The sequence below is a fragment of the Trachypithecus francoisi genome, unplaced genomic scaffold (assembly GCF_009764315.1).
Source record: "Trachypithecus francoisi isolate TF-2019V2 unplaced genomic scaffold, Tfra_2.0 Lachesis_group7, whole genome shotgun sequence".
NCBI lineage: Eukaryota > Metazoa > Chordata > Mammalia > Primates > Cercopithecidae > Trachypithecus > Trachypithecus francoisi.
In genome coordinates, this window is record NW_022681472.1 from 56,827,836 (window position 1) to 56,899,924 (window position 72,089).

The 72,089-nt window shown below is 42.6% G+C and overlaps 1 protein-coding gene and 1 long non-coding RNA gene across 7 annotated transcripts; both read right to left on the bottom strand.

The window, feature by feature from the left end:
- Nucleotides 1-18,544: 18,544 nt before the first annotated feature.
- LOC117079369 lies at nucleotides 18,545-22,755 on the bottom strand. Its single transcript, XR_004435398.1, has 2 exons — nucleotides 20,323-22,755; nucleotides 18,545-19,442 (listed from the first exon to the last, which is right to left on the bottom strand). It is a non-coding gene; the product is annotated as an uncharacterized LOC117079369 (long non-coding RNA).
- Nucleotides 22,756-23,114: 359 nt separating this feature from the next.
- YWHAZ (tyrosine 3-monooxygenase/tryptophan 5-monooxygenase activation protein zeta) lies at nucleotides 23,115-59,402 on the bottom strand. 6 transcript variants are annotated; one of them, XM_033203186.1, is made up of 7 exons: nucleotides 59,261-59,383; nucleotides 58,826-59,033; nucleotides 54,572-54,876; nucleotides 29,529-29,652; nucleotides 28,630-28,793; nucleotides 28,450-28,545; nucleotides 23,115-25,273 (listed from the first exon to the last, which is right to left on the bottom strand). In XM_033203186.1, the coding sequence occupies exons 3-7, from the start codon at nucleotides 54,863-54,865 to the stop codon at nucleotides 25,214-25,216; spliced, it is 738 nt and encodes a 245-aa protein (XP_033059077.1). In that variant the 5' UTR covers nucleotides 54,866-54,876; nucleotides 58,826-59,033; nucleotides 59,261-59,383; the 3' UTR covers nucleotides 23,115-25,213. The 6 variants fall into 6 exon arrangements, with proteins under 6 accessions (XP_033059077.1, XP_033059075.1, XP_033059076.1 ...); XM_033203184.1 differs by lacking the exon at nucleotides 59,261-59,383 and adding an exon at nucleotides 57,908-58,103 and having other exon boundaries at nucleotides 58,826-58,964; XM_033203185.1 differs by lacking the exon at nucleotides 58,826-59,033 and having other exon boundaries at nucleotides 59,261-59,402.
- Between the last annotated feature and the right edge of the window lie 12,687 nt (nucleotides 59,403-72,089).

Here is a 72,089-nt window from a genome sequence, read left to right on the forward strand (position 1 = left end):
TTGTGATGTGCTTGGTTTCTAATAGCTGAATGAGCCACCAGAGACCTTGGTGGGCCAGGAGCTGAGGAAAGTCATTCAGTCAGACACTAGAGAAAAGATGGCAGCCAGGCATGGTGGCTCAAGCCTGTAATCCCAGCACTTTGGGAGGCCAAGACGGGCGCATAATGAGGTCAGGAGATTGAGACCATCCTGGCTAACACGGTGAAACCCTGCCTCTACTAAAAAAAAAAATACAAAAAAACTAGCCAAGTGAGGTGGCGGACGCCTGTAGTCCCAGCTACTCGGGAGGCTGAGGCAGAAGAATGGCATAAACCCAGGAGGCGGAACTTGCAGTGAGCCAAGATCCAGCCACTGCACGCCAGCCTGGGCAACAGAACGAGACTCTGTCTCAAAAAAAAAAAAAAAAGAAAAGAAAAGATGGCAAAGACTGGGCCAAGAGTCCCCTCTGGTTTCCTGTTGTTTTCATGGAATTTATTAACCAGAACACATGTAGTACCAATAGCCATGAAGAAAATGCAAGTCAAAACCCCAATGAAATATCACTTCACACTTAGGATGGCTATAATGAAAAATACAAGTAATCACAAGTGTTGGTGAGGATGTGGAGAAATTGAAACCCTCACCCATTGGTAGTGGGAATGTAAAAGGATGCAGCTGATTCGGAAAACAGTCTAGCAGTAACTCATGAGGTTAAACATGGAGTTACCATATGACACAGTAAGTTCACTCCTAAGTATATACCCAAGAGAAATGAAAACATCTATCCACACAAAACCTTAGGCACAAATGTTCATAGCAGCATTATTTATAATAGCCAAAGAGTGGAAACAACCCAAATGTCCATTCATGGATGAATGGATAAACTGGTACATCCATAAAATGGAATATTATTTGGCAACGAAAAGGAATGAGGTACTGATACATGCCACAACATGGATGAACCTTGACAACATTATGCTAGGTGAAAGAAGCCAGTCACAAAGATCACATACTGTGTGATTCCATTTATGTCAAATATCCAGAGAAAGGACAAAGCCTGTAGGATTTCACTAATGTGAGGTATCTAAAGTAGTCACATTCATAGACATAGAAAGTATGTAGAATGGTGGTCACTGGGGACCAAGAGGTGGAGGAAGGGGAGTTGTTTAATGGGTACAGAGTTTCAGTTCTGCAAGAAGTTCTGGAGATCTGTTTCACAATGTGAACACAGTACCGAACTGTACACTTAAAATGGTTAAGATAGTAAATTTTGTGATATATGATTCTTATTACAATTTTTTTAAATGTTTAAAAAAATAATTCAGAATAGGTAAATCCATAGAGACAGAATGCAGATGGGTTCCTGCCTGGGGCTGGGGGGACAAGCAACGGTCCCAGGGGATAATAGGAAATGGCTGCTTCATGGGTTTGGGGTTTCCTTTTGGGGTAATGAAATTATTTTGGAACAAGATAGAGGTGGTAGTTGCATAAATTGTGAATGTATTAAATGTCACTGAATTGTTCACTTTAAAATGTTTAATTTTCATATTGTATGAATCTCACCTCAATTAAAAAAATAAAGATAGTGACTTTTGTGGCACATAAAAAAGTACTTATTGTAATTTGATTATGATTTGAAGATTTCTTCCCCCTTATATAGGAACTTCAAGGAACAGTTTGCATTTGTCAAAAATGCTGCCTGCTGGAGCCATCGTGGAGGTCTGAGTGCAGAATGACAGGATGAGCCATTCTTTTTGACAAACCTGGTAGCTTTCTGGGTTTTCCAAAATGCTAAGATGATTTTCAACATATTAATTATTGGATTGTACCCAGAATATTTGTTTAATATGTATGTTTCTAGTTTTCTAGATCTCCCCCTTTTTTTGAGAAGAGGTCTCTCTTTGTTGCCCAGGCTAGAGTGCAGTGGCATGATCACAGCTCACTGCAGCCTCAACCTCCCGGGCTCAAGTGATCTTCCCACCACCTCAGCCTCTTGAGTAGCTGCGACTACAGGTGCACATCACCACGCCCAGCTCATTTTTAAATTTTTTTAGAGACAGGTTCTCATTATGTTGCCCGGGCTAGTCTTGAACTCCTGGGCTCAAGTGATTCTCCTGCCTCAGCCTCCCAAAGTGGTGGGATTACAGGCATGAGCCACTGTGCCCAACCTATATCTCATACATAGAAAAAATCCAAATGTGAACGCTTAGAATTTGGGGATTCTACTTAAAATTCTGTAAAGAATTGTTCTCTTATTAGGAGCATACTGATTAAAGGGTAACATTTTGAGGAAAAGACATCCCACACGTTAGTGCTTTAGGGGAAAATGTGGCTAGTATAATCAGAGAAGGAATGATGTTTGCTTCTAGACCTTGCTCGTTGCATGTAGCATTCTCTGTGGTGATGAGACATGATGGGAAATGCTTTGGGGAAGAGAGAATAGGATGGCTGAGTCTGAGTTGAGCTCAGAGGCCTGACTCTATGGTTCTGTGAGAGGTACAGGCCCGGAAGAACAGCCAGGGAGACACCTGCTGATGTGAAGCTAAGACCTGGCAGTGCTGCCCTAGTTCCTAGAGAGACCATGTCCTTCAAGACCTTGTCCTGGATTCACTGTTTGGTCCCTGGTGCAATGTGAGGGCTCTCAGAGGTGGGACTAAAAACCTTCAAAGATTGTCTTACCATTTTGGAGGAACCACTGCAGCTCATTCATTAAGGTGGAGGTAAAAACATGGATGTAGATTATGGGCATTTCTTCATAATCTTAATGAAATACCAAATTCAGGGGCAAGAGATGATGTCACCAGCTGGTTGATGACAGGCAGGTCACTCGTCTTTTCTATTCCCCACTGCACTTACCTGGCAGGTGATGCACAGCCCCAGAAACACTTCCCAGCAGCCGGTTCAAATTTGTATCATTCTAACAAAATAAAAACATATATCAAGGTTGATCAGGTAACCTATACATTTAAAGCCTGGGCCATAAAGGCCACACAAAGGTAAGGAATTTTGAGTGGAGATTTACAACACTAGTGCACTTCATTTTTCTCAATCAACACTCATCTGTGGGGCAACTAATACTTTAGCGAGTGCTGTGCTGGGTGCTGGGAATACAAGGCAAGACATACCTGTACCCTTGCCTTGAAGGAGCTGAGAACCCAGAGAGAGAGAGAGACAGTCAAGTGAAGCGATGATTGCGGGGACAGTGAGGCAGTGGTAAGGGCTTGTGCAGGCGCAGAGGAACCCTGGATAGACCTGGTGTCTCCTCCTGCAGGGGCATTCAATCTGAGTCTTGGAGGATGATAATCTAGACATGGCTTTTTTTGGCTTCAAGTAATAAACATCTCTTCAAACTAGCAAAGATGAAAAAGAAGCTTTTACTGACCGGACTGAGGGATCTTATAGCGCCCAAGATCAGGAAATGAGTTACGGAGCCCAGGGTCACTGAACTGCCATGGGACATGGAGAAGTCTAGAATCTTCTACCTCCACAGTTGGGCCTTTCCCCTCCCCTCCCCTCCCCTCCCCTCCCTCAGCCCCCCACCCTGATTCCCTCTGTGAGTCTCTGCTGTTCCAGTCTCTGTACATTAGCCCCTTCCACGCACTCATCAGTTTGTAAGTGATCCCAAAATGGTGGCCATAGCCCCAGGCCTACAATTCAGATAAACTTCTAATGTCCTTCGTTTTGTTTTTGTCTCTTTGTTTGATCACTCCCTGGCCATTTGAGTTAATTTATTTAATTTTCATATTGTATGAATCTCACCTCAATTAAAAAAATAAAGATAGTGACTTTTGTGGCACATAAAAAAGTACTTATTGTAATTTGATTATGATTTGAAGATTTGTCTCTATGGATTTACCTATTCTAGAGTTAATTCAAATTTTAGACAGAAACAGCACTCAGATTGATCCAGCTCAGTTCTTCAATCCAGGCCACCTAGTCACTAGTCAGCCAGTGAGCAATGCCGTCTTGGCTCAGGCGACTGTTCTGTCAGGCCAGCAGAGTGAGACAGTCTAACGGGGTCCCTCTTCCCAGGGTGCAGGCCAGGCAAGTTATAGGGGAAGGTTGTTCTGCTTAGTTTTTGTTTTCTAATCTGGTGGAGAAGAGACAAGAGGAGAAATGGGAAGGAAAACGGGCCTGTCTGGCAAGCAAGTCGCAGGTGTGAGGCCCGGAAGCCTGAACAGTAACAGCACATTGGAGGCACCTGAGAGGCTCAGTGAGGGCGTCTTCACCCAGAGGCATTATTCAAATAGCAACTCATGTGGTGTGGGCACCAGCCACTCAGAACAGGCAGCAGCAGGGACAGCGGGATGGCAGGAAGGCCTGACCATCTGACCTTGACCTGATGTGTCATGATGTTTCCTCGTGCGTGTGCATTTTTCCTGACGCGTGTGGCCATCTCTTATCAGCCTCTGTGACTTCACTTCCTCCTTTTCCAAATGAGCACTTCGAGGAGCCTGGGGAAGGGTTGGCTTTGGAGGATTTGGCCAGGGTTGGGGGGCACCTCCAGGCCCCTGCGGAGTGGGCAGTGCAGTTGTGCCTTCCAGCTGCTGCTTGGGTCTTAGGGAAACTCATCTGCCCGAGGGGGCTTAGGGAATCTGATTTGCTTTTCCTTTTCTCAGCTTTTCTGGGCATAAGGGGAAGGAGGAAGCAGTTCGAATCCCATTGCGGGCTGCAGAGAGTTCTGGATGAGTAAGCACCAAAAACGTGGGAAGTTTCTGAAAAAGGTTTCTCAGCCGGCAGTGCTTTCACGCCTTGCTGGGGCGAGTCACTGCCATGCCATGCAGATGACTCATCTGGGTAACTCCCTCGACAGAAGGAGCCAGTCAAGCTGCAGCAAATGTGGGTTGGGGGGATGGGGAAGAAAGGAATGAACACAGAGCATTCCCTGTCACCAGACGCTATGCTAGACACAATGTGTATCATCTTATTTAATGATCCCAAATACCCTGTGATGAGTCCATCCCAGATACTCCGGCCCCACCACACACCTTGGGATCCACTACATGAACACTTCCCTTCCTGACATCCCCAGGGCCTACCTATTTCACATGAAGCTCTGGATACTGTCAGAAAAATCATTCAACACCTGGAGATAAGGCCGAGGAGGGGACCGGCACATCCTTTCGATATCGTAGCTGTAAAAGGCCACCTTTGTGAATCTCACAGTCTAATACAATAGCCACTAGCCAAGTGTGGTTACAGAGCTCCTGACATACGCCAGTCTGAGTTGAGATGTGCTGTACATGTATGATCTACATTGGGTTTCAAAGACTTAGTATGACAAAATTTTAATGTACCTTGTTAACATTTTTAATGTTGAGTTCATGTTGAAATAATATTTTTGATATATTGGGTTAAAGAAAACATATCATTTAAATTAATTTCAGGTCAAGTGAGGTGGCTCATGCCTATAATCCTAGCACTTTGGGAGGCCAAGGTAGGAGGACTGCTTGAGCCCAGGAGTTTGAGACCAGCCTGGGCAACACGGAGAGACCCTGTCTCTACAAAACAAAAACAAAACAAATAGCCAGGTGTGGTGGTGGAGATATTTTACATTCTTTTTTTATAGTAAGTCTTCAAAATCTAGCACATCTCAGTTTGGACCAGCCGCATTTCCACTTCTTCTTTTTTTTTTTTTTTTTTTTTGAGACGGAGTCTCGCTCTGCCACCCAGGCTGGAGTGCAGTGGCCGGGTCTCAGCTCACTGCAAGCTCCGCCTCCTGGGTTTACGCCATTCTCCTGCCTCAGCCTCCCAAGCAGCTGGGACTACAGGCGCCCGCCATGTCGCCCGGCTAGTTTTTTGTATTTTTTTTAGTAGAGACGGGGTTTCACCATGTTAGCCAGGATGGTCTCGATCTCCTGACCTCGTGATCCACCCGTCTCAGCCTCCCAAAGTGCTGGGATTACAGGCTTGAGCCACCGCGCCCGGCCCACATTTCCACTTCTTAATAGTCACACACAGTGAGTAGCTACCATGTTGAGCAGTGCAGGTTTCAATCCTATGCTTAAACGGATGATGACCAACAAATAAAGGCAGTTCAAGCCCTCTAGCGTTCCAGTGTGAGCTGGAAGGCAGTTGTCTCCTCAAAGGGATCTTTTTCTATCCAAGGCAACCACAGGGCTGGGGATGGTAGGTGTGGAGCTGTACCTTAAAGTACATGTCCATGCTCTGGAAATCCATGTCTTTCCTTCAGACGTTTCCCTCCTCTCTGTTCATGAGCTACATGACCTTGAGCAAATCACCTCCTCTCTTGGGTTCTCAGGTTCCTCATTTGCAAAATGAGAGGGTTGAACTTGAAGATGAGGCCCCTTCTGTCTTTGATGTGTCATCATTCTCTGAACCACCACTCAGGCAGCATCCTCTGGGGAGCAGCCACCCACTCTTGGGAGCTCTCAGGCACTTCCCAAAGCTGCCACCTGCTCTCAGTCATCTCTAGAATAAGTGGGGCCTGGAGGCTGGGAAACAAACATTAAGCTGCCTTCCCAACCTAAGAGTGGCTGCTCCCTTTGGAGAGGTGGGGAGATAAGACTTTGGACGTGTAGAATTCTAGGCGTACCTTTCTTTTTGGCCTACGCGTGTATTTTTAAGGGGCATCTCTTGCTTCCTGGAGCTGCTGTGGTTAATCACTAGCAACAGAAGATAAAGAAAGTTTAGCAGTAGAATTATCTTCTGAGGATCCCCAAGAGACTGTGAAGGAAAGTCGGAGTCTGAGTGTAACAAAGGAAAAGGGACGCTACACACTGATTGCTCACTGAAGGAGCTATAAGCTATAACGAAGTCTTAAATTCTATAGCTAAAAGTCAGTGGAGCCTTTGGTAAACAAGGGGTTTGACTGTGAATATTTCTTTTAAATAAATAAACGAGGGGAAACCAAGGTGGATATGCCTTCCCCAACCCAAGAAAATGTCTGTCCCCTGGGGACCCACAACCAAATAACAAAAAGAGGCCTGACTGGATAGTGCCCCCGAAGCACACCTATGGGACAGAAGCTACAGGAACCACTTTCTGTCTGTAAGTGGAGGGAAACTCTGAGGGTTAGAAAGCCGTGCAAATCAACGGACAGGAGATGCAGGTCCCGGAGGTCCAGGCAGAGTCCAAATGATCACCTGGGAAAAATGGTACATGTGGTGGCTTAGAACCCTCCATCTGTGCCTTGCTGTTGAAATTACCTTAAGATATTGTTTCTCTATCTCTTTGTAAAATCTGACACTGACACTGCAATCTACTGTTAAATAATAGTTGTGTTTGTCCTGATCAAGTGATAAGGTTCTGTACCTTTTATTCAACTTTTCTGCACTGCCTAGGCCAGAGTAAGTACTCATTAGATGTTGAAAGAATGAATGAGCCAATCAATCAAACAAAAAAACTAATGGAGGCCAGGTGCGGTGGCTCACGCCTATAATCCCAGCACTTTGGGAGGCCAAGGCGGGCGGATCACGAGGTCAGGAGATCAAGACCATCCTGGCTAACATGGTGAAACCCCGTCTCTACTAAAAAATACAAAAAAAAAAAAAAATTAGCCGTGCGTGGTGGTGGGCGCCTGTAGTCCCAGCTACTCGGGAGGCTGAGGCAGGAGAATGGCGTGAACCCAGGAGGCAGAGCTTGCAGTGAGCTGAGATGGCACCACTACACTCCAGCCTGGGCGACAGAGCGAGACTCTGTCTCAAGAAAAAAAAAAAAAAACTGATGGATAAATCAATGAATGAATGAGTGAATTCATGAATGAATGACATGTGATTCTTACATCAGATGGGTAGTTGGACTAGGTCATTTTCTTCAACCCTGAGGTTCAGTGAAGTGTGAACAGAAAGGAGACCATGACTCCCTTCTCCGATGCTGAGGTCTGGCAGGTGACAGTCTTTTCTCCTGACCTTTCCTCCAGCAGAACAGCCTGGAGTTCATGCAGCAGGGGTCCCTCTCCTCCTGGTGGTGACTTCTAAGAGAAAGGGGCTGGGGGAGAAGCAGGGGCAGAGATGCCTTCTGTCATCTTGGAGCTTTTCCATTCAGGATGATTCCCATTTGTCACATTAAGCCACAAGACTGGCCTTATATACAAGGGCTCTAGAGAGCCCCTCAGTGGTAAGATTCATGAGATGCTAGGGAGAGCACAAAATATTGCCTCCTCTGCTGCCTGAAATCCCACCATTTTGGGGTACACTGATAATTCCTTTGCTTCTTGAAGGATGGGAATTTTAGGAGTTCTCTAGCATAGTACATGTAAATCTGGGAAAAGAGGCTTCTTTAGCCTTCGTAGTGCTTATCGGCTTTGCCCTTAGCTAGGAAGGAACCCAGCAAGGGGTGCTGGAGACCCACTCTGCTGCCTTCCTTCCCAGGCACTGCAGGACCTGGCTCCTCCCTCCCTAGAGCTTGGGGATATCAGTCACTCACCTGTAGGAACAGCCAGTGCCTTGCTGTTCTGGGCTCTGCTCCCGCCTGCTCCTCCATACCTATCACCCTCTGCTCCTCCACACAAACCTTGGCTTCATCCAGACATGCCTTCCTCATTCCACTCCCTGAGCTCTGTCCACCCCAGCTTTACCTGGCCTGCCTTCCTTCCCATCCAGGCTCCAGCGCTACTTGGCCAGCCTTGGATGTCTGATTAGGGGCCAGCCAGTTAACTTGTCTAGTTTCTTCAGTATCAAAACAGAAAGATTTATATCAACCTTATCGATCTCACAGGGTTGTAGTAAGAAGTAAGGAATAATCCTGATTGGCCGGGCGCGGTGGCTCAAGCCTGTAATCCCAGCACTTTGGGAGGCCGAGACGGGCGGATCACGAGGTCAGGAGATCGAGACCATCCTGGCTAATATGGTGAAACCCCATCTCTACTAAAAAATACAAAAAACTAGCCGGGCGACGAGGCGGGCGCCTGTAGTCCCAGCTACTCGGGAGGCTGAGGCAGGAGAATGGCGTGAACCCGGGAGGCAAAGCTTGCAGTGAGCTGAGAGCTGGCCACTGCACCCCAGCCTGGGCGGCAGAGCAAGACTCCATCTCAAAAAAAAAAAAAAAAAAAGGAATAATCCTGATTATGAAATTTTTTAAATTTTATTTTATCTATTTTTTTTTTAGAAATGTGGTCTCAATATGTTGCTCTGATTTTAAGCTCCTGGCCTTAAGCACTCCTCTTACCTCTGCCTCCCGAAGTACTGGGATTACATGCGGGAGCTGCCATGCCCAGCCAATGAAAATGTTTGAAAATTTCAAAATGCTACACAAATACAGGGTTATTATAATGCTAATCCTAAAGGACCAGTAAACACAGGTACTCACGTAAACTGGGGTTCTTAATGTCTGTCCTTATGTTTTAGAGGAAATTTGACTCACGGGCTTGCAAACTCTTTGTAAAAGTATGGGCTACAGGTGTGATATCACTTTCTCATGCTGCATGTGTTTTAAATGAGAGACGGGAAGATATTCTTTGATATTATACTTTTTCTCTGTATTATTATTATTTAGTTATTTAGTTTTGTGAGACGGAGTCTCGCTCTGTCCCCCAGGCTGGAGTGCAGTGGTGCAATCTTGGCTCACTGCAAGCTCTGCCTCCCAGATTCATGCCATTCTCCTGCCTCAGCCTCCCAAGTAGCTGGGACTACAGGCACTCACCACCTCGCCTGGCTAATTTTTTGTATTTTTAGCAGAGACAGGTTTCACCGTATTAGCTAGGGTGGTCTCCAGCTCCTGAACTCGTGATCTGCCCACCTCAGCCTCCCGAAGAGCTGGGATTGCAGGTGTGAGCCACTGCGCCTGGCCCCTCTCTGATTTATTTTTATAGTGAAAGTCTAATGGTCCTCTGGACATTGGTGGATAAATTCACAGTGGATTTTTTACTTTCTTCTAGGCTAAGAGTCTTCGTAGTGACAGACACTGGATTCCAAGGAAACAGAGATGACATGAATAAGTAAGTAAGGGTTTTCTCTTTCTCTCTTTCTCTCTCTCTCTCTTTTTTTTTTTTTTGACACAAATTCTGATCTCAAGCAATCGTCTCACTTTAACCTCCAAGTAGCTGGGACCACAGGTGCACACCACTGAGCCCAGCTTTCATTCTCTTTTCATTCATATCTTCAACTTGGACACCTGATGAGCAACAGGGACTCAGAGCAACAGCAAAAGCCATTACCAGCCTGGCTTCTGAAGCTCTGTCTTTGGAATCCCAGCTCCTTACAAATCTCCTTCCTGTTCTAGGAGGATGTCTGACTCCAAAGCCCGTTATTAGAATCCTTTTAACAGGCCAGGCACGGTGGCTCACACCTGCAATCCCAACACTTTGGGAGGCCAAGGAGCCCAGGAATTTGAGATAAGCCTGGCAATATAGCTAGACCCAGTCTCTACTACTACTACTACTACTACTACTACTGCCACTACTACTACTACTACTACTAATAATAATAAATTAGCCTGATGTAGTGTTGCATGTCTGTAGTCCCACCTACTTGGGAAGCTGACAGGTGACAGGATTGAGGCCAGGAGTTCAAGGCTGCTGTGATCACGCCATTATATTCTACCCTAGGAGATAGAGTAAAAGAGTCTGTCTCAAAAAAAAAAAAAAGAAAGAAAGAAACCTTTAAACAGATGAGGAAACCAAACTCAGAGGCAAGAAAGTTATCACTTGTGCAAACACACAAGTGATCAGTGGGAGGTGAGACCAAGGCCTGACCCTCTCCAACGGCCCATAACGAGTGCATGCCATCCTGTAATACATTATTTTCAAAGACTGTTTTAGCCACTTGTATTTATAATTTATAAACATGGGTCAAAAATACAAAATTTTCTTTTCTTTTCTTTTTGAGATGGAGTCTTGCTCTGTCGCCCAGGCAGGAGTGCAGTGGCACAATCTCGGCTTACTGCAAGCTCCACCTTCTGAGTTCACACCATTCTCCTGCCTCAGCCTCCCAAGTAGCTGGGACTACAGGTGCCTGCTACCACGCCTGGCTAATTTTGTTTTTGTATTTTTAGAAGAGATGGGGTTTCACTGTGTTAGCCAGGATGGTCTTGATCTCCTGACCTAGCGATCCACCCGCCTCAGCCTCCCAAAGTGCTGGGATTACAGGTGTGAGCCACCGCACCCGGCCAAAACTACAACATTTTCAAAAGACTGTTCCTCCCACCTTTTCCCCCCAAGTACCCAGTTCTTCTGAGAGGTAACAAAATGTATCAGTTTCTTGTATATTTTTTCAGAGATATTTTATGTATATATAAGCAAATCTATTTGTTTCGCTTTTTGGAGCTAACCAAAAGGTCTCTACTCTCAGATCTGCACGCTAGGCCTGACAAGACTCATTTCTCATTTTGTATCCAGTATGACCTTCCAGTTTGTTTAGAACCAGATGTCACTCTTCTGGTGACTAATGCAATATAAACTTCCAGGAAAAACAAAAACACATCCTCCCTACGAGGTATGTCATGATTCTATCCAAATGGCCATTATATTTTCAGGGTATGATTTATTCCTTATTTAACCAAATTCCTTCCTGGCCAAGGCTACATGGCTCTGTGTAGGGAATGGCTCTGCCATGGTGCCTTAGCACCACTGCATGTTACCCATATGGACAAAGGCTTGCATCACAGCTTCTCCGTGTCTTGGCAGAAGACCTCAGGATCCTCCCAGAACGCAGAGACAGGGAGACCTCCATGAAGCTGCTATGAGGCCATCCCCCACTCACCTCCCTATGTCCTCTAGAAGGCTGTCAGGAGACAGTTTTGTCACAGGATTCTTGGGGTGTCACTTTTTCAGCTGGAAACCTCTGTGGCCAGTGGCGTCTTTGCCCTAGTTTTGTTTGGGCCCCCTGGGATTGTTCTGCCCACTCAGCCCAGCAGGCTGTGCTTGGCTTACACTACCAGCCCGGATCCCACACCTGCCAAGGGCAAGCCAGGTGCTGAGCAGCAAGGGAGGTGTGAGAAAGCACAGGGTCTGGCCAATGCGCACAGCCAGGTGTAGGGGCTGCCAGGTGTATGGGCTATGACAGAGAGGACAGCTCCAGGTGCTGACCCAGGTACCTGCTCCATGTGAGGCTGTAGCTGGATCAGGCGTATCACAAGTGCTTCTACTGCAGGCACTGGGCAACATGGTGGCACCCAGAAGCTTGGAGACAACAGGAACTGCAGACCCCCAAAGAGGGTGTCACGGCCCTGGCTTGGGGAGCTCCTAGATCTGGGGTCCCCAAAGGGTAGCAGTTCTTCTCTCTTAGTCACCTGCAACATGGTGAGTGGGGTGGGGGGCACGTTTCAGCCCTGCTTGTGTTACACAGCTCTTTCAGTCCTGCCATTCAGCGGGTCCCAGTTCTTGTCCTAAGTCCAGGAAGAATGAGGTACATGGACAACTGGAGGGTGAGCAAGGCAGAGATGAGCTTCATTGAGTGACAGAACAGCTCTCAGGAGACCTGAAGTGGGTAGCTCCTTGCTGCAGGCAGGTGGTCCCGAGGAGTGTCCAGCTCTTAGGGAAAAGGAGACCTGGAGTGAGAAGCTCTTATCCATAGGCAGGTCATCCTGACATCTCTCTGTGAGTCTAGCGGAGTCTGGGACTTTTATAGGTGTTGAAGGGAGGAAGTGCGTGTTGATTGGTCCATGGGTGGCCATGGGCGGGGCTGGAAAAAACACCGTAAGTTTTCACTCCCGCTGTGGACTCCACTGGGACCAGATGGGCCCCAGGCCTCAGGCCGTCCCTGTCTTGAAAGTGGGGCTTTGGCCGGGCGTGGTGGCTCACACCTGTAATCCCCACTTTGGGAGGCGGAGGCGGGCAGATCACAAGGTCAGGAGATCGAGACTATCCTGGCTAACATGGTGAAACCCCGTCTCTACTAAAAATACATTAAAAAAAAAAAAATTAGCCGCGCATGGTGGCGGGGCCTGTAGTCCCAGCTACTTGAGAGGCTGAGGCAGGAGAATGGCGTGAACCCAGGAGGCAGAGCTTGCAGTGAGCTGAGATGCACCACTGCACTCCAGCCTGGTCAACAGAGCGAGACTCCTCAAAAACAAACAAACAAACAAAAAAAAAGTGGGGCTTCACCGGGACCACCCCTTTCCACCCAGGAATCTGTCTGCCTCCTGCTGCCATCGATAGGTTTATCCACTGCAGCGCCCTGGCTATCTGTGCCAAGGGGGGTCTGCAGGCCCCTTTCAGTCTTCCCCCCTGTGCTCGTTGGCACCTAAAGTTTGGAGGGGGCAGAGGCGGCAGGGATCTGGCATGGGGCTGGTATGGCAGTGCTGCCCCAAGTCTACGCACATCCGGCCTGGTTGCAAAGCGCCCCGGACTTGGCCAAAACTTTGCTCTGTCCCGGAGCAGACGCTGGGAGACGGGAGAAGCCAGGCATCTGGAGCAGGCACTTCTGAGCCTGCTGAGGAAGGGGGACTTCCCAGGGCCTCAAGAACACAGGGATGCCGGGTTTGGAGCTGTGACTGGGCAGCTGCAGCTGCGCTGGAGGGTGGGGCTTCCGCCCCGCCGACTCAGAATGGGGCGGGGCTCCGGCCTCTTCCCGGCTCTGGCCAGCTGCGTGGAGACTGGAGCCCCAGCCGCGCCTCCCTGGCTGCAGCTGGTGTGTTCACAGTAGCCGCTTCAGGTGGGCCGCCACGGCCATCAGTTTTTCATGGCCTCCAGGTTCTGATGAAGCGTGGGATTTTCTGCCCAGTACCCCTCAGAACAAGAAACCACCTTGCTGCAGTCTGTAAGTGGCTCCTCAGTAACGGGGCACCCACAACTTTCATGGCATCCGCCTCTGTTACTTTTGCGTTCTCCCTTCTGTGTGTGGGACCAGGAAACTGTGGAGCTGGCTCTCAGCTTACTCCTCTTTGTGCTATGTAAGCGATCAACTGTCTGCCTTTAAAAGTGACTCGTATTTTTCCTTGTTGAATCAGACAGACCTTGGTCTGGGTTTTGCTTTGTGTTTTATGTGTGAGCTTTATACTCTGAAGTCACTTTATATTTTTTCATTTGTTAACAAATATTTCTATCATATTTCCTATGGACCAAGCACTTTACAAGGTATTCATGTAATACTTGGTATAACTCTATAAAGTCAGTGCTATTATCACCCCCACTTTAAAAAATGAGGAAGCAAAGCCCAGAGTGGTTAAGAAACTTGTCCAAGATTACACAGCCAGTGGCAGTCAGATGGGCTGCTCTGGAGTCAAGGCTCTTAACCACGGTGTTTTGCTGCCTTATGTTAACAGAATCTACACTTAGGGCACTTTTTCTCAAACAACACACATTAGAAGCACCTAGATTACCCATTTGAAATGTAGTTTCCTGGGTTCCATCTGGACCTATCCTGTGAGAATCCTTGGTAATGGGTCCAGAAATTCCAGATACCTAGAGATAGAACCAACACTCTCCCGCAATGAAGCAACTGGAGGATGCACAGACGGGAGACTGGGTCCCTGGAGACCTGAGGTGCCACCATTTATGCCATTTGAAAACCCTGACTCTTTGGAGAAAAATTCATTCCTATTTGGTTAAGCCACTGCAGCTGGGTTTTTCTTACATGAAGCTGACTGTATTCCTAACGGAAGCAGAGGATCTCTTTAAATAGGAGTAATGTATTTGCTTATAATAATTTGATTTTCTGAAACAACACTGTAGAAATACAATGTAGTCCACATATGTAATGTAACATTTTCTAATAGTTACATTTTAAAATGGCAAAAAGAGATAAAATTATTTTAATGTATTGTATTTAACCCAATATATTGAAAGCATTATTTCAACGTGATGCTAAAAATCATCAGGGATATTTTTACATTCATTTTTTTTTAAACTAGGTCTTCATAGTTCAGTGTGCATTGTACGCCTTTTATTTATGGCACATCTTAATTCAGTCTGGCCACATTTCAAGAGCTCCATAGCCCCATGTGGCGGCAAGCAGCTGCTGTATTGGACAGCGTAGTCCTACAGCTCCTTATCTGCGACCTGTTTTGTGCTCTGGTTCTCAAACTCGACTGCATTGGAATCATCAGAGGAGCTTAAAGGAATGCTACCTTGGTGGTCCCACCTCAACTATTGACACATCGGAGTGCTACTGGGGAATCAGGAGTTCTAAAAGCTCTCCAGGTGATTCTAGTTTAGGAATTACTGTTCTAGCGTCTTTATTTCTTGAGCCTCATTATCAGTCTGGGAACAGGTGGATGGTGTGTTTTTCAGGAGCTGCTCTTTCCAAATCAGAACTGGCAGGCTTGCCCTGGGTCTAAACTCTGTCTCCAACTCTGGCTCCACCTCCCTCTCTCATACACACGTGTAGACACACAAACCCCACCAAGGCCCTAGAAGCGTAGTCCGTGTCACTCTGTGTTACCAGGTCAATGTAGCTGTGGTCTCAGGCCAACCAGATCATACCGAAATATCCCAAGGACGAGCTCTCTTCATTCTAAAAGACTTAAGTCACAACAAAATCCTGGGACCATGAATATGCCTGTGAAGATAGATGTAACACTCTGATCATGGGCTGGAAAGAGTAAAACAAGCCCCTGTGGAGGTCAGAAAAGGCCAGATCCATGTGATGCCTATGAACAAGCGCCAGCCCAGCAGTCCTCAGGACAGGCATCCAGAAGAAAGCTGGCTGTGCACTAGGACTCTAGAAGCCAGATACATTTCTTCCTAAAGTCCCTTGCAAATTAACCAATAACTCCAAGTGATGCTTTTATTTTTACTTTTAGTTTTTGAGACAAGGTCTCGCTCTGTCGCCTAGGCTGGTGTGTAATGGAGCAATCATGGCTCACTGCAGCCTCAACCTCCTGGGCTCAAGCTATCCTCCCACCTCGGCCCTCTGAGTAACTATGACTACAAGCGAGTGCCACCATGCCTGGCTAATTTTTATTTTTATTTTTATTTTTGAGACGTAGTCTTGCTCTGTCGCCCAGGCTGGAGTGCAGTGGCCAGATCTCAGCTCACTGCAAGCTCCGCCTCCTGGGTTCACGCCATTCTCCTGCCTCAGCCTCCCGAGTAGCTGGGACTACAGGCGCCCGCCATCTCGCCTGGCTAGTTTTTCTGTATTTTTTAGTAGAGACGGGGTTTCACCGTGTTAGCCAGGATGGTCTCCATCTCCTGACCTCGTGATCCGCCCCTCTCGGCCTCCCAAAGTGCTGAGATTACAGGCTTAAGCCACCGCGCCCGGCCAATTTTTATTTTTTTTGTAGAGACAGGGTCTCTCTATGTTGCCCAAACTGGTCTCCAACTCCTGGTCTCAAGCAATCCTCCTGCCTCAGCCTCCCAAAGTGGTGGTATTACAAGCATGAGCCACTGTGTCCAGCTCAGTTGGTACTATTATTGATACTCTGTGTCAGACATTGCTTCTTTAGAGAACAATCAGCTGTTAAATACAAAACAAATCAAAACTTTATTCTGGAAATAAGGTCTTAAAAGCAAATTTCCCAAGTCAGATCCATTCTCTCCAACCCAACAGTTTTTTGAGTACCTATTCTGTCATTCATTGTTTGGTTTTTACAAAGGAAGAAAGGTAGACTTTTTGTTAGGAAACACAGGTGCCAGAAGGGGATTCAAGGTTTATTCACAAATGTTTGCTAAGTATCTGCCTTGTGCCAGGTTCTATGCTGAGTGCTGAGAACAGAATGATAAAGAGGACACAGTTTCTGCCCTTCCGAAGCTTAAATTGTGTCTCTGTTGGGTATAGCACTTGGCTGGAGTGTCTCTCCAGAATGCTTGCCCTGGGTAGGGGGGTGTATACTTCTTGCTGATATCCTCTTGTATATGCAGGTTCTAGCTGAGGACAGTTTATTGTCAGGAAGAGTTCCTGCTGGAGGTCAGATAATTGCTGCTGGTAGAAATGATCTCCTGCTAGCAATTATCAACAATGAAAATGTTGATTAAATAATGGGTCCTCTAACTTCTTAATCTGAAAAGTTATTTTTCTTTAATGGCATCAGTAAAGGGATAAAGAGTTATCATGTGCCTTTCGTTAGGATGCCTAAGGACTCAACTGAACTCAAATGATCTTTAATGAAACTAACAAGAAAACATTAGAGGAAATAAAAAAAAGAGGGACACTATAAAAACTTACTGGCTTCTACTCTCCAAAATTGTCAAGGCCATGAAGACAAAACCAAGAAATTGTTCCTGATTAAAGGAGACTAAAGACTAGAGACCTAACAACTAAATGTGATTGGAGATTCTGGATTGGATCCAGGACCTAGACAAAAAATTGTTTCTTCTGCTACAAAGGACATTAATGGTACAATGGATAGATTTGAATAAGTTCTGTAGATTACAGTAACATAGCAATGTAAATTTCTGATTTTGACAATTATATTTTATATGAAACTAAATTTTCTGATTTTGATTATATAATTTTATATGAGACTAATTATTTTGTATGTCCTTAAGAAAAAAAGAAAACCGAGTCTATGGAAGTAAAGCAGCATCATATCTGCAACTTCCTTTTTTTTTTTGAGACAGAGTTTCACTCTTGCTGCCCAGGCTGGAGTGCAATGGCATGATCTTGGCTCACCGCAATCTCTGCCTACCCGGTTCAAGCGATTCTCTTGTTTCAGCTTCCCAAGTAGCTAGGATTACAGGCATGTGCCACCATGCCCTGCTAATTTTGTATTTTTAGTAGAGATAGGGTTTCTCCATATTGGTCAGGCTGGTCTTGAACTCCTGACCTCAGGTGATCCACCCACCTTGGCTGGGATTACAGGCATGAGCCACCGCGCCCGGCCATATCTGCAATTTTCAATTAATTTTTTTACAGAGAAAAAATAAATGGAAAAATGTTGACATTTGGGAAGTCTGTGTAAAATAAAAAGGTACCTAAAACTTTGTGTACTGTCACTTTTCTGTAAATTTAAAACTTTAAAAAAAAAAAAAGGCAGAATATCTAATGTTCACTCCTATAGTTAAGAATATGTGGCCAGCCATGGTGGCTCACGCCTGTAATCCCAGCACTTTGGGAGGCCAAGGCAGGTGGATGACCTGAGGTCAGCAGTTTGAGACCAGCCTGGCCAATGTGGTGAAGCCCCATCTCTACTAAAAATACAAAAATTAGCCAGGTGTGGTGGCAGGCGCCTGTAATCCCAGCTACTAGGGAGGCTGAGGCAGAGGATGCAATGAGCCGAGATCACGCCATTGTACTCCAGCCTGGGCAACAAGAGCGAAATTCCGTCTCAAAAAAAAAAAAAAAAAAAAAAAAAAAGCAACCAACAAAAAGATCTTTAACCCCAAATCACCAAAAATTATACAACACTGAACATATTTGAATGTGTAAATGATACAATCGAGATACTGGATTTTTAAAAAATAAGAGTAAATAAGACTTTATTCTCAGGAAAAAATAAAGCTGCTGTTTTGTGTTAGAAAGTATTTTATTTCCTGGGAAAAGTAAAACTCTTCATGGTTAGTGTTTTGCTTTAAAGGCCCTTGAAATAAAACAAATCAAGCAGAGGGTGGGAATATGTGTTCTTAGTCTGAGCTGGGTTTTAGTTTTAAATTAGATTACCTGCCATACTGTCTGATTTTTTTACTTTGGTTTCCATTCTTTCATCTTCTTAATCTTAATATTCATCAGCATATTTGTTTATAGTTTCAGATGGCTCTGTAGATCAAGTTTTGGTGCGCCAATGCTTCCATTCCGTTTGCAGACCCCACCTTGTCATTTTTCTCTGTGAGCTGTCTTACATGTGGGGATGAAAGTATCTAGTCCTATGTATTAGTCACAAGGCAGCAGTCCAAACCCCTAACTGCATTTCCTGTTCAAGTTCTCCCTTTTGTGGTCCAGGGTATAAAGGATCTGTGGTCAGATTCATCTCTACATCTTTACCTAGCCCACTCCTCCTTCACCCCCTGGCTGCGCTGGCTCCACTGGGGTTGCAGTGAGGTGGGGGCAGAAAAGGTCTCACTTGTCTGGAACTGAGAAAAACTGGCCATTGGTCTCCTTAGACCCTAACAGACTAAATTAAGCCACCTTTCAAATTAGTCCCTTATGGATTATTTGGAGATTAATTATTTCGCTGATTCTCTCTTGAGAGACATCTCCACCAGCTCCTGGTTGACTCTGGTTTCAGTCAGTCCATCCCACATAGACTGCTTCAAAAGCTCAGTTCCTTTTAAGATAGCTATAGACTGTCTTGATCCTGACCTGCCGGGAACACATCCACATTCTTGGCCTCCACAAACCTTGAGGGAATAGGCCATTTCTGACAGCAGTCACTTCTCCCTATTCTGCCATCAGCACAGCCAGCTAGCTAGTATCTCCTGACTTGACACTTCCCCAGAGCCTGGCATCACCCTCTGTGCCACATGGTTACATTCCAGAAGTTTGTGCTCCCAGTAGAGCACCCTCTCCCCTCCTCCACTAGGGGGGCACATGATGGGGAGAAATGCCTGGCCCGTGAAAGCTTTCTCCAAAGAAAATCTCTCATTTCCAATTATCTGGGCTCTTCAACTTTGAACCTTTATATAAAGACCCTCTAATAAGGGACTAAGGTCTCCAAAAAGGACTTTCTGGACTCCTCTCTTGCAAATCCTAAGAAAAAAAAAAAGCCAACAACCATATTTATATTTGATATATACTGTTTACAGACCGTAAGTAAATTCTGTACTTCCAATTCTGTTGTCAGTAGACTTTTCCTACAAAAACCTAATTCAGTTAAATACAGAACCCTTGAAGAATCCCAAAGGAAGATGAGAAAAAATACTACAAAGTGTAAGAGTTGGTCATATATTGGGTATAATTGGAGGGCCTCACCAATATGGACTGAATCAATATGGATTAAATGTGACTCATTTCCTCTAAAGCAGTCACCAACATTTTTGACACTAGAGACCAGTTTGGTGGAAGACATATTTTTCTACGGACAGGATGGGGGTTGGTTTCAGGATGATTCAAGCACATTTATTGTGTACTTTATTTCTATTATTATTACATTGTAATATATAATGAAATAACTATACAACTTAATAATTATCCCACTTAAATGGGAGCCCTGAGCTTGTTTTCCTGCAAACTAGATAGTCCCATCTGGAGGTGATGGGAGACAGGGACATATCAGGCATTAGATTCTGATAAGGAGTGTGCAACCTAAATCCTTTGCATGTACAGTTCACAATAGGGTTCGTGCTCCTATGAGAATCTAATGTTGCCACTGATCTGACAGGAGGTGCTCAGGCACTAATGCCAACAATGGGGAGTGGCAGTAAATACAGACGAAGTTTTGCTCACTCTACTCATGGTAACAATCTTGTTATGTTTGTGTTGTCTCAGCTGTCTTTTCAACCTGTGTCAATTTTTACAGTCAGATTTGTAGCTTTAAGACTCAGAGTTTATATGTGTTTTTCTTTCTAGTTAGTGCTGTGTCAATTTTAAGAGAGCTTTCCTTACATTTAATGGTCAGCGAGTTACTTACTCTAAAGTTTGCTCATTCACTTCAAGTTGACTTCAATATATGGCCTAAGAAAAATACAAGTAGCATTCACTAAAAAATTTGACAAAATCACATTTTATAGGTGTGTGGGCAACGTTTCCCTCAACACAGTAAAAGTTATAAATGGCATCTGTTCCTAAACTAAGTCAGGCTAATTAATGTGAAAAAAATTTGTTCTGATAAATAACCTCTTAATCTCTTATTTTGGGAAACATGATCTGCTAAGCAAATACAAACTTTTTGTTTTACAAGTAGCCTTTTTGTTTTGGCCAGGTGTGGCACACACCTGTAATCCCAGCTACTTGGGAGATTGAGGCAGGACTGCATGAGGCCAAGAGTTTGAGACTAGACTGGGTAACATAGATCCCTCTTAGAAAAGGAAAACAAACAAAAAAAAAGCCTATCTGTGTTCCTCCTCCCCCTACAGACATCAGCTGTATGGACAACTGTACATCATTAATAACCATGGGCGTCTTGGCTAAGAAAATACATATTCCTGGGCTCCAACCAACCTAAAGATTCAGAATTTTTGAAACTGAGTGCTGAGAATAGGCAATAAAACAAGTTCCCCTCGGGAGTTTAGACATAGCCTATTTCTTTTTATACTCCCACATAGCCCCCAAACCTACGAGCACATGTTAAGTTCTTAATTCCCCGCATCTTGATCATGCTATATATCCATTTGGGTCCCATTCTGCAAGTCTTGACTCAAACATGAATCTCTAAGCCTTTGTAAGAAAACACACAGAACAGGAACTGGCCAAAGCAAACATCCAATGTTAGAAAATGTAAGCACCAACTGAAGATTCACAGGGTTTTAAATTCTAAAATTCAGAATACTAAGAAGTAATCAATTAAGACCAGTTAGACTTGGGCTTTCAAGGAATGAATTCAAATATGATCAAATATTCACATCTCTGTTATCACCTAGGATTAGTTAACAGTATGCTTAAATATATTAACTTGTAACTGCTTCTGCATCCCAGAGACATGTATGCTTGCTTGTCTGGCAAGGTTGGACATCCTGTTAAAATCTATATTCAGGTCTCTCCACTTTGAAAAGGGGCTACAATCAATCAAGGAGATTGTGACTGCTACAAGTCACATAAAAGTAATTAGTTTCATACTTAGCAAAGAATCCAAGTCTATTTTCCAAGTGCGAGTCTCAGCCACCACATTAATACTGTACATATTTCAGTTCTACCATATTATTTCCTATATGGTACATGACAGAATACAATAAAGCCAAATTTATCTCTTGACCTTTCCCCTGGAGGAATGTGTGAGATCGTCACTGAGCATAGAGCACCAGATAGTTTTCAGTCACTCAAAGTTTCACTATCCATTTGAAGTCTGACTACAAATAATCTAAGATAGCAGCTTCCAAATTGGCTTTCACTTATTTTAAAATATGCACTGAAGCATGACAAAACTGGTGACTATTTTGCAGGAAAAATAGAACAAATTGAACCCTAAAATTAAGCCACTGGACATATTCTCTTACTCCCCCCATCCTCTATGACTTTAACAGCATGAAGTAACAGCTGTTAACTGGAAAAACAAAGACCCTAAGCCAGAGCTGCAGGAAAGCCCATCGTTTTTACTAATCACACTGCTGCTCCATTTTCTGAAGGACAACTCTCAAGTGGCCAATTTAAAAAAAAAATACCAGGCTGGGCGCTATGGCTCATGCCTGTAATCCCACCACTTTGGGAGGCCGAGGTGGGCGGATCATAAGGTCGGGAGATCAAGACCATCATGGTCAACACGGTGAAACCCTCTCTACTAGAAATACAAATAATTAGCCAGGCGTGGTGGCACACATCTGTAGTCCCAGCTACCTGTGAGGCCGAGGCAGGAGAATCACTTGAGCTTGGGAGGCGAAGGTTGCAGTGAGCCGAGATCATGCCACTGCACCCCAGCCTGAGCAAGAGTTGAGACTGTTTTAAACAAATTTCAATACTTTACACACAAAAAAATCCTTGGATTTTCCAGTTTCCTGGCACTAGAACGTTAAATTGACAAAAGCAGACATAAAGCCTGGATTTGGGACTATCAAGGAGATAGTTACAAACACATTATTCAAATTCCAAGACAAAAAATCTTGGGTTGGAAATTTTCCTTCATCTATTGGGAGCTACTATGTAGAAAACATTAAGTTATTACTAATGAAGTGTTTTCATTATTCCAAAATCAACCTAGTTCAGATGATTGATGCACATTAAATAGGCAAATGCACCAAGTTTCAGGTTTTATTTACTTGAATAATACTGCATCTCTGCTGGGCACGGTATCTTATTCCTGTAATCCCAGCACTTTGGGAGGTTGAGGCAGGCGGATTGCCTGGTTGGGAAATCAAGACCAGCCGGGACAACATGACATGGTGAAACCCCATCTCTACTAAAAACACAAAAATTAGCCGGGTACAGTGGCGGGCACCTGTATGCCCAGCTACTCAGGAGGCTGAGGCAGGAGAATCGCTTGAACCCAGGAGGCGGAGGTTGCACTGAGCCGAGATTGCACCACTGCACTCAAGCCTGGATGACAGAGCTAGACTGTCAAAAAAGAAAAAAAAAAAAAAAATCTCTTCACTCTAGCTTGACATTCCTTAGCTATAAAAATATGACTTAAAATATATGTATGATTATTTTACCTCCTTGGCTTGGGGGTCAGGAGAAATCAGTGAGTGAGGTAAAATAAAGAGCTGTGAGGGAAAAGGATTGTTGCCCTAGATGCAGAAGGTATCTTTTCTCCTGGAAATAAAGACCCCAAGGTCTCCATTGCACTTTTATTTGAATGTAATTTTTGGGACAATTATTCAAAAGGGCCAGTATTTCCCAATTTAATCTGAGGTCATAATAAAACAAGCAACAAAACAGTGTTTAGGATTTCAGTTTCTCACCCTTATCATCAAGACTCACTGCCTCCCATCATCAATATTTATTGAGCATTTACAGTGTACTAGGCACAATAGAACATACAGAAAACATTGTCCCTGCTCTTGAGGAGCTTACATTCTAAAAGAAAAAATACACCTCTTTTAAAATGGCATTTTTGTTTGGTGTTTTCTGCAAAGTACTGAGGAAATATTTTGTTAAAGTGAGCTTTGGGTATAACTTAGCCCCATCATTATTTAGAGAAGAGAGGAAGAAGAAAGAGGAAGGATTTTAAAGGCAGACAATGACAGACCATTCAGGATAGGTAGGGTTTTAAAGGGAGATAAACACAATCTCATCAACTAAGGAGAGATTTGCTGCAGTAAATAGGATGAGGGAAATAGTCTGGGGTGCAAGCAAAGGAAGCAGGGTGCCTTAGACATTGAGTGGAGCCAGAAAGATCATGCGGCCTTTTCCCAAGTACATGGCCACCAAGTAGGAATGGGTGGTGACAAGACAGAAGGCTAAAAAAGGAAGGTAATCTTGTGCACCTGACAAATAGAATAAAGGATCAAAATCGAAGGCAGGCTGTAAGAGTATCAAGAAATTCTTAAAAACCAAAAAGTGATTTGGAAGCACAAAACTTACAGTTAATGCTACCCAGTGTCATGATGGGCCAAGAACATTGTGGCTTCCTAAGTTAGAAAATGCCATATACCAAAATTTTAAATGGAATTCCTATCAATCTCTCCCTCTCTCAGAAAAAATAGGCTCATTTTTTTCAGGGTGGAGAGGAAGAGAGGGGATTATGGGACATGGAAACAGTAGTTATATTAGTATTTTTGTTATGATAATTTCGTGTTTAAACTTGGTAAAAGCCCATTAGCTGCCAAGAGGGAATAAGGAATAAATTTCAAAAAATGTACAATTTCCTTTAGAGAAGTTTCAGAACCAAAAGACTAATTTACATGAAAAGCTGTAGAGAAAGTAGTTGAAAAGTCCATTCATAAAACTTTTATTCCACTTACATGAATTTAATACACGTGTTCTTAACAATTATGCTTGGATTGTTCATGAAAATTTCATAAGACATTAAACAAAGCTAGCCATCATCTCAAGTTATTTCCCTGTTAACTATTTTTACAGCACATGCATGTTAGGCAAGTATCAAAAAAAAAAAAAAAAATCACGAAAGCAAAAAACCTAAAAAAAAGTTAAATACATGGGTTTTTGTTTTACTGCTGTGCTTGATATACATGAAGTAATGAATACCAAGCAATTCATTTTTACTGCATCTTTACTTTTACATTTGTTCTTAGGTTGCCTAAAACATTTAAATACAAATGAGTGTAGCAAAAATAATGAAAGCTAACAGCAGGTAACTTTACAAATAATGGAATGTGAACCGTTTCTGCCCTTATCCAGAGTAAAATGGGTCACAACTTTGTCTAAAGGAACACTTCTGCAGCTGTAGTCAAAGGTGTGCACATTGAGACTGAGTGTTCCACAGATACACATGGTTTAACCTGTGGTGTCCATGGAGTATGTTTCTACCACAGCCTTCTAAGTGCTCCAGACCTTAAAGTACCCACAATTACTACACCTGTGACTGGAACCAATGATCCCTTTTATTCCCCACCAGGACAAACCAATATGTAGGCAGTTTTCTTTGCTTAGACATGGAAGCGGTTTTACACTGGCCCTTGTGAAGCCACAATGTACCAAAAGTACTATGCCAAACATTTATAACTTGTATAAAAATTCCACATCCCCATATTGGCCACCTCAAGATGAAAACAGATAACTCCCTAAATGTTAACTGGCTCTACTCCCCTAATATTAAACATAAAAACCACATGGGAAATATAGAAATTCAAATAGAAGTAACATAAACCTGTCATAAATCGTAAACAAAAAACTATTTGTGGGACAGCATGGATGACAAATGGTCTACTGTGTAAATTTTAGAATGAGGCAGACAAAAGTTGGAAGGCCGGTTAATTTTCCCCTCCTTCTCCTGCTTCAGCTTCGTCTCCTTGGGTATCCGATGTCCACAACTGGTAAAAGAAGGAAAGATTTTTCAGCAAGTTTCAGTGGGATTGGGGCGGGGGGGGGAGGCGCGCAAAGTTTTCATATATGTATATATGTTGCCAAGATACCCAAACGTTTTAGGTGAAAAGCATTCTTAAAAAGATAGCAGCATCACGTACCTTCAAGATACAAAAACATCTCAATACACAAATTTACTTTCTCTATAACCACTGTATAAGCAGGGTAAGTACACCACAGAGTTGCCTTCAAATAATCTTCAGATACAGGAAAAGTTTTGGGTATCCATAGAAGGTGAAGAGAAAGTAGAAGAAATCTTTTTTTTTTTTTTTGGAGATGGAGTCTTGCTCTGTCACCAGGCTGGAAATGAACCCTCCACCTCCAGGTTCAAGTGATTCTCCTGCCTCAGCCTCCTTAGTAGCTGGAACTACAGGCGTGCGCCACCATGCCCAGCTAATTTTTGTATTTTTAGGGGAGAGAGGGTTTCACCATGTTGGCCAGGATGGCCTTGATCTGACCTCGTGATCCACCCGCCTCGGCCTCCCAAAGTGGTAGGATTACAGGAGTGAGCCACCGCGCCCGGCCCCTAAATTATTTTTTGAAAACTAAGCATCAGTAGGTGTCAGAACCTAAAGAGCCCCAAAGATGGACGTCCAAGGTAAGTCCAACTATACCAGAAGCATCTAATTTGGCCCATGCTGAAGGAGCTAGGGTTGACTACTCTCCCCTGGCAGATCTTAGAGTGACTCACACTCCAAACAGAATCCTTTAGTCCATGAAATTCAAGGACCAGCCTCAACTCTGAGCTAAACTACAAATCTAGCTTTTCTAACACTTCAAGCTTAGAAAAACAAACCTTTGTATATTTATTAGGTTGGTGCAAAAGTAATTGCGGCTCTTGCCATTACATTAAATGGCAAAACCCTCAATTACTTTTGCACTAACCTATCGTATGATTCAAAACAAATGCTGGACAAAAACTAGAACCAAATCTTTTAAGAGTAAAAATGAAAGTTGTCCCATAGGTGGTAGGGTTATGAACTCTATTTATGCCAACTGCTCCGATGTTAAAAACGTTTAAGTCTTAACCACTCTGTAGGGATTTTCAGAGGTAATTACAAAAGGATTTAAGACAATCTTAATTTTTATGACTTACACATGAATACTGAGGGGAAGGGGGAAAATCCACCTAATTATTATTTTTATATTCCCCAAATCATCCATTAGCTTCATTTATCTACTAAGCAAATATATCTCTGGCCTGGAAAAGAGACTACTACTTCCAGGGTCACACAGATACCCAAATGACCTCTTGGAAACTGTATGTTCCTCCTGTTAATCAAGGGGTTTTGTAAATGCAAGATGAAATTGTTTCTAATGTCTCTCTTCCTGTTCCAACTTTCAAGGATTTTTGAATTTTCTGTATAAACATGCAAATTTGATACAAAATATTTCTCTTTTTCTAGAGTAATGTGTTGACAGTCTTGGTCAACCAAATTCAGACTGAAATGCTAAGTTTTGGGATAATTTCTTTTCTTGACAGATAAATGATCTTATCAACCTATAATGGTGACAGCTGACACTAATAAGGCTCAGAGAAGACATATAAGTAATGACAGAATTAGAATCAAAACCTGGTTTTCTTTTTGAGGGAGTCTCACTATTTTGCCCAGGCTAGAGTGTAGTGGCATGATCTCAGCTCACTGCACCTCCACCTCCTGGGTTCAAGCAATCCTCTTCCTCAGCCTCCCGAGTAGCTAGGATTACATGCACCCGCCACCATGCCTAGCTAATTTTTGTATTTTTAGTAGAGATGGGGTTTCACCATCTTGGCCAGGCTGTTCTTGAATCCCTGACCTCGTGATCCACCTATCTCGGCCTCCCAAAGTGCTGGGATTACAGGCGTGAGCCACCGCACCTGGCCAACCCTGGTTTTCTTATTGCAATATATGCTCTTCATGCTATACTGATAGCAAAATTCAGTTGGAAGCAGACAGTAGATCAGGGCCTTTTAAAAAGTGATGAGAACAAAACATAGTATCTAGGTCTCAGGTCATCACTTGAAAAATGTCATCACTTCCAACTAGAAAAGAAAAATCCTTAATACCAAAGTTAGTTAACAAAGTGCTTCTTAACGTTTGATATAAAGATTCTTTTCATTCTTTACTATAGCTTATTATCTTGACTCAAGTATCAGAAAAGTTTACAGGTAGCTCCAAATTGTGCTAATAAAGTAATTTTAGGTTTAATACACAAGTATACAATGCTATTCAAAAAACTCTTCAAGATTTTCAGCACTAGAATATATAACTAGTTCATAGAAAATGGCAGTGGACTAGAATAAAGCTGGAAGAGAAATGTATAAAATGAGGTTATATAATCCCCAAGAGAAATGGCCCTAAAAGTCTAACAAAAAAACAGTAATACTAGATTATCATCTGCAATTCCTACCTCTTTACCTGACACAACACAGCAAATGCTTGATAATTTTTTCACCTAAGCCTCAAAATTTCAAATCTAATATTTATCTAAAGGAGAAGACCTAAGAAACAAGACATACAAATCAACTGCACTGTGGACTGAATTTGAATCCCAATTCAAATAACTTAAAAAAAGAGAGACAATTGGAATTCAAGTATTATTTAGATATTCAAACATTATTAGGGAATTACTGTTGATGTTTCTGGTGTGATAGTGACACTGTTTCTTTTTATACATCTGCAGTATCCCAAGGACAATCACGACCTTTCATATAAAGTCATTTAAAAGCAGCAGCTAGGCAAAATAGACTTCCACTTGGATTCTGTAGACACGTGAGATTTTATAACTCAAGTTATTAATTCCCTACCATTATCTTTACAAATACAGAGGCAACTTAATGGGCAAGAAAATCATTCTAAAGGAACTAAAACATAGAGCCTCAGTACACTTTTGATACTAACATTCAAATTTTAGTAACACAGGTAACATCAATGTGTATATTTTTTAGTTCTTAGTCTAATATTTCAGTTTCTGTAGTTTTCCTTCATATGATTTTAACAGTAGCTAAGATATTTATGAGAGCCTATGAATTGTGTTGAAAAAAATTTTTAAAAAGATGTACTTAATAAAAAAAAAAATTCCTCAGAGTAAAACATAACCTCTTCAACCACATTCATGACAAATGATGCTGTTATGTACTTACTGTCAAGTTGTCTCTCAGTAATTGCATTATTAGCGTGCTGTCTTTGTATGACTCTTCACTTAATGTATCAAGTTCAGCAATGGCTTCATCAAAAGCCTATGATTTAAAAATAATACATTAAATTTCAGTGCTCAAATAATAAAGACTGCTAAATTTCTATGTAACAGGTAAAATACATACTGTCTTTGCAAGAGAGCAGGCTTTCTCTGGGGAGTTCAGAATCTCATAATAGAACACAGAGAAGTTAAGGGCCAGACCCAGTCTGATAGGATGTGTTGGTTGCATTTCCTTTTTGCTGATTTCAAAAGCTTCTTGGTATGCTTGTTGTGACTGATCCACAATCCCTGGATAAGACACACCAAAACATACTGAGATAAAGTGTGCATTATATCTTCACCCCTCAAACCAAACCTTTAATATCTCACGTATCCTTTGAAATATTAACCTGTAAGCTTAATATTGGTTAATTGAACAAGGCCCTTTAATTTTTTTTTAAAGGGAGTTTTCTCCTGGTACACACTAGTCATTGGTCAATGTCAAGATAAAACAACTTTATAATCTCATTACTGTTATATTTTTTAAAAATTAACTAGTTTGCACTGCTCCTCAGTTACACTGTGACCGCTATTTCTTTTTTCTTGAGACAGGGTCTGGGTCTGTCACCCAGGGTAGAGTGCAGTGGCACAATCAGGGCTCACTGCAGCCTTGATCTCCCAGACCCAAGTGATCCCTCCCACTTCGGCCTCCAGATTAGCTGGGACCAAAGGCTTGAACTTGTACCACCATGCCCAGCTGATTTTCAAAACATTTTTTGTAGAGAGAGATGTTGCTCAGGTTGGTCACCTTTCTTAAAATCTTGAAAAAACATCCCTGTGCACAAAATTGGCTTTTCAGAAAGCATATATATTAGAATGCCAGTATTAGGCAGTAAGTATATATTCTCAGAAACAAAAAAAAGCACTGCTACTCCTTATTCGGCACTCTAAGCAATTAAAAGCAAGAATTATTTACGCTTCAGAGACTCTTCCTCACTATGTTATCTTATACAAGTTCAACCAACAGGTTTAAAAACAGCATACCTTTCTTGTCATCACCAGCGGCAACCTCAGCCAAGTAACGATAGTAATCTCCTTTCATTTTCAAATAGAAGACTTTGCTTTCTGCTTGTGAAGCATTGGGGATCAAGAACTTTTCCAAAAGAGACTTAAGAAGAAAGAAACAGATATAGTGAGAATAAAACATTTACAAAACTGAAAGAACTTGCATTTTTTAAAGGACAAACTATAGCCTTAAGTTATACAACTTTAACGCCCAGTCACTGTCAATACAATTGTGAATGCAGCTGGCATATGAATTTGTAGTTTAAAGCAGAATGCTTTGGGCAGCAATACTTTGTTTGAAGTTAGTGTTCAGTTTATTATTTGAGGACAATACAATTGAGTATCAGTCCCTGACAATGTTATCTATTTACATGCTGATTTCAATGAATGTGAAGCATGACCGTTCATATTTAGGAACATTTTCTAATGAGCTGGCAAGCTTTCCATCTAAAGTTTCACGTGTTCATGACATGAAAATAGAACATACGGGATGAACCTTTTGGGATCTGGAGAAATGACTAAAGCAGAAACCAATAATGTAAGACACTTAAGGAGTCTATGCCAGAGAGAGAACAAAATAAACTTCATTTATAAGAACACAATTCAAGCAAACCTCACAACAGATTAAAAAAACTGTTCAATAGAAAGTTTCATTTTTCCTAAATTAAGACAGTGTAGGAGCCGGGCACGGTGGCTCATGCCTGTAATCCCAGCACTTTGGGAGCCCGAGGCGGGCAGATCACATGGTCAGGAGATCGAGATTATGCTGGCTAAGGCGGTGAAACCCCATCTCTACTAAAAAATACAAAAAATTGGCCAGGCGCGGTGGCAGGAGCCTGTAGTCCCAGCTACTTGGGAGACTGAGGCAGGAGAATGGCGTGAACCTGGGAGGCAGAGCTTGCAGTGAGCCGAGATTGCGCCACTGCACTCCAGCCTGGGCCACAGAGTGAGACTCCGTCTCAAAAAATAAATAAATAAAAATTTAATGGGAGGCCGAGACGGGCGGATCACGAGGTCAGGAGATCGAGACCATTCTGGCTAACACGGTGAAACCCCGTCTCTACTAAAAAATACAAAAAAAATTAGCCGGGCGAGGTGGCGGGCGCCTGTAGTCCCAGCTACTGGGGAGGCTGAGGCAGGAGAATGGCGTGAACCCGGGAGGCGGAGCTTGCAGTGAGCTGAGATCCGGCCACTGCACTCCAGCCTGGGCGGCAGAGCCAGACTCCGTCTCAAAAAAAAAAAAAAAAAAAAATTTAAAAAAATTTAAAAAGACAGTGGTAGGAGACTTACAGATCTTAAAGAGCAGACCTTTAATCTCACTGATGTCATTTTCGGCTAGTAAGATACATGATTACAGATCATCCCAGACAACAGATAAAATTAAAACATCATCCTATAAAATTGTCTAAAACCATTTCTACAGTCTGAGTCATTTGATCAGGATTTTAAACATTACACTCTGTAACTGATTTTAAAGCAAAAAAAATTAGATCATTGTGTTGGGGATGGGAAGACTCAATAAATGTGTAATTTTAAAATTTTCAGTTAAGGGGGAGAAAAATAATTCTAGTAGTAGAATTAGGTAAACATTAAAACAAACAAAAAAACCCGAACCACCCATTCTCACTACCCTGCTTCCTTTAAAGTTCAAGTACACTCTGGGAATCAAGGTGAAATCAATTTTCAGTTGAGCTAAACTTCAAATAAATCCATTCTTACAAAACAAAGTATGAGTATACATAGCACCTATTTATATGCAAAATATAAATTTGAAAAATGCTTTTAAATAGTAACTCCAACTTTGTGTTTACTCATTATGTCCCAATGGTGGGTAGGTGAACAGTTTTAACCCAACTTCTTCCCCGATTTTTTTTTTTTAAACAACTCAAGCTAGATAACCCAGATGAAGTGGCAGTAGGGCCAGATTGCACTGTGCTGTAAGAAAGGTTAAAGGTGAGAAAAGTCAACCTGAAATGATGTTTCCTACAATTATTAACTGATACTTAAAAATACTGGCCTGAGGCCGGACGCAGTGGCTCATGCCAGTAATCCCAGCACTTTGGGAGGCTAGGGTGGCAGGATCACTTGAGGTGAGCCTCATCAGTATGGTGAAACCCTGTCTCTACTAAAAATACAAAAATTAGCCAGGGCACCTGTAATCCCAGCTACTAGGGAGGCTGAGCCAGGAGAACTGCTTGAGCCTGAGAGGTAGAGGTTGCAGTGAGCCGAGGTTGCACCACTGCACTGCAGCCTGGATGACAGAGTAAGACTCCATCTCAAAATAAACAATAAAAATAAAATAAAACTACTGGCCTGAAATCAGAAGAACATTTTGGTTAGGAAAGCAACCTCTGTATTACACCACATTCATACTTTCATATTCAAAGTTCTCTTAGCTGCAAAAGTGTTTTGTCCTTTGAATACAATGCTTTTTACCACCTATGGTTGCTCTCTGGAGATCTGCCTCAAACACTGGAAGAGACTTGCATTTAAAATAGTCAGGTGAGTCTTTCCACTTAAAAACAATGATTTTAAGAAACAAATGACCAGGGTTTTCAAAAGTTTCATTGTTATACAAATTGTATTATTCATTCAACTATGGGAGATGGTATAAACATAGTGGCTCTGGGGTGAGTCTGAGTTTGAATTACAGCACTAAACACTGTGAACTACTTAATCTCAATGATTCAGTTATCTCAACTGTAACGCAGAGACCTCTAAGATTGTTGAGAAAAAATACAGGTAAGCACTTAGGAGTAAGCACTCAAACGTTTATTTCTATTATCACAATAACGCCAGACACTATGCTAGAAGCTGGAAGCACAATCTTCTGGTACTTCATAATCTAGCTGTAGAAACAAGGCTATCATTCCTTCCAGTACAATACACTTTAAAACAATTATTGCAGGGCACGGTGGCTCACTCCTGTAATCCCAACACTTTGGGAGGCTGAGGTGGGACGATCACTTCTTGAGACCAGGAGTTTGAGACCACCCCGGTGAACATGAGATCCTGCCTCTACAAAAAAATTTAAAAGTTAACTAGGTGTGGTGGCACACTCCTATAGCCCCAGCTACTTGGGAGCTGAGACGGGAGGATCATCTGAGTCCAGGAGTTTGAGGCTGCAGTGATTTATAATTGAATTGTACCACTGCCTCTAGGACAGGGTGACAGTGAGACTGTCTCAAAAAGAGCAATACTGCCTAATCACGTCCTTCACTTTTCAGTAACTTCAACCCCCTCTATGTATGTAGAGATGAAGGCCATAAACACATGCAGTTACTTAAGAGTGAAACAATCACTGAAGATGTAAAATTTTAAAGCTATACTAAAAACTTAGGTTTTTTAGGAAAGGTGTTGATAAATGCTACTAAAATGAGTCATCTATCTTTTGTAGGTAGTAACTTTGGAATCCCTACATATTTTATTTTACACTGGGGTAATATGCTGAACTACTTTAAGTAGTTCCCTGGGAATTAAAATGGCAGTTAAGCACTTCTTTCCCCAAAGCTGAACACCGAATTAACCATAAAACAACTTTAAAGCTATTTGTTAGAACCCACAAGTAACAGGAGAGTTGGGTAAACAGCAGTCAGGCTGCTTATTGGCCCAGTGATAGACCAAAAGAACCAAACAAGTGGCAAGTGTTTCTGGTGAGATGCTGACCATAAGAGCTGAGAAAGGTGGCCGGGCACAGTGGCTCACACCTGTAATCCCAACACTTTGGGAGGCCAAGGTGGGTGGATCACGAGGTCAGGAGATCCAGGCCATCCTGGCTAACATGGTGAAACCCCGTCTCTACTAAAAATACAAAAAATTAGCCGGGCATGGTGGTGGGCACCTGTAGTCCCAGCTTCTTGGGAGGCTGAGGCAGAATAGCATGAACCCGGGAAGAGGAGCTTGCAGTGAGCCGAGATCGTGCCACTGCACTCCAGCCTGGGCAACAGAGTGAGACTCCGTCTCAAAAAAAAAAAAAAAAAAGAGTTGAGAAACACCTAAATGGCATACTTCTAATAAATCGTCCAATGATATAAGCTAATTAAGATTTAAAAACCAAAAACCAAGCAAGACTGGATTAAAGATTAAATTTAAAGGGGCTAATACTGTAGCTCAAAAAAAGCTAACTATAAAAGAACATTTTCTGCCAGGCGCGGTGGCTCACGCCTGTAATCCCAGCACTTTGGCAGGCCGAGACGGGTGGATCACCTGAGGTCAGGAGTTCGAGACTAGCCTAGCCAACACAGTAAAACCCCGTCTCTACCAAAAATACAAAAAAATTAGCCAGGCGTGGTAGTACACGCCTGTAATCCCAAGTACTCAGGAGGCTGAGGCAGGACAATCACTTGAACCCGGGAGGTGGAGGCTGCAGTGAGCCGAGATCGCACCATTGCACTCTAGTCTGGGTAACAAGAGTGAAACTCCACCTTAAAAAGGAAAAAAAAAAAGGAACATATTCTCAGCCTCAATGGGATGATATGCCTACCAGAAAGGATGTGATTCCACAACCAGGAATCAAAGTTATGGCGAGTATAGTAGAAACTGTCAGGATAATGGAAAGAACAGGACATGAATGGCTCCAAGAGACAAGACCAATTAAATTTAGCAAGAGGGAAGATTTCTGTTCAGTATGAGAAAACTTATGAGTGATCCAGTACTGGAACAGGTCACCTGCTCAGTGAATGCCCTCTTCTCACATAAAGGTATAACAAGAAACTAAAGAGGATAACTTGGGTATTTTGTAGAGGGGATTCATAAATAAGATGTCATCTGTTTCTTTTAAAAAAATTTTAATTGACATAATAGTTGTATATAATGATCAAATCAGAGTAACTGGGATATCCATTACCTCAAACACTGATTTTTTTTTTTTTTTTTTGAGACAGAGTCTCACTCTGGTGCCCAGGCTGAGGTGGAGCGGCATAATGTCAACTCCCTGCAACCTCCGCCTCCCAAGTTCAAGCGTTTCTCCTGCCTCGGCCTCCTGAGTAGCTGGGATTACAGGCGTGTGCCACCATACCCGGCTAACTCTTGTATTTTTAGTACCAATGGAGTTTTTGCCATGTTGGCCAGGCTGGTCTCGAACTTCTGACGTCAGGTGATCTACCCACCTCAGCCTCCCAAAGTGCTGGGAACACAGGTGTAAAGCCACTGCACCCAGCCTCAAACATTGATCTTTTATTGGTGTTAGGAGCACTGCAATTTTTCTAGCTACTTTGGTAGAAGAAATAAATGTTAACTATAATTTCCCTATTGTGCTATCAAATACTAGAACTTATTTCTACTAACTGGATTTTTGTACACGTAGTCTTTTTCAATTCTAAGGGAAGACAGAGTTCACAGAATTAGGTTACTGGTAATACAAAAGAGGCAATTAAGTATGTTGCTTTGTCAAACTGACCAAAGAATAACAAATCCAGGTTTTCCAGATTTGGAAGCCAGAAGATAAAACCAAATGTAGGATAAAAGAACAAAAGAAAAAGGAAGCAGCACATATCAGAAAGCGGCAGTTACAACAAAGCAGAAAAAAACATGGGTAGAGAATAGATAGGAGGAAAGGGCTGATAAGCTAACTTTCAAAATATGCAGTAACTTCAGAGAATATCCTGCTCAACACAGAAATAAACCTCCTAAATTTCGTTCACCTACAATAGTACAATGAAAGCAATCATGACTGAAATAAGGTCTGAAGTAAAAAGGGGAGGGAGTAGGCACACCATAATATAAGAAAGTATACTAAGTGTCACAATTTCAACTGTATTTAGAACGAAGTCTCGCTCTGTCACCCAGGCTGGAGTTCAGTGGTGTGATCTTGGCTCACTGCAACCTCCATTTTCCAGGTTCAAGTGATTCTTCTGTCTCAGTTTCCTGAGTAGCTGGGACTACAGGCACACGCCACCACACCCAGCTAATTTTTCTATTTTTAGTAGAGACAGGGTTTCACCCACGTTAGCCAGGCTAGTCTTGAACTCCTGACCTCATGATCCACCTGCCTCAGCCTCCCAAAGTGCTGGGATTACAGGTGTGAGCCACCGTGCCCAGTCGACTTTTGTAAAACAAGGGCTAAGTTAACTGAAGGTATTCAACTTATAAAATTTTTCAATTATCACAGTACATATAAGTTTTTAAACCAAATCTAAAGAGTCTTCAGGTCAAACATTCTACACTCAAGCACTAAATCAAGGCTAAATGTTAATCTGTTCAATCTTCCTGAAATATAATCTCATTTAGAAATCCACAGTATTTCCTCAGTTTACTTCAAAATGTGTATAGTTTTACTTTTTCCCTCCCATTAACTTTTTAAAAATTTTTATTTAGAGATGAGGTCTTGCTCTGTCACACAGGCTGGAATGCAGTGGCCCCAACATAGCTTGCCCGGCTCCCATTAACTTTTAAATGTTTTTTCATGACAGCCACTGTCTTTTAAAGATATCATAGCCAACATTTTAAAAAATACCCAACATTAACTTGCTGAATTAGAGTTAATGCATTTATACAACAGTCACCCTAATAATATTAAATGGGATAAGAAATCATTTACTCAGCAGCAAAATGCCACAAGAAGCTGGTATCTAATACTCTGGCAAATGGCTCCTAATCCAGAGTTAAATATGTGATATGGGCTCTGAAGAGAGGACACTAATCCTTAACCTAACCATCAGGTAAATTTGAGATTTTAGAAATGAAAGAGATTTTTCTCTCTATTGTACCATAGTACAATTAACCTCTTAGATTGTAAAAACACTTCCAAGAAATGGGGTTCAAATGACATTTTTCCTCCCAAGTCAGTTTCCAACAGACGCCTTAATCCAACCAAAGTCTACATTCACACTGATGTTTTGTCTTTAAGTCTACTAAAATAAAGGAACCACATAAATTGACAGGTGGTCTAGTTCTGATCCCTTCTTAGGATAGACTCAACCTGCCCCTCCTAATATGAATTTTAAAAACACTGACTCCTGCCTGTGGTCAAATATTCCTAGTGAAAAGTTAATGAACTGAGAATTCATCTCTAGTGATATGCCTTTCTCACTGGTCTTTCAGTATGATTACCCCTAAACTACCAAAACTGCTGCCTCAGCTGGTGGCAAGACTTTAACCTTTTTGGCATTCAACAATTGTTGTAATGCAAATCGTATAAACTCTAAAACCAGGCAGACTTGAAATTCCACCCTAACCCATTAATTTTGAGAATTTACACAATAGCTAATCTTTATTTTCTCACCAATATGAAAATCCACATCAAAAGGCTATTATGAGGTCTAAATGAACGTACAGACAGGAAGGCACCATTCACACCTCCCAACCAAGAGTAGGCACTCTACTCACTGGTTGCTCAGTTACGTGAAAATAAAGTACAGAGATTCTGACATTCAAAAATCTGCTTTAGTGCTCTTGTACTCTTAAGTACATCATTTTGGCTTTGGTAATCTAAAATTCGTATAACTAGGAAAAATGGTGAAGTAAGACGCAAAAAAGTTTTCATTTAACAACACAGGATTAAGACATATCAAAGAACAAAAGAGAAAAAGAAAACATTTCCTTTAGTACTTGGTTTCTCCTTTTAAGTAACAGACTTGTTAGGAACACAAACTATGGAGACAGACTGCTTACTGCCTAAATTCAAACTTCATCACCTTGACAAAACTCTGAAATCTTCCTGGGTCTCAGATTCTCATCTGTAAAGGCGAATATTAGTAGTAGACATAATGCACAATGTTGTTGTAAGGATTAAATGAATTAACATGTAATAAGCATTTAGCAGAGTCTGGCAAATAGTAAGCAACAAAGAAGTGCTGCCATCCTTTTGGAGGTTAAGAGTCTAGTATGAACCACATCAGACTTCAAGTACTGTACGTACTGCAGTAACTCATCTTAACCTACCCTACTCACCCCACCCAGAAGCCACCTTAGCTGGGACTCCCTCTTATGTGAAATAATTTCCTAATATTTAAATAATATTACCTTATTTCTCCTAACCATGGTACATATATGGTACATGTCTCTATAAATAGGTACATTTTCTAGGAAAAAACCCTAAACGGTAACAATACTTCAAATTTATGGCTTAAAAGTTTGTCTCAAGACCCCTTTATAGTCATAGAAAAGTAGAAAACTAAGATCATGGAGGTGGTAATTATTTTCCAAAGTTTTCATTTTTGCTCCAAAGCTTCAATTTTATCTTTGTCAAAAATATCATTTTCCCTTAAAGTGAGAGGCTCAATTCATTTAAGATGTTTGTCGAATACCTAAGTCTGAATACCCACAGCTTATCTGCCTGCAGTTCTTTCAAGAAAAAAGTGTTCATGAAAAAAAAGAAAAGCAGCTAGTTTATCTCACAATTCAAATAACTACAAGTGTTTTTCTTAAGAGACAACCATTAGACTTCTCATTCTGCCTCACTGAAAGATGTCTATTTAAGAGCTATTAATAAAATAATGTTTCAGATTTAAGGACATTAAGAAAAACCAGTCTTTTTTTGTTTTTAAAAGAAACAGTGAGTGCCAGTGAGTGCATAATGGTAAAGAAATACAATAATCACTAGTACAGTATAGTACCACTGCCTTGATTAGTGATAAGGAACCAGTAAGTTTGAGCTACCCTTGTGTTTGCATCAGTGCTAAATGGTACAAAGTGATAAAAATCAGTAATAACAGTATTTGCTATGAAAATAGTTGTGACCTGGCTGGGCGCGGTGGCTCACGCCTGTAACCCCAGCACTTTGGGAGGCCAAGGAGGGTGGATCACGAGGTCAGGAGCTCAAGACCAGCCTGGCCAAGATGGTGAAAGCCCGTCTCTACTAAAAACACAAAAATTAGCTGGGCATGGTGATGTGTGCCTATAATCCCAGCTACTCAGGAGGCTGAGGCAGAAGAATCGCTTGAACCTGGGAGGCGGATGTTGCAGTGAGCCGAGACTGTGCCACTGCACTGCAGCCTGGGTAACAGAGCGAGACTCTGTCTCAAAAAAAAAAAAAGAAAGAAAATAGTTGTGACTTGACACCTCCCCAGAGGACGCCCAGTGGTTGGCATATCACTTTAACAACTGTTGATTTAAAGTAACCTCTGCTGGCCAGGCGGGGTGGCTCAAGCCTGTAATCCCAGCACTTTGGGAGGCTGAGACGGGCGGATCACGAGGTCAGGAGATTGAGACCATCCTGGCTAACACGGTGAAACCCCGTCTCTACTAAAAAAAACTACAAAAAACTAGCCAGGCGAGGTGGCGGGCGCCTGTAGTCCCAGCTACTCGGGAGGCTGAGGCAGGAGAATGGAGTGAACCCGGGAGGCGGAGCTTGCAGTGAGCTGAGATCCGGCCACTGCACTCCAGCCCCGGTGACAGAGTGAGACTCCGTCTCAAAAAATAAAAATAAAAATAAAAAATAAAGTAACCTCTGCTATGTTGTACACCTTACTTAAACATTTTTTTTTTTTTTTTTTGAGACGGAGTCTTGCTCTGTTGCCGGGGCTGGAGTGCAGTGGCCGGATCTCAGCTCACTGCAAGCTCCGCCTCCCGGGTTCACGCCATTCTCCTGCCTCAGCCTCCCGAGTAGCTGGGACTACAGGCGCCCGCCACCTCGCCCGGCTAGTTTTTTGTATTTTTTAGTAGAGACGGGGTTTCACCGTGTTAGCCAGGATGGTCTCGATCTCCTGACCTCGTGATCCGCCCGTCTCGGCCTCCCAAAGTGCTGGTTACAGGCTTGAGCCACCGCGCCCGGCCAAACATTTGCTTTTTGCCAATCATACCTCAATAAAGCTGGAAAAATAAAGAGAAGGATCTGTGCTAAATATCGTTCCATACCTAGCTCTAATGCTACGGATCTCCCTAAAGCTGATTCTTCAAAGCTATTCAGCTTCATCTACATTGTCTATACAGATAGTGTGCAGTGTAGAGCTTTTTAACTGAAGAGAAAAAAGGGAAATATCCTAATTTCTGTCAATAAAGGACTAACGGCCAGGTGTGGTGGCTTATATCTTTAACCACAATCACTTGGGAAGGCTGAGCTGGGAGGACTGCTGGAGGCCAGGAGTTAGTAACCAGCCTAAGCAGTATAGCAAGACCCCGTCTCTACTAAAAATAATTTTAAAACTTAGCCTAGTGTGGCCAGGGGCCTACAGGTAACGCCTGTAATCCCAGCACTTTGAGAGGCCGAGGTGGATGAGCACTTGAGGTCAGGAGTTCAAAACCAGCTTGGCCATCATGGTGAAACACCGTCTCTACTAAAAACACAAAAAATTAGCTGGGCATGGTGGTGCATGCTTGTAATCCCAGCTACTTGGGAGGCTTGAGGCAGGAGAATTACTTGAACCCAGGAGGCGGAGGTTGCAATGAGCCGAGATTATGCCAAAGCACTCCAGCCTGGCCAACAAAGCGAGACTGTGTCTCAAAAAAAAAAAAAAAAATTTAGCCTAGTGTAGTGTGCACTTGCACTCCCAGCTACTCCGAAGGCTGAGGTGGGAAGATCACTTGAGCACAGGATGTCACCACTGCAGAGTGAACCACTGCACTCCAGCCTGGGTGACAGAGGGAGACCCTATCTTTTTTTTCCTTTAAAAAAAAGGGGGGGTCTGGCTAAGTAAGTTGCTACATACCCAAATAACAGAATACTACACAGACATTAAGAGTGAGGAGGTATAGGCTGGCTGCGGTGGCTCACACCTGTAATCCCAATACTTTGGGAGGCCGAGGTGGGTGGATCACCTGAGGTCAGGAGTTCGAGAACATGGCGAAACCCCGTCTCTACTAAAAATACAAAAAATTAAGCTGGGTGTGGTGGCAGGCACCTGTAATCCCAGCTACTCGGGAGGCTGAGACAGGAGAATCTCTTAAACCCAGGAGGAGGAGGTTGTGCCATTTGCACTCCAGCATGGGCAATAGGGCAAGACTCTGTCTCCAAAAAAAAAAAAAAGAGTAAGGAGGTACCTGTCAATATTAATCATAAGATAGACATCAAAGTGTGTGGGGGGGTACAATTTACAAAACTAAGTATATGATCTATGATCCTTATTCTTCAAGGACAGAATTGTTTGCTTTGTGCATAAATTCCCAGGATACACAAAGGACTAACAGAGATTACCTCCAAGAAGGCAGGATGATTACAGCAGTTTTATTTTTTCCCTCTACATGCTATGCTCTTAACACCTAAATTCTTATGTGGAGCAAGTACAATTTAAAATAAAGATTACCAGCCTGGGTGACACCCCGTCTCTACTGAAAAAAAAAAAAAATACAAAAGTAAGCTGGGTGTAGTGGCACACCAACTGTAATCCCAGCTACTCCAGAGACTGAGGCAAGAGAATTGCTTGAATGAACCCAGGAGGTGGAGGCTGCAGTGAGCCAAGACCATGCCACTGCACTCCAATGAGTGAGACTCCATCTCAAATAAAACAAACAATTATGGTTTTACACCTTTAACTTTTCACATACACATATACTCTTAACCTACTTAGAGGCTCTATTAAAGGCATGTTCTACACATTTTAAGCACTCAAAGATATTAAGTTCCCTGACTGAATAATATATGCATAACTTTAATAGCTTCATCATTTAAATAAAACAAATTTTAAAACTATCTTGGAGGATATGTTAATAGCTCAGCATCCTAAAAACGATTTTTCAGGAAGTCTTCATCATCAAGAGTGTATTGTTAAGACAAAACCTGAAAGAAATTATTGAGATTGACACTACATTCGATAGTGAATATTCTGCAGTGAGACATAATGTTCTACTTTTCTGAAAACCTAAGAAATGGCTCATTTAAAAATAACAAGTGAGTGCTGAACTACACACATATTTTCAGAAACAGCAGCATAGGGTCAGGCTAAGCACCTCCTAATGGATAAGCTCCAGGTGTCTATGTAATGAACAAAGAAGAACCTAAGAAAAATCCTGCAGAGAGAGCTGGAAGAGAGTGTGAGGCTGCAAGGTAGAGTAAACTTGTTAAGAGGTCAAGGGTCCTAGATTATGGTACTAATTCTGCTAAGAGGCATGACAGGCATTTCAAATACAAAACTGTGACCATCCTCCTCCTCACCTTAATCTTCTTGTTTCACTACAGCATTAATTTCAAAATCTCCCCTCCAAAGCCAGGAAATCTCCTCTAATGTAATGAATTTCCCACCCCACCACTATCCCTTACATTTCTTTAAATTCAAGATCACTTTTTTTTCTTAAAAGGGAATCAGAGAAATTTATACACTAAGGGTCCTTAGACCAACCGCCAAAATTATGAACGAGAACTCAATCATGAAGTATTTGTACATTTACCTCAGCCCTGAAGAACAGCCACCCTGCCACTATACACTCAAACCACCGTGCTATGTGCTGTGATCTGGGCTTGCCAACTAGAACACAAGAAGCCAACTAATGAAAATAAATTCCAAAGAAAATTACAAGTTACAGAGCTGGGATCATATTTTCCCCTTTGAAGAAGCAACCTATTCAGTATAAACAGACACAGCTTATTTAAAAAAGCACTTGGGCAAAATAATTTAGTTTGTAACCTTTGACAAAGTAGTAATAATCAATAATAATCGTAAGGCATATATCTTTAAAAAAAATTCAGTGGGCATTTTGCACCATGGGGTGTGTTTTCACAAGTCCTAACAGCATAATGCACTATCTAAACATAATTGGTTAATTAATAGGACACCACCATGCGCCTCTTAATATAATGCACTGAGGAGGACACCGTATCACTTCAAGGGATTCTCACCAAAAACTCGCAACCTAAATTTAATCATGAAAAATCACCAGACAGGCTGGGCACGGTGGCTCACTCCTTGGGAGGTTAAGGCGGCCAGATCACTTGAGGTCAGGAGTTTGAGATCAGTCTGGCCTGGCCAACATGGTGAAACCCTGTCTCTACTAAAAACACAAAAATGAGCTGGGCATGGTGGCGGGTGCCTGTAATTCCAACTACTGGGGAGGCTGAGGCAGGTGAATCGCTTGAACCTCGCAGAGGTTGCAAAGTGAGCTGGGATAGCGCACCACTACAGTCTAGCCTGGGGGACAGAGTGAGACTCTATCTCAAAAAAACAAATAAACAAAAAAACAAAAAAAAAGAAATCACCAGACAAACAAACTGAGAGACATTCTACAAAATAACCAGCCAGTACTCTTGAAAAAAGTGCCAAAATCATTAGCGGCAAAGACTAAAAAAAGACTGATCCATGTTAAAGGAGAGTAAGGAGACATGTAAGCAAAATGCAAAGTGTGATTCTGGATGGAATTCTGGAGCAAAAATAGCAAACTACAATAAAACAATTTGCTAAATTAAGATCTATAGGTTACATAATAGTTTATCATTTATTTTTATCAATTTCCTGATTTTAATAATTATAGTGGAATTAGTAACATCTGGACAATCTGGCTATGAAAAACTTCGTATTTTTCCAACCTCTTTCTAAATCTAAAATTATTTCAAAATGAAAAGTTAATACATTTTAAAGAAGTCCCTTTTAATTGTTTTTATCTCTGAAAGATACCCTTTTTCATACCCTTTTTACGCTCTTTTTTTTTTTTTTCAAATTTCCTTATGTGGCTGATACTACTTTTGTATTTAGGAGAGAAGTACTACAAAAACAATGATACATTTGTAAAGAAAAATACGTGGGGTGGAGAGAAAGTTCTCATCTAGTCTTAAAAGAGTATTTGACCTACTAGTCCTAATATTAATTTTAATTTGCACAAAGGTAATTAGACATTAAGTGTCATTAGCAAATAGCAAATACCCCCAGAATATCAAAGCAAAACAATCAACCTCTAATGAGACATTTATGAACTGAAATTTGCGAACACAGCTGGGCTAACTTTGACACGATCTCACCAAATATGTGAGTGGGAGAAAGATCCATCAAGCCTCCATAACCCATTCCGTTTCAGATTGTACTGTCACGGCTGTCTTCCAAAACAACAAACGAAGAGAGAGACATTAGGACACAGACATGCCTGCTTTCATACAAAGCATACACACATCAAAAGTTAAAAGGCTGAGGTAGCAAGTAACTGAGGCACAAGAGCCCTCAAAAGTGATTCTCAGTAAGTACAGCACCCTAAATATAGTCTAAAACAAAAATCAGCCGGGTGCAGTGACTCACGCCAGTAATCCCAGCACTTTGGGAGGCCAAGGCAGGCGGATGATCTGAGGTCAGATGATCTGAGGTCCAGAGTTCGAGACCAGCCCTACCAACATGGAGAAACCCCATCTCTACTAAAAATACAAAATTAGCTGGGTGTGGTGGCGCATGCCTATAATCCCAGGAAGCTGAGGCAGGAGAATCGCTTAAACCCGGGAGGCAGACGTTGCAGTGAGCCAAGATTGTGCCATTGCACTCCAGCCTGCACAACAAGAGTCAAACTCCATCTCAAACAACAAAAACACTCCACTGTTTTTAATGAAATTAAAGTCATTAATTTTGTTATTCTGACAATTCCTCATCCTCCCCTACAAACCAAGTATCTTGATGGCAGATTAAATGTTATGTTTCAATCTACAATAAGGTGATACTACATTAAGGGACTACAAATGTTAATGCTTACTGTATGACCTCATGTGAACAGCTGAACCCCTGAGCTGCAATGTCTTGATCTGTTAAAATGAAAAGGCTAGATCAGATGTCCCTTCAAACCCTAAAATTCAATGAGTCTACAAATCTATAAATATAAAACTCCCAGTTTCTATTATTCAACTTAAAAACTCACAAAAATACCCCACAAATGTCATTTTAATAACATCCTCATTAATAGGAAATTTAATTCCAACTCTTCAGCATAGTGTAGTTCAAATTTCTAGTCTTGTACAATTCTCTTGTGCAGAGATAATTTTCCTATAATTTTTATTCTGTAGAGCCACTGGGCCTTGTATAATTGCTAGATTTCTTAAACTTTTAAAAAGAAATCATGTAAGAAGCCAGTAATCTGTCACACATTAGGGGCCCAGAGATTTGGAAATTAATCTCTTACTCCCCCTTGTGGCCAGAGTGGCTTCCATTCTTTGATTTGCAATTTCCTCACTTGCTTTCAACCAACCAATTAGAAAAGTGCTCCACCAAAAATGCTAATGATTAGGAGATGTCAATAAATAAAATAAGTCTTTGTAGACATTTTGACTTTAAATTCTTACCTTTCTACGCAATGTGGCCTAACAGAATAAGATTTTAGGCTGTGAACTTATGTTCTATAAATAAGGTCATCTATAAGCAGGCTTATACCCAATCACTTAATGCATTTTCCATTAATAGATGGCAAATCTGCATTTTTAATCAACAAGAAATCTGGCAAACCAAAAGTATATTATCCCTGATGTTTAAGAACTGTTAAAGCCAGCCTAAAACTTTATTATTCAATGTAATTCCTGTTAAAAAGAGTAGCTGCTCCCTAATATTTACCCCAAAAGATACCTGCACTAAACAATGCTGAGAGAAAGCCCGGACTGTTCTAAAACTTTTTTTTTTTTTTAAATCAACTGGGTGAAAGGGCTAGCAAGAAGCAGGAATAAAAACTGCTAAATTGGCCGGGCGCAGTGGCTCACGCCTATAATCCCAGCACTTTGGGAGGCCGAGGCGGGCGGATCACGAGGTCAGGAGATCCAGACCATCCTGGCTAACAAGGCGAAACCCCGTCTCTACTAAAATGCAAAAAATTAGCCGGGCACGGCGGTGGGCGCCTGTAGTCCCAGCTACTTGGGAGGCTGAGGCAGGAGAATGGCGTGAACCCAAGAGGTGGAGCTTGCAGTGAGCCGAGATTGCGCCACTGCACTCCAGCCTGGCCGACTGAGCGAGACTCCGTCTCAAAAAAAAAAAAAAAAAACTGCTAAATTAAATCAGGTTCAGAGAATTGTCTCCCTCCAAATCATGAATACTAACAAAATAATCCTAGAAGGAATCAGTGTTTTAAGAACATCTGAGGTTGGGTGTGGTGGCTCACACCTGTAATCCCACTTTGGAAGGCCAACATGGGTGGATGATCTGAGGTCAGAAGTTCAAGACCAGCCTTACCAACACGCAGAAACCCTGTCTCTACTAAAAATACAAAAATTAGCTGGGTGTGGCAGCGCATGCCTGTAATCCCAGCTACTTGGGAGGCTGAGACAGGAGAATCGCTTGACCCAGGAGGTGGAGGCTGTGGTGAGCCAAGATCCTGGGCAACAAGAGTGAAAACTCCATCTCAAAAAGAAAAAAAAAGAACATCTGAACATCTGAAAACAAATTTTGAAATGTTGCTCCTAAAGATTCAAAGTGAAATACTAGGCTGGGTGCAGTGGCTCATGCCTGCAATCCCAGCACTTTGGGAGGCCAAGGTAGGCGGATCACGAGGTGAGGAGATCAAGATCATCCTGGCTAACACGGATGTCTCCACTAAAAATACAAAATATTAGTAGAGACAGAAATCTTGTCTCTACTAAAAATACAAAATAATTAGCCAAGTGTGGTGGCAGGCGCCTGTAGTCCCAGCTACTCGGGAGGCTGAGGCAGGAGAATGGCATGAACCTGGGAGGCGGAGCTTGCAGTGAGCCAAGATGAAGTGGAGCTTGCAGTGAGCCAAGATCACGCCACTGCACTCCAGCCTCAGCGACAGAGACTCTGTCTCAAAAAAAAAAAAAAAAAAGTGAAACACTAGCAAGTATCAAAAAGAACTTAGTATAAACTTAAAAATTAATGACACTCTCACTGAAGGCTTTCCTCTTCTCCCCTCCCCCAGGATCTAAGCCTGGGCTGAAGTTTCTCACAAACCAAGGCCCAATTTACCAGTATTTCCCTCACAATGCTTTTTGTTGGTGGTGGTTGCGGTAGTTAAAATGCCTCATTTTTCATAGGGCTTTTTAGTTTGTATGTGCACACTATGTATTATGGCTAAACTACATAGGGGGACTATATTTTATCAGCCCCTTTTTAAAAACGGCTAAAGACCAGCTTTTCCATGTTCAATGAATTTGCAGTACTTTTCCCTCTTTGACTTGTATTATTTGTGCATGTCTATTTCCCTCTCCAGACTGAATAGCAGGGCTTTTAGATTTATTTTTGTAATAGCACAGGGCTTATAAAATAGCAAGTTGTCAAATACTAAATAAAAAATGTCAGTTTTCTAAAGTTCTCTTAAATTTAATCCAAAATTTATAAATCAAACCACAATAAAGTGATATCAGAGGTACAAAAGGTAAAGCAGTGTATTTGCTATTTAACACCACCACAGGGGTGTGTTAATTCAACAATCTCCCCCAAAACATCCTAGAGATAGATAGTATTATTCCCATTTTGAAGATGTGGAAACAGTCAGAGAAACGCAGTAAAACTTACCCCAAATCACACAATGAATCAAAAATTCAAAAAGTCTGCATGGCCCATGCTAACTTTTATCACCTCTCTTTAAGTAAAGTAGTATACGCTTTAGTATCCTTTATTTTTAGAAATGTTACACAGGGATATGTTTAAAGTTTTATCTCTGCTCCAATTAAAGAAAAAGAGCCTGATGATAGTCCTCCATTAGATGGCAACAATCAAAGGGCAACTGTGAAGGAAAAGTCGTTACTCTTACAAAAAGCGGGTTGCTTGAGTTGTCTTATTTCCAAACATCTTCCAAACACAATGCTAAAGGACTCATCAAATTGATGAATTGAGAACTTGCCTGTTCTAGGCAAGAACTACAGCTTACCTATATAACACTACCCTCAACTGCCAATTCCACAGAATCACATTTTAAGTAGGTATTTTGAATAATATTTTCATCAAGTTTCTCTTGGTTGAATGTGGTCCAAATATGTCATTCTAAACTCTGGACAATGTTTATTACGTTTTAAGGAGCAAAAAAATTATAAGCTGAGTGTTCGTTAAGTCTTGGATCAACAAATAGGTCTTTCTCAGAAAAGCATTTGTAATTAATCACTTAGATGAGAAACATTCTGCATACCACTGGGTTCCTTGATATAACGCTAATTTCTAAAAAACTCTAGATCCCTAAAATTGTTTGCAAGTTAGAAATTAACTGCCACTAAAAAACATTTCTAGGCCGGGTACGGTGGCTCACGCCTGTAAATCCCAGCACTTCGGGAGGTTGAGGTGGGTGGATCACCTGAGGTCAGGAGTTCAAGACCAGCCTGGCCAACATGGTGAAACCCTGTCTCTACCAAAAATACAAAAATTAGCCAGGCATCATGGTGGACACCTGTAGTCCCACGTACTGGGAGACTGAGGAGGGAGAATCGCTTGAACCCGGAAGGTGGAGGCTGCAGTGAGGCGAGATCATGCCACTGCACTCCAGCCTGGGCAACAGGGTGAGACTCTTGTCTCAGAAAACAACAAAAAACAACAATGACAAAAAACAAAAAACATTTCTAACTTCCCAACTCATTAAACAATTCAAATAAAATACTAATACAACAAAAATTGGGCAGTCCCTACAAATTTAATGCAATAATCTTTCTTAGATTTTAAAATTCAACACATGCATACAGGCCAACCCATTAAGCACATCTTATTGTTGGTCTGCTTAACTTTAGAGATTAATACTTGGCTGAAACTATATTCTTTTACCTGTTGTTACCACTGTAAGCACATTTTTATTTGGGGGAGAAAGGAACGCTCACAACAAATCGTGTCAAAAGAAATCCATAAGAGTTTACATGCTGAAACATTTTAATAACCTATCCAATGTAAACAAAAGGGCAGGTGTCACACAAAATGATCTTACTGATATCAAGTCAGCTATATTCATCCACATGGCTTTGGTGCCTGAAGATCCACATTATTAGAAAAGAATGGCAATAGAAAAAAAACTAGTGAAATCTGCCAATATGTAAAACTCTATCCTGCACTACACTACTTCTATCACATTATACCTTACCAGAAAACAAAACTAAATCAATAACTGCTATTGCACAGTAAATTTCACAGATACAAGTTTTTCATAATTACAGTGAATTACTGACTAGAGAACAAGTGAATGATTGGTTACATAGAAATACACATAATAAAAAAGAGAGAACTGCTAATATGGTGGCCAAGCACACCATTCTTCCCACACCAAAATTTAAATTTGTGCCATCTAAATATATCAAAGCATATATACTTTGATATGTACTTTACAAAAACACAAATGTTTTCAAGGAGAATAGAGCCAATCTTCTGATGCTGAAAGATATTCTTTTATGGCAGAAACCCTCAGGCCATAAATATGGTAATTAGCAATGGTTTGTATCAGGGACAGTGAGAAGACCAAACTAAAGCTAAAAGCCTCTTGCAGGGAATTCTGGCAAGGATCAAGCGAATAGATGGAATGAAATCAGCGTTTCAGAAAGATGAGAATAAGAAATATATGCAATAGAGAACTGAAAAGGAAAAGTAAGAGTAACAAGTCCAAGTGAATGACCACAAGCAGCAGTAAAAAGATGTTTATAATTTAGCTTTTGTCCATAAAAGCACATCAAGTTTATCCTTACAGTATCATTTTCCTATTTGGCAATGTACACTTTTCCAAGTATAACCCTGGGAACTATACAATTCAGCATGAATGTAAAAGATAGGGAACCAATGATATGGGAAACATCAACAGCTTGTAATCTGAAAATTAAGTCAAAGTTGAGTCCAGCATGTCATGTGATTAAGTCTAGAAAACATGCTAAAATTGGGTAGTTATAAAGGACAGGCAGTTTCAAAAGGAAGAGGAACACTGGCTTTGAGTATATAGAAACTGACAGCAGTTCTAAGGCCCCTAAAACCTTGAGCAGTGTTTATTCTCTGTGTAAAACTGTCAGAGTAAAGCAAAAGCTATGGGAACTAGGATGAAATCACAATAGGGAACCAGAATTCTACAAAAAATTCTAAGAAACTTATTAGAATTTCAATAAACTGTATGCTAAGTTTTAAAACTTACTTGATATCAGAACACCCGTCATTTTGACTTAAAAATTCTCTCTCACACACGCTTCAATATAAATATGCCAAGAGTAACTTATTTTGGAATCAAAAATTTGTGAAATTAATCCATAAGTCCAATGACATTTAATTCAGTAATATAAAGGCAGAGCTAGTTTCCCTTCCCATCAAACAGCAAAGGCCTCTACCTTTCCATTCCCTTTATTTTCATCATTTCCACTTCATATACCTCAGACTTTTTGTATTTGTACAAATATGTCATTGGGTGTGGCACTTCGCATTTAAAAAGAATGAACTTTATCACCAAAGACACTGTACAGGCCAGGTGCAATCGCTCACGCCTGTAATCCTGGCACTTTGGGAGTCCAAGGTGGGCGGATGACATGGTCAGATCAAGACCATCCTGGCTAACAGGGTGAAACCCCGCCTCTACTAAAAATACAATACAATTAGCAGGTGTGGTGGCGGGCACCTGTAGTCCCAGCTACTCGGGAAGCTGAGGCAGGAGAATGGCGTGAGCCCGGGAGGCGGAGCTTGCCGTGAGCCGAGATCACGCCACTACGCTCCAGACTGGGCGATAAGAGCGAGACTCCGTCTCAAAAAAAAAAAAAAAAAAAACACACACACTGTCCTATTTCTTCCTTCCTGGGACTACAGAACTTGAATTCTTTATATTTCGAAACATACCAAAACCACAAAGACATGTAAATATACAGTATATCTTAATAAAATAAAATAGTAACAATAGATATAACACTACAGAGTTCTTTGGAGAAGGCCTTATTTTCCAATGAGCTGCCTGGTGATTTTCATCTTAAAAACTATATAGCAGTTTTTAAAGCCCCAGGCACGTAATAATATATTCAGACTACAAGGAACCCAAAAACTACTTGCTTTCTTATCTTATTTCTGTTTAATGGTAGTTCTGTGGGCTGGAGATAAAAATCAGTGCCCCATAACCACAACTTAAAATTGCTCTGACCAAATAAAAACGTAGAGCAGCAATAAAATAGAACTCAGTCAAGTTACCTGAATCACTATTAAGATGAACTGAACTGCAGTTGCCAACTGTTATGAATGTTAGACACAATTTTACACTGCTTCCTGTCGTAGACTTCCTATAAAGTCATTCTTTGCCTATAGCAGTGGATTTTAAATTTTGAAATAAAATCTTTGAAAATCTGATGCTTGGCATGGACCTTCTGCCCCAGAAAAATGCACAATCTTAAAGGCTTCTTCCATCTTCTAAATTCCATTCATGGACTGTGAGTTAAGAGACCCCTGCACTATTACAGGCAGGCTCACACTTTTTTATTTTTATTTTATTATTATTTTTTTTTTTGAGACGGAGTCTCCCTCTGTCGCCCAGGCTGGAGTGCAGTGGCCAGATCTCAGCTCACTGCAAGCTCCGCCTCCCGGGTTCCCGCCATTCTCCTGCCTCAGCCTCCCGAGTAGCTGGGACTACAGGCGCCCGCCACCTCGCCCGGCTAGTTTTTTTTGTATTTTTTAGTAGAGACGGGGTTTCACTGTGTTAGCCAGGATGGTCTCGATCTCCTGACCTGGTGTTTCGCCCGTCTCGGCCTCCCAAAGTGCTGGGATTACAGGTTTGAGCCACCGCGCCCGGCCCACACTTTTAAATAGAACTGAAAAGCTAAGATAAACAGGACACAAAAGGTAGTCAAGGTGCTTTACCTTTCATTCCCCACAACCCTGGGGGATGAGAATTATTCCTATTTAATTGAGCTTAGTTTTCTCAGAGGGACTGAGTGATTTCCTCAGGCTATGCATCTATTAAATTGTAAAACTAGTTTGATTCAGCATCTTGAGCTCCATTATTCACCTCCACATACTTCTTTGAGTTTGAAATAGTCTTCCTAGACTGTATTTCCTTGGTATTCATTTCATCAAGTGCAAGATAAAAACTACCCAATTTTTGGCTGCCATCTTTCAGGTTTAAAGAGGTACTAGTGTTGAGTCCCTCCCCAACTACCAAGAGAGTTTCTGTCTAAGCATCTGGCAGGAAAGGCAGATTGCATTAGTTCACATATTGCAGTTTCAAATTAACACATGGAAGAGAAGAACCCGAAGTTCTTTTACATAATGAAAAGTCCGCATTGTGAAGAACATGCCAGTGACCACTTCCCACGATAATGCTCTATTAACTCTTGTAATAAGCAACATGGTCCAAGCTCTTTGCTTATTAAATGGTTAAACAATTGATAAATACATGTAACCAGAATGGGTTACTAAAAAGTTCTTCAGAAAAACTCAGAACTTTGGAGATTAGCTGCTTTTTGTAGGAAGAGTATATTTTCATAGCTATTATAAAATAGGTACTCAATATAAAAAATCTGGTTATCACTAATGCCACCAGCTAATACCATCAATTCTGCAAAGGGATTACCTGCTTATTTTCCTCAAATTAAAATATATATGTGTATATATATACATATATATATCTCAAAGCCCAGAAAAGGCTGGAGTAATAAAAAATTATAATTGATTTATCATGTAAGATCTCAAAAATATAATGTAAAATATTTTTACTAATCATTAAGTAACAATGATTCAAAAACTTTCTCTAGTAGAAATACCAGTTCTGCTACACTTTATTCTTCCATTTCACTAAAAAGGGGAAAAGGAATTTTATGCAATGTTTCCAGAGTCGATGTGACCTATTTGAAAAATGATGGTAGGAAAAAGAAGCCTATTATCTGTAAATATCAAATTTTCCCAAGCAGAAAAAGAAAAAGCCAGGGAAATTTTGCAGTGCTGCTGACCTAATTCTATCCTTTCTCAAAAGAAGCCTTTCTGCTTGTTTAACAAATATTTGAGCATCTACTACACGTTCTGAGTATGCAAAGATCACCAAGTCTTACTCTTAAAAAGACTAAGGCTGGAAGCCAAAGCTTGTTTAGAATTCTCTTCGAACCCACTTGTATAGTAAAGAAAACTCTCATTCATCCAAACTTTGAAAGTGTAAATACCATTTAGACTTTTTAAGAAGCCAGTGCTATTCTAGAGGGTAATGATGTGGGTAGGGACCAGAATCAAACTCCTTAATAATCGTAACAACAAGAAGCTATTAATATTAAGAGATTATCTTGTCATCCTCACCTACTGGTTCTATGCAAAAAATTTTTCTTAATAAGGAAACCAAAAGGAAGCATAGTCAAAATTGCTACAAGTTGGGCCAGACGTGGTGGCTCACCCCTGTAATCCCAGCACTTTGGGGGGCCGAGGCGAGTGGATCACCTGAGGTCAGGAGTTAGACCTGACCTGGTTACCAGCCTGGCCGAAAAGGTGAAACCCCATCTCTACTAAAAATACAAAAATTAGCTGGGCGTGGTGGCGCATGCCCTGTAATTCCAACTACTGGGGAGGTCAAGGCAGAAGAATTGCTTGAACACGGGAGGCTGAGGTTGCAGTGAGCTGAGATCATGCCATTGCACTCAAGCCTGGGCAACAAGAGCAAAACTCAGTCTCAAAACAAACACAAAAAAACAAACCTGCTACAAGTCTTTTCCCAGGAGAAGACTCACAATGATAGGAACTTTTATACTTCGTATATGGAAAACATGCACATACCTACCTGGTATTGCAAATAAGCGTGTTATTAAAAGGTAAATGTCACATTCCTTTTTATTCCTAAAATTGACTTTTGTCTTAAGGGAAATGTTAACTTGTAACACATCCTTTGAAGCCCAAATAAAAACTTTTTGATCAAGTGTAACACCAGACTGAACAAAACTGAGTTACACTTACACAGATATTAGTAAGGAGAGCAAGGAAAAAAAAAACCCCAATACATTTTTTATTATAGAAAAAAAAAAATCACATTTTCAAAATTTAAATATTCTTATTACCTTAGCAAAATCACAAGATAGGTATTTGTCACTTGGCCTCAATAAAAGCAAGATATTCCTTTTTTCAACTTAGATACAAATAACAGCTATCATTGTAAAGATTTCAATAAGAACAACAACAAAAAATTGCCCCAAGACAGATGTCTCACTGAGTTTGTGATTGCGAACCCAAATAAGCATGTTTAAAAAAATCACTACTATTTTAAAAGACAGTGTCAAGTATCATTTGAGAAAAATACAGTTTAGGAACTGATGCTATTCCATTAGTAAATACAAGTGTAGAGAAATGATAGTATCATCACAACTGTAACAAAAACCCCAAACCTACAACCACATCAGACATTATCCTATTGCTCATTACAGTACTTCTTCCATATAAATAAGGTTCATATAGTAAGTAACACACCTGGATTTCCATACTGAGTCCCACATTCAGTAATCTGTCCAGAAAAATCGAGATGCTACTGCCCCTCTTTGTATTATCAGAGTCTGGTCATACTGGTTAAGTGTAACCATTTAATAAAATCACTTTAAATATTATTCCAAAAACTGCCAGCTTGGATTTTCTACTAGTTTATCCTCAAATTTAAACTACTCTTGATCAAAAAGCCCTACTTTGTATGACAGATTAAAATTAACCAAAATGTAGTTTAATTATTTTAAGCGCAGTGCTTCAACACAGTAAGTACTGAATACTTAAAATACTCGATTCAAACTGGAAAAATCAAGCATGAGTTATTCATAACCTTTCATCATGGTTGTGAGTGTTCAAAATTTATTTTCAAGTATTCAATGCAGGAACAGGTTTCATAGTCGTGATGCCAGAGTTTTCTGCATGGCTGACTCATTACATTAACATTATAGCGGCTAATCCTGAGAAGAGTACTATTTCTACAGTGAGTATCCTATTACATCTCTCTTACATAAAATATGTAAAATTCCTTTATCCATAGATGTACATTTAAGATAACCAGCTATAGAGCTACCACAAATGTTCTAACCATAAGTAAAGCAGTAATACTATTAGTTTATCTTTTCAATTAATACACAATACAATACTAAAGTCTGTTATTTTTAAAACTGAACTGTTTCATCATCATTACAATTACTTTACATACACGCATCTGTAATTTTCTTAACATCTTTTTAATTATGACACCATGAAGACTTTTAAATTTGAACACACAATGTTTAGAAGGAAAAGAAAAACTGAAGAAAACGTTGAGAGTAATGTAACTGATACTCATAGGAACCTTACAGTATAATGAAGCCAGACTGAATTGATTCTCACCAGTACATCATTGCAGATATCTCTTAGCTCCGTTTCAATTTTCTCTCTGTATTCTCGAGCCATCTGCTGTTTTTTCTCAGCACCTTCCGTCTTTTGTTCAATACTTGAAACGACCCTCCAAGATGACCTACGGGCTCCTACAACATTTTTATAAGCAACTGAGAGAAGATTCCTCTCCTCATTGGATAATTCAGCTCCTTGCTCAGTTACAGACTTCATGCAGGCTGCCATGTCATCATATCGCTCAGCCTGCTCGGCCAGTTTGGCCTTCTGAACCAGCTCATTTTTATCCATGACTGGATGTTCTGCAGGGGGGAAAAAAGGAGTATTTAAAATTTTTCCCATCAAAATAAACAGACTCAAAATTATACCTGTGGTAAATGAGTTTTTTAAACCTGAAATCTAACTGCCTGTGGAAGACTGTTCACATGACGAATTAAAATACAGCCTCACAAAAGGATAGTGAGAAAAGGAAAAAAAAATTTAGCATACTCAGCATCAGAGGTAAACTTTCAGCTTTTAATACATCAGTGTAGCAAAACTAAAATTTGTTCCGAAGATACAGATTTCACATAAGGTCAAAATCACTTCCAAAAGCTGCCTCAAAAACTTACCCCTAATCTTACTTGACCAAAATCTCAACTCATTTCCAATACCACTAAGTGATCTGAAATTAAGCAGCTTTTCTTCCATAGTAAAAGCATTGTTTACAGAAAACATCTGGATTTCTATCGTATTTCCAGAATCATAATTCTTGTCAGTTTAACTCACGTCTTTTTACTTTCATAATACTCTCGTCAGGAGTGATTAAATTTTAGTTTTAGTGTTTCCCCCACCCCAAACCTACTAGATCTCTGCAACATTTGCTAGCCAATAATAGCATAACAATTTGTGGGGAGGAATGACCAAACTCTTTGTTTTCAGATATTCTGAGTATAAATCCACCACAAAGGATCAATATCTGACCCTAATGCCTCAACTCCTTATCTTGTTATATGTCCACATGCTTTAAAAATATCCACAAGTCATGGCACTTCAACTCTTACTGTGAGTACTAGAATATATCACGTTGGAAGTATTTAACTTACAAGTGTTTCCAATGTCATTGCTCCAGTTGAAATGTAAAAGTACTGCATTTTGCGTCTAGCCGTCACATTGTAATTGGGTGTTATCACTCAAGCTGTTCTTCACCATGACTATCCACCTAATTCTCTTTCCCTCGCATTTTAGTTTCCTAGACCTTTTCTATTTACCTCAGCTACATTTTTCTGGAAAGATATCCTTATGCAAGTTGGCAAAGAGCACAAAGATACTAATCCACACAGCGATACCACAGGAAAAAAACGACTTTAGAGAAAAACATACACCCTGAATGAAGTGCACTTTTAAATTAGGTGAACGGAAGAGTTCACCTTGGAAGCTGACTCCCGAATATTAATCATCTTTTGCCTTCCCAGGGAAATCTCACAATATTTTTTTAACTGAGAGAACAGGTCCCCACATTTTAAACAAATTATTTAGCCACTTTGGATACAAGGTACTAGCTCAATACGTAAACTACTTAACCTTTATGACGGCATTATTTTCCTCAGGTGTCTAAATTACTAATTTTTCCCTTAGGATCTCAGAAACAGTCTCTGGTTAATTCTGCTTCTAATGAAAAATGATTTAAACCAGTACAAAGGATTCTCTACCCAATCACTTCGGTACAAGAGGAAGTGGATAAGGTTTCTCACACAGTAACGAGTGCTCCAAGGCCTCGCCTCTACACTGCGGGCAGGACTCACCGCACCCATTTAACCCTTACCTGACTTGAGACGTCGGCTACGGTGAAACGAAAACCGGCAGACCCGGACTTGAAAGCGAAAATCCTCCGGTCCGCTTATCCGCAACCACCCCCCTCCAGGCTCCGCCCAAGTCGGAGCCTCAGCTCAAGTCCCCGACTCTCCTTTGTCATGGCGGATCTGTGTCAGGGAGCCCAACCTACTGCAGAGTGTTAATTCCCCCCTCCTCCGACCGGAGCCAGAGGGAGGAGCAGCCCGCGCCCCCGCCCAAGCCTTGCCGCGGGGGGGGAACGAAGCCGCCCGACCCCGGGGCAGAGACGCCACAGCCGCCCGCAGAAGCGGAACCACTACCAGCCCCGCCACGGACACACCCCGCTCTCCCACCCAGCGCCTTCCCCGCCACCGATCAGCGCCGATGCCCGTGTACAGCGTCTCTAAGGGACCGACAGCTGCAGGTGGGGGAGGGGACGAGAGCCACACCCAGCCGAGCGGGCCACCAGCGGCTATGCTCAGGGTCACCCGCCCCCAAAGCAGGATATGCGTCCCCAAACCGAGCGCAGGGAACCTCCAGTTCTAGTCCAACACGCACGGAAGCCGACGGAGGGCTTCCCACCCCGCTCTCCACCCCCACTTGGACTCGCAGCCCCCGTCCGCACTTCCCCCGCCCGTTCGAAAGGAGCAAAAAAAGTCAGACCCATCCCCCACCCCCCCAGGAAAATTCAAGTCCTTCCTCCCACCCCGGAGCCACGAAATTCAGCTCTAGGTCCCAGGCGAGCCCCACCCCAAAACCTCACCCCGCAGTGTGCTCCCCCTCGCGCCGGCGCGCAGCCTCGCCCCGGTCTACCTGGCGGGCGCCGCCGTGCCGGGCCTGGGCTCCGGCCCGCTCTCGGCCAGGCCTTTTCCTCGCTCCTGGGTCCCCGAGGCCCCCGGCCCCTCCCCGCCGCGCCACCGCCTCCCGGGGTGGGGGAGGGCCAGGTCCCGCCGCCGCAGCGCCCAGCGCAGAGGCTGCGCGAGGGGGAGGGGGAGCGGAGGAGGGGAGGGAGGGGGCGGCCGAGGGAGAGAAGAGGGGGCGGCCTCACCTGCGCCACTGCGATGCCCGCCGCCGCCGCCAAGTCATTATCTCGGGCGGAAGCGAGAAGGGCGACGAGGGAGGGGGTGGGAGCCCGCAGAGACAAGGGTGGGGGCGGATCGCGGCCGGCGGCGCCCCGGCCATGCCTCGTCCACCTTCGGGAGCCAGCGACAAGGAGATCCCCGGGGATCTCGCGTGTAGGCGCCCTCCCCACCCCCGGGAGCAGGACGGGGGAGCGAGCACCGATCGGCGCCGGGGCGTCGGTGCGGAAGCAAGGAGTCGGAGGCGGCCGCTAGCCGCCCGCCCGAGCTCAGCGGAAGAGGAGCCGCCGCCCGTGTCCGCTGAGGAGACTCCGCCTCAGCCCGGCGCCGCCACCGCGGGGCGAGTGGGGATGAGGGGACGGAGCGAGGATGGCTCCCACGCGTTCGGAAGGCTGGCCTGGGACAGGAAGGAGCGGGGCGCGGCGGCGGCCGGGTTCCTCACCTGTGTCCGGAGTGGGTGGTGGCGACGGACGGACAGGGGCTCAGCAGTCTCTGGGCGGCGGCGGCAGCAGCGGCGAGGCTGAGACTCTGTCCCTGGATCTCGCTGCTCACAGGCTACAGCCGCTCCGCAGACACGGGGTTTCCTCCAATCACCAGCCCCGGCAGCAGGGGCACCACACGCACGATGACGTCAAACGCTGCTATGGCAACCGTTGATTGGTGCCCACAGCGATCTGGGCCCCGCGCAACCGCCGCTCCCCGGCGCGCGTCTTGCCCGCCCGCGCTGCAGGGCGAGCGGAGGCGCGTGCGTCCTCGCCCGCAGCCGCCACTTCTCCCACCCCGCTCGGCTCCCAGCTCCTCTACGCTTGTCCCGAGTGCACCTAGGCAGGAAGCTTTTTTTTCTTTTCCCGCAAACCCCCCACTCCTCGCCTTCCCCTTGGGTCCCCGACGCCCTCTCTCTCCCTCTCCCCTGCAGCCTCCGCCGGTCCACTCTTCCTCTCAGCCTGTGGGAAGGCGCTCTCTCCCTACCCCCACCTTAGCTTTCGCTCAGGCCGTCTGCGCTTGCCCCAGTCACTCCCTTTGGAAGGGGCTCCCGTTCAGCAACATCCGGGACCTTTCACATCCCCCCACCTCTCCCCGAGGCCCGGCCCGCCCCGCCCCGCCCTCCGTGGTTCGCGGTAGTAACTGCCCCAGGGCCGTCCCCGGGCAGGATGAGGAGGGTGGCTCGGCGGCTCCGGCATTGTGATCAAGACTTGCGGGGCGGGAGCCCTGGGGCGGGGGCAGGGCGCGGTCGCACGGCAAGGGAGGGTTGTGTGTGGTGCGCTCCCCCCGCCCGCCCGCCGCTCCCCTTGCCCGGTGGGGCCGACCGGGGCGCGCGGCCCCTCCCGGCCTCGCCTCCCTCCCGCCGCCGCGGCTTTACCTGCTGGCTTGGGGGAAGCGGCCCTAGACCTTTTATGGCTCGGAAACGGGAGTGAGGCGTCCAGCCCCTGAGTGTGGCTGAGTGATGGGGAGGCGTTCCAATCGAGAGCTCGGGATCTGCGCTCGGTGACTGCCCGAGGGGACAATGGGTGGGCGCCGAGGTGGGGACGAGGTGGGCCGGGCCGGGCGGAGCCGGCGGGAGGTGAGGCCTGGAAGGAGGCGCGTCCGCTTTAGGGAAGCCAGAGTTCCGAGGGGAAAGGACAACCTTCTCCGGCGGAGAGCTGGAGCTGGTCCTGGCAGCCTTGACCCGGAGACAGGCAAGGCAGTCAGGCATGACCGCACGGACCCGTTTCTCGTAGGCTAGGTTTTCCTACCCAAATAAAGCTTTCACGTGAAGACCTCATACTGCAGTGACTTAACACATGACGATCATTACCTTTTTGTCTCCTAGAAGCAAGGTTTGAGGGATGTCGTAGTCCCCAGGGTTCCAGCTGGCGGTGGAAGTGGACCACAGGCCGGGTGATGAGCGGGGACGGTAGCCCGGAAGAAGGGGAAGGAGAAGGGCGGAAATTGCAGGTGCCTGAACGGGTAGGGCCTCCGCCCAGTTGACTTAAGGAAGTTCAGAGAGAAACATTCACAGTGCGCTGCCCCTTTCCTCTTTAAATGTGTTCGGGCTAAGAAAAGATTAGAGCTTGGATGACCTGCAAAACCACTTGCAACAGTCAGAGAGAGTGTACGGTTAGCAATGAGAGCGCTTGGAACTCTTTATTTTACCCTTGTGTAAACTCCTCATTGATTCTTCCAACGTATCTTTATTGAGCTTCATTTAGCCTCATGTTCTCTACAGAATTTAGTTTCTCAGTAGTAGACACGAAATGACTGAGTCCTCGCTCTTCCAGTACATTGTCTTTCCTACATAATACAGTGGACTACAAAGCTGCTCTACAAATTACTTTTTGCCTGACATGACAGCTGCCATTTAGATAGTACAGACCAGAAAGAGAGTTTCCAGTGACCAGTTCCATTTCAGTGGGTTTTTTGTTGCTGTGTTTCACAAGCTGCCAAATCACAAACTCATGGTAGGTTAAATGGATGAACAAATTGGAGTTTTATTTCTGAGATGTTAGGGTCAACTAGCTTTGACTCCCAAGTAAATTCTTTTAGGGCGTGACTCACTTAAAATGACTAATATTTCAAAAGCTTTTTTTTTTTTTTTACAGTTTTTTCCAGTTTGGTAGTAGGCACCAGAAATTTGACAGAGGATACTAAGTTAAACGTTTTTTAAAATGGAAATTCATGTTTCTTTAATGTCTCAAATATATGTCTATGTAGCGTGCATGCTTTTTGTTTTAGAGGAAGTTAAGGGGTTTCTCTATAAATTGTGCGTTTACTTTAGGAAAGAAAGAGCTAAGTTAGGCTTTTGCCTCATGCTTTAATAGCAAGGCATTTTTTAGCGCAACAATAGGCACTGTTACGTTTTACATGCTCAAGTTAACGTGTCTGCACAATAAAGATATAATGAAGCTGCAAGAAAGGAACGGGATGTTATGAAAGTCCTGAGGAAAAGATCTTTTAAGAAATAAGGAATAACCTATGGCATACAGAGCAGAATAAATAGAACCTATGAACCCTGGGAACGTTGCTGGAGACTTTCACTAATAACCTCACCTGTTTTATTTTCTTCAATGCGCAACTCTTACCTCACTCAAGTTGGTTAACCTCTATGTGCTTTGATAGCCATGGCAATAAAATACTGGCAACAAAAACACTTAACTCATTAGGTGATGCTGAGGATTAAACATATACACATACGTATTTTTTTTTTTTTTTTTTTTTGAGACAGAGTCTTGCTCTGTCGCCCAGGCTGGAGTTCCGTGGCCGGATCTTAGCTCACTGCAAGCTCTGCCTCCTGGGTTTATGCCATTCTCCTGCCTCAGCCTCCCGAGTAGCTGGGACTACAGGCGCCCGCCACTTCGCCTGGCTAGTTTTTTGCATTTTTTAGTAGAGACGGGGTTTCACTATGTTAGCCAGGATGGTCTCGATCTCCTGACCTCATGATCCGCCCATCTCGGCCTCCCAAAGTGCTGGGATTACAGGCTTGAGCCACCGCGCCCGGCCACGTATATTTCTTACACAGAGTAACCTAGCTATTATTCATTTGTAAATGGATATATCTGATTGATATCTCTAGTGTTCAAAGGATTGTAAAGATAAAATGAAACTATTTTCTTCTTTTTGATTTTTAGGAAACTTCAGTAACAGAAAGAAACCACATTTTTAAAGTATCTTTTAGAAGTAGAAATGCCTATTTGTGTTTCTCAGTGCTAATGAGACATGAGTGATGAGAGTAAATATTGATTCATTCCTCTATAGGGGACTGCAATGATCTCATCAGAGCTATACATCAATATGTAATGCTATACATTAAAATGAGAAAAAGGCCAGGCACAGTGGTTCACTCTTGTTAGCACTTTGGGAGGCTGAGGGAGGCAGATGGCTTGAGTCCAGGGATTCAAGACCAGTCTGGGCAACATGGCAAAACCCCTTCTCTACAAAAAGTAGCTGGGCATGGTGGCATGGGCCTGTGGTCCCAGCTACTGGGGAGGCTGAGGTGGGAGGATCATTTGAGCCCGGAAGGTAGAGGCTGCAGTTAGCTGTGATTGTGCCACTGCACTACAGCCTGGGCAACAAAGCGAGACCCTGTCTCAAAAATAAAATACTAAAATGGGACAAGAGTTCAAGTAAATTAGCACAAGTCCATCACTCCACTTGGGAAAACATCTCCACGGATGGACACTATTGATGATGTAGCAGTTATATGATATTTTAAGTGTAATCACAATGCTGTCAGGCTATAATTTTACTTCACCGTGTTTTATTTGGAGAAATGCAGCATAATGCAGAAGGTTTTGCAGCAGAACAGGGACTAAATCTTGGTTTGTCATTTGGAACTGTGTGACCTTAGGTTTCTGAATTGGACATGCTAATTTTCAATCCCATTAGGTTGTTGCAATGATTTCATGAGAAAGTAAGGAAAGGGCTACCTACATGTAGTACACCAGATGATGCATATCTGTTGTTGAAATCATCTGCAGTTAGTGGCAGAGACAAGCTAGCTATTCACCAAACCCATTTTTCTCCTCCTGCAGCCACAGTTAGACTCCATTGCCCATTCCCCTTTGCAATTACATGTGGCCATGTTACTGAGTGCTAGCTAATAGGGTATGACCGTAGGCCATACCTGCAATGTGCTCCATTGCAGGCTTGGCCCATAAAAGTCTCCCTGTTTGAATGTTCATTCCATCCCTGTTTTTCTGGCTGAATGGAGAGGATTCCCAGGCCTTAGAGGCGGGTGAGGTCATAAAATGAAGACAGCCTGGGTCCCTGGAAGCCTATGAAAGCCTTCTCCAATCATTTTGGAGTTTACTGAGGGATAATTTCTATTTTTAGGCCACCGCAATTGAGAGTTTTATCTGTTAAAACAGCACTGTAATGTCTGTGAAAGTAATTGGCAAATCTAAAATATGGGAAGGATTTTTTTTTTTTAATGAAAAGGGGAGGAAAAATGAGAGTAAGAAAAGGGAAACCGATCTTTCGATAAACGGCAGTTGAAAGAAATACAGGGCAAGTGCAGTGGCTCACGCTTGTAATCCCAGGTCTTTGGGAGGCTGAGGCGGATGGATCACTTGAGCCCAGGAGGAGGAGGCCTGCCTGGGCAACGTGGTGAAACCCTGTCAATACAAAAAATACGCAAAATTAGCCGGGTGTGTGTGCCTGTAAATCCAGCCACTTCGGGGCCTGAGGCGGGAGGATCGATCACTTGAACCTGGGTGACAGACTGACACCCTGTCTCAAAAAGAAAAAAAAAAGAAAAATGTAAGTATTCTCAACTATTCTGTTGACTTCTAGGATGACCCTAGAGAAGTAATATTTCCTCACTTAATTCTAAATCAATTTAATAGTCTCACTACTTACTTTTTACTTTATTTGATACCATCTTCTACTATATTAGCCTTGTTTTTGTTAAAAAAAAAAAAAAAGTATTTTAAACCCATACCTATTAACTCGATTCCTACACTGCAGACTCTAGCCCTGTGTTCTATGGTACTTTGGTGACAGACTGGGTTTTTTTTGCATCCTGCTTTTAAAAAACAAGAAGGCCATGCTGTTGGAGGATCACTTGGGCCCAGGAGTTCTGGGCTGTAGTGTGCTATGCCAACATTTAGCATCAACATAATGACCCCCTGGGAGTGGAAGAACCCCAGGTTGCCTAAGGAGGAGTAAACTTGTGCAGGTCAGAAATGGGACAGATCCAAACTCCTGTGCTGATTCTTAGTGGGATCGTGCCTATGTATAGCCACACTGCACTCCAGCCTGGGCAACATAGTGAGACCCTGTCTCTCTCTTTTTTTTTTTTTTCAGAATGGAGTCTCGCTCTGTCACCTAGGCTGGAGTGCAGTGGCGCGTTCTCAGCTCACTGCTACCTGTGCCTCCCGAGTTCAAGCGATTCTCCTGCCTCAGCCTCCGGAGTAGCTAGGATTACAGGTGTGTCCCACCACACCCGGCTAATTTTTTGTATTTCTAGTAGAGACTGGGTTTTACCCTGTTAGCCAGGATGATCTCAATCTCCTGACCTCGTGATCCGCCCACCTCGGCCTCCCAAAGTGCTGGAATTACAAGCGTGAGCCACCGTGCCTGGCCAAGACCCTGTCTCTTTAGAAAAAAAAGAAAAGAAAGCAAGCCATGCTGACTGTGAGGTCTTACTTCATACATGTCATGAAGCACTTAATGTGGACTCACTGGTCAGAGATCATGCTAGTCGCTGGTGATAAAGTTGGATAAGTCATGGATCTTCCCTAAAGGAGCTCACGGTCTAGGGGCAGGAACACACCAAATACAGTTACAGTGCAGCACGGTGAGGGGAGGTAAGCAAATTATGCTTTAAAATCTAAGCTGGCAGGGCACAGTGGCTCACGCCTGTAATCCGTAATCCCAGCACTTTGGGAGGCCGAGGCGGGCGGATCACGAGGTCAGGAGATCCAGACCATCCAGGCTAACACGGTGAAACCCCGTCTCTACCAAAAATACAAAAAAATTAGCCTGGCATGGTGGCGGGCACCTGTAGCCCCAGCTACTCCGGAGTCTGAGGCAGGAGAATGGCGGGAACCCAGGAGGCGGAGCTTGCAGTGAGCCGAGATCACGCCACTGCACTCCAGCCCGGGCGACAGAGCGAGACTCCGCCTCAAAAAAAAAAAAAAAAAGAAATTGAGCTATTAGTACCAACTATCCATGGAGAGTTTAAGGTTCCCTACAAAAACTCACTCATCTTACAGATTACTGATGTGGTTATCACCAGAGGCAATTTTGCTTTCTTCATTGCATGTTAAATTTTGCAGTTAAATTTTTAGTTTCCTTACATCCTTAACATATAGGTCACTCTTTGATAGATACCATATGTTCTCACACCTTATTAAGATCACAAACAGACATTTTCTAAAGTTTTCTTATTTTCCTATAATCATTTTCAGATACCCACTTTTCCTTAGACTCTTCAGATGGTGTCCTATTTCCTTGTACTCCAGAATTTTTGGTAGCTGTTATGTTGTGGTGATTATTTTTCTGTTATATGTCAATGAGGGAAATTTCCAGTCTCCGAGTTGGCCAACCAACAGATAAAATTTCCTCTGCTTCTCTTTACTGTTCTCTTGAAAACCGTTCTAAAGTTGTAGGAGGGTACAAGTACATATTTTCTTGCCCAAATTCTGGAATCCAGCTGACACTTACATTCATCGCATGTTTAGCGGACTCCATGACAAGATCTTCCCCTGACCCAATTGTCCAGTTGCCTGCAGTGAGGGGAATTTGTGTTGTCAAGAATCAGAATCTATGGTTCTTTAATCAGCTGCGATTGAACACTGAACACTTGAACACTGTCAGCTGTCAGTGTGTTTCAGAGTCTCTATCGTCCAAGCTGGAGTACAGCGGCACTATTATAGCTCACTGTGGTCTTGATCTCCTGGGCTCAAGTGATACTCCTGTCTTAGTCTCCTGAGTAGCTGGGACTACAGGCGCACACTACAATGCCTGGCTAATTTTTAAATTGTTTTGTAGAGATGCAGGTCTTGCTGTGTTGCCCAGGCTGGTCTCAAACTCCTGGGCTCAAGTGATCCTCCCGCCTCAGCCTCTCAAAGTGCTGGGATTACAGGTGTGAGCCACTGTGCCCAGCCCACCACAGTTTTTAACCAGCCACCTGCTGGTTATTTCTGTTGTGCATTCTCTGGGATTTGTAAATTCTGATTGAATAATAATTTGAAGGCTTAAATTCTTTCCTATCAACTTTGCTTTTCTTTTTCAGAGGATAAAGTATCCATGGTAGAGTTTCTGAGTCTGGCCTCCTCTATGCTGTAGTCAGTGGAAATTCCACCCGGACTCTTGCAAATGGTTGACTCTTATTTTTCAAAAACTCATGATATTTTAATGGAAAGATGGGAAAGGTTATAGCAAGAACCGTAGCTTGACACCGTTTTAACATCTTAACCCTTAAGTCTTCAGTTAATTGTATTTTGTACTGTATTATATTTTTACATGTTGTAAGCACAGGTAAATAATTTGATGTTAAGCATTAGGAATAGCTTTTGGAAGTTACTGTTGAGATTAGTGGTACAGAAATAAAGTTTCTGGGTTTTTTTGTTTTTTTGAGACACAGTCTTGCTCTGTTGCCCAGGCTGGAGTACAGTGGTGCAGTCTGGGCTCACTGCAACCTCCGCCTCCTGGGTTCAACGAATTATCCTACCTCCACCTCCCAAGTAGCTGGGATGACAGGTGTGCGCCATGACACACAGCTAATTTTTGTATTTTTAGTAGAGATGGGGTTTCACCATGTTGGCGAGACTGGTCTCGAACTCCTGACCTCAGGTGATCCGCCCACGTCAGCCTCCCAAAGTGCTAGGATTACAGGCGTGAGCCACCACGCCAGCAGTGCTCGTGTATATACTTACCAGTGATTCTGTTTCAATTCAGAAATCACTTCTGTAGAGGTACTCACACATTTTAAGAAAAATAAGAAAAGGTACGGGTATTACGTGTCTGTTCAGCCAGTGAGGCTTGCCACCACATGACACCTCCTTGAGGTGGGTAGAGGCGGGGGAGCTCACAGTTTCAAAAGTGTGCTTATTTACAATTCAAAAATGATCAGTTTACAATTCAAAAAGCCATCACCTCATGAAAAGGTCAGAAGAATTTGTCCCTTTCTAGCCTGTATTTGAGTCCCGAATACTCAAGAATAAGCACAGTGAACACTGGAATTCATTAAAGGTTTAAAATGCAGTAAAGATGCATATATATCAGTAGAAAAAAATTGTTCCCCACCCTCCAACCCCCAGCAAAACAGGCATCTGGAAAAGGAATAAAGGCAATGTGAATTTCTGGTAGTTTTCTTGGGCCCTGATACACAACTTTTCCTGGACCTAAGAGCAGAATTTCTGTATTCTAGCTTCCTTGGTCTTTATTTGGGACAATTGCTTTCAACTTAAAACTATTTTTAGTTTTTGGGGGGGGTTTTTTGTTTGTTTTTTTAATCATATGGGGTCTTGCTGTGTTACCCAGACTGGTCTGGAACTACTGGGCTTAACTTATCCTCCCCTCTCGGCCTCCCATAGTGCTGGGATTACAGGCATGTAATTGCTGGCCTAAAACGTTTTTTAGGAGGACTCACCACACTTTCTTAGCCATGAAATCATCATGAATCCCTGAAATATTTCAATATTCCAGTGATTGATATGAAACATAATCCAAACTCACTCTGTAAGAAATGAGATGGTTATTCTGGGTAAATCAAATCCATGTTTTTGACATGATTACTTTTCACACAGTTAATGCCTCACTTATTTGTTATGTCTCTCTTTTTTTTTTTTTTTTTTTTTTTTGAGACAGAGTTTCACTCTTGTTGCCCAGGCTGGAGTGCAGTGGCATGATCTGGGCTCACTGCAACCTCTGCCTCCCAGGTTCAAGCGATTCTCCTGCCTCAGCCTTCCGAGTAGCTGGGATTACAGGCAAGCACCAACACCCCTGGCTAATTTTGTATTTTTAGTAGAGATGGGGTTTCTCCATGTTGGTCAGGCTGGTCTCAAACTCCTGACCTCAGGTGAGCCGCCAGCCTCAGCCTCCCAAAGTGCTGGCATTACAGGCATGAGCCACTGCACCCAGCCTCAAGGGTTTTCTGAAAAATGTCCAAATAACCAAAAGTTTGTATAAACAATAAAACCTAGTATTAGCCTCAACATTTCATCTCTTGCTGCACAGATCATTTTTACAGAAGTTTAAAATTACAGATAAATAATAAGGGTTTTTTTTTTTCTTTTTCTTCTTTTTTTCCACTATGAAGTATCTGTAGCATGGAGTATGTTTTTATTTCTATGAATAATGAAGGGTTTTTTTCCCCCTCCACAGCATCCTTGTCTTAATAATTTGACACCTAGTACAGTTTCTTGCAAAAATAAAGTGTTTATGTTTATTACATGAATGATGAATCAATTAGTGAGCATTGAGTATTTTAGACTTTTATAGAAAAGTCATATTTTTCATTCAGAGTTTACAAGAAGATAGAGGTTTGAGAAAATTTGAAGAAGAAAATATAAATATGGCCTGTGGAAGAGTCTACAAGTTTTTTTTTTCCCAATATACTTATTATTATTAATAGAATTTCTAATACTCAGCTGGGCACGTAGCTACCTAAAATGAAGACCACATTTCTCAGCCTTCTGCACAGCTAGGTGTGCCATGCAATTAAGTGATGGTTAAACACATGTAAGGAGAGGTTTCATGTGAAACTTCAAAGAAGTGTCCTCAAAGGGAAGCAAAGCACCCTGCTTTGTCCCTTTCCCTTCCTGCTGGCCAGAATGTGAACAGGGTAAAGAGCCGGGACAGCCAACCAGGGCCAAAGCAGCACAGGAAGGAGAGGGGAGCAGCAAAGTTGAAGGAGTCTGGGGCTCTCACCACTTGGAAATGCCAGATTAGCCCTAAACAATTGACCTCTGCATAGTTATTTTTAATGAATAGAACCTTATGTGGCCGGGCGCGGTGGCTCAAGCCTGTAATCCCAGCACTTTGGGAGGCCGAGACGGGCGGATCACGAGGTCAGGAGATCGAGACCATCCTGGCTAACACGGTGAAACCCCGTCTCTACTAAAAAAATACAAAAAATTAGCCGGGCGAGATGGCGGGAGCCTGTAGTCCCAGCTACTCGGAGGCTGAGGCGAGAGAATGGCGTAAACCCGGGAGGCGGAGCTTGCAGTGAGCTGAGATCCGGCCACTGCACTCCAGCCTGGGCGACAGAGCGAGACTCCGTCTCAAAAAAAAAAAAAAAAAAAAAAAAGAACCTTATGTAATTAAGCTCCAGCTTATTTGGGATTTCTGTCATTGGCAGTCAAACCTAATCTTAGTAGTGACCTAAGTAGCTCTAAAATTGTTACTTAATTTGTATACTTTTTGTGGATTCTATGACTCTAGGGCATCTCCTAAGTAATCTGGTATCTTTTTTCAGTAGGCCAATGTATTAGTCCATTTTCACACTGCTATAAAGAAATACCCAAGACTGGGTAATTTATAAAGGAAAGAGTTTTAATTGACTCACAGTTCCACATGGCTGGGGAGGCCTCAGAAAACTTACAATTATGGTGGAAGGGGAAGCAGGCACCTTCATCACAAGGCAACAGGAGAGAAAGAAGTGGTGCTAAGGAGGAAGTGCCAAACGCTTATAAAACCATCAGATCTCGTGAGAACTCCCTCACTATCACGAGAACAGCATGAAGGAAACCGCCCCGATGATCCAATCACCTCCTTCCCTCTACATGTGGGGATTACAATTCAAGATGAGATTTGGGTGGGAACACAGAGCCGTACCATATCAGCATGCTACCTTTTTGCCTGGCTAGGATAACTGCTGAAGTGATACGTCATCAAATTTTATCATATTTATTGAGTATACGTACTATGTAGAGTAATTACCATGTCTTGTTTTCTGAATTCGTTAAAATAAGAATTAGGTTTCTGAGAGTTGCTTTGTACTTTAGTTTTTAAAAAATGTATTCCTGATATTTTCCTCCAGCTACTTGGGAGGTTGAGGCAGGAGAATCGGTTGAACCTGGGAGATGGAGGTTGCAGTGAGCTGAGATTGCACCACTGCACTCCAGCCTGAGTGACAGAGCGAGACTCCATCTCAAAAAAAGAAAAAAGAAAACCACCACATTAAATCACAGAGTATGTAGTATTCACCATCTGACTTTTTTCACTTAGCACAATAATACAGAGAGATCCCATGTACACTCTTCCCAGTTTCCCCTGATGGTAATGTCTTACAGAACTATAGTATAAAATTGCAGCTAGTATATTGACATTGATAACACTTAAGATACAGAATATTTCCATGGGGATTTCTCATATTGTCCTTTTAAAGCTACAGCCCTTCCTTTCCACCCCATCCTCTCTATAATCCATGGTAACCACTAATCTGTTCTCCATTCCTATGATTTTGTCATTTTAAGAATGTTATGTGAATGGAATCACAGTATGTAACCTTTTGGGGGTTGACTTTTTCACTCTGCATAATTCTCCGGAGATTCATCCAGGTTTCTGCAAGTATCAGTAGTTGGTTCCTTTGTATGCTGAATAATATTTCACGGTATGAATATATCTAAGTTTATTTAACCATTCACCGGTTGAAGGACACTAGGGTTGTTTCCATTTTAGGGCTATTACAAACAAAGGTGCTATAGGAGTTTGAGACCAGCCTGGCCAACATGGTGAAACCCCATCTCTATTAAAAATACAAAAATTAGCCAGGTGTGGTGGTGTGCTCCTGTAATTTCAGCTACTCGGGAGGCTGAGGCAGGAGAGTCGCTTGAACTTGGGAGCTGAAGGTTGCAGTGAGCTGAGATCGCAGCACTGGACTCCAGCCTGGCAACAGAGTGAGACTCCATCTCTAAATAAATAAATAAATAAATAAAATAAAGCTGCTATAAACATTTTTTTGGTGTGTGAACATAGGTTTTTGTGTGAATATAGGTTTTATTTTTTTGGAATAAATGTCCAAGGTGAAATTGATGGGTCATATGGTAATTGGATGTTTAGGTTTTAGTTTTTAGGTTTTTTTTTTTTTTTTTTTTTGAGACAGAGTCTTGCCCTGTTGCCCAGGCTGGAGTGCAGTGATCATAATCTCGGCGCACTGCAAGCTCCCAGGCGCTCAAGCGATCCTACCACCTCAGCCTCCCTAGGAGCTGGGACTACAGACATGCGCCTCCACACCCGGCTAAGTTTTGTATTTTTAGCAGTGACAAGGTTTCACTATGTTGGCCAGACTGATCTGGAACTGCTGGCCTCAAGTGATCCGCCCGCCTCAGCCACCCAGAATACTGGGATTATAGGCGTGAGCCACTGTGCCTGGCCTACAATATTTAGTTTTGTAAGAATTTGCCAAACGGTTTTCCAGAGTGGCTGTATCATTTTACATCCTCACCAGCAATGTATGAGTGATCCAGTTTTTCTGCATCCTCACCAGCATTAGATTTTGTCATTTTTATTTTAGCCAATCTGATAGCTGTGAAGTGATAGCTCATTGTGGTTTTAATTTGCATCTCCTGCTGGTTAATGATGTTAAATATCTTTTCAGTGCTTATTCACCATCTGTTAATCCTGTCTGGTGAAATGTCTGTTTACATCTTTTTGCCCATTTTTCTAACTGGAATTTTTTTATTTTATTTTATTTTTTTACTGTGGAGTTTTGGGAATCCTTTATATATTATAGATACTAAACCTTTGTCAGATACATTTTGCAAATATTTTCTTCCAGTCTCTAGCTTGTCTTTTTATCATCTTCACAGGGTCTTCAACAGAACAAAAGTTTTAAATTTTGATTATATCCAGCTTGTCAGCCCTTCCTTTTGTGAATTGTCCTTTTGATATCAAGTCTAAGAACTCTTTGTCTGCTCCTACATCCTAAAGATTTTCCCTTATATTTCTTTTAAGTTTTGTAGTTTTACATTTAAGTTCATGATTCATTTTGAGTAAATTTTAATGTAAGGCATAAGAATTAGGTCGAGGTTCAGTTTTCTTTCTTTTTTTTTTTTGTTTATAGGTGTCCAGTTGCTCCAGCACCATTTGCTAAAAAAGCAATCCTTCCTTTATTGAATTGCCTTTGCATCTGTGTCAGAAATAAGTGGGGCACGGTGAGCAAGGTGGGACTCACCTAAGTCCCAGCTACTCAAGAGGCTGAGGTGGAAGGATTGCTTGAGCCCAGGAGTTTGAGGTTGTAGTGTGCTATTATTCTGACCATGAATAGCCACTGCACTCTAGCCTGAGCAATATAGCAAGATCCCATCACTAAAAATAAAACAAACTAAAAAATTAAGACAAAATAATTCTGAAAATGCTCTGGTTGAATTAAAAAAAAAATCAGTGAATCAGTGGGGCATATTTGTCTGAATCTATTTAATTCATTCCTTTTTATTACTGAGTAGTATTCCATTGTATGACTATACCACAATGTGTTTATACCTTCACCCATTCTTGGACATCTGGTTGTTTCTAGCTTTGGGTTATTATGAATAAAACTACTGTGAACATTCATGCCAGCTATTGTGTGGACACATGTTTTTCTTTCTTTCTTTCTTTCTTTTTTTGAGACGGAGTCTTGCTCTGTCACCCAGGCTGGAGGGTAGTGGCACAATCTCGGCTCACTGCAAGCTCCACCTCCCGGGCTCACACCATTCTCCTGCCTCAGCCTCCTGAGCAGCTGGGACTACAGGTGCCCGCCAACATGCCCGGCTAATTTTTTGTATTTTTAGTAGAGACGGGGTTTCACCATGTGAGCCAGGATGGTCTCGATCTCCTGACCTCGTGATCTGCCCATCTCGGCCTCCCAAAGTGCTGGGATTACAGGCATGAGCCACCGCACCTGGCCAACACATGTTTTTATTTATTTTGCGTAAACACCTAGGAGTGAGATTGAGGGATTATATGGTAACTGTATGTTTAACTTTACAAGAAACTTGAGAAGACATTGCCAAACTGGTTTGCTGGTGACAATGCTGTGGCCGAAGGATTACCTAGGTGCCGAGGCAAGAGACTGAAGGCACAAACTGTTTCAGTATAATAAAGAAAACAGTTAGAATAAGAACAGTTATAATACAAATTACATATAGAGATGATCATGAACAATTATCAATCATTAGTATAAACATTATTAATCATTAGTTTTTAATATGTGTTGT

Coding starts and splice junctions, on each gene's coding strand:
- YWHAZ (XM_033203185.1), bottom strand. CDS start 54,865: ATGGATAAAAATGAGCTGGTTCAGAAGGCCAAACTGGCCGAGCAGGCT. Junction 28,546..28,629: donor CCTGCTCTCTTGCAAAGACA/GTATGTATTTTA, acceptor TTTAAATCATAG/GCTTTTGATGAAGCCATTGC. Junction 25,274..28,449: donor TACTGAGAGACAACTTGACA/GTAAGTACATAA, acceptor TTCTTTTACCAG/TTGTGGACATCGGATACCCA.